At 42.5% G+C, this 62710-nt stretch overlaps 2 protein-coding genes across 7 annotated transcripts; both read left to right on the top strand.

Annotated features, from left to right (window-relative positions):
- The first annotated feature begins 8990 nt into the window (after positions 1-8990).
- On the top strand, positions 8991-29224 carry ZNF75A (zinc finger protein 75A). 6 transcript variants are annotated; one of them, XM_082644073.1, is made up of 9 exons: positions 8991-9030; positions 14773-14985; positions 17141-17269; positions 18845-19040; positions 20167-20220; positions 20330-20421; positions 20707-20833; positions 24071-24181; positions 24359-29223. In XM_082644073.1, exons 3-9 carry the CDS (start codon positions 17249-17251, stop codon positions 24955-24957), a joined length of 1200 nt encoding a protein of 399 aa, XP_082500199.1. In that variant the 5' UTR covers positions 8991-9030; positions 14773-14985; positions 17141-17248; the 3' UTR covers positions 24958-29223. The 6 variants fall into 6 exon arrangements, with proteins under 6 accessions (XP_082500199.1, XP_082500197.1, XP_082500198.1 ...); XM_082644072.1 differs by lacking the exons at positions 8991-9030; positions 14773-14985 and adding exons at positions 15077-15293; positions 16113-16197; XM_082644071.1 differs by lacking the exon at positions 8991-9030 and having other exon boundaries at positions 14970-15044.
- Positions 29225-60514: 31290 nt separating this feature from the next.
- Positions 60515-61510, top strand: OR2C1 (olfactory receptor family 2 subfamily C member 1; the record flags this gene model as incomplete). The annotated part of the gene is given in 2 exon segments (XM_082644535.1): positions 60515-61018; positions 61022-61510. Coding segments are annotated over 2 exon segments (993 nt in total).
- Positions 61511-62710: the final 1200 nt, after the last annotated feature.

Raw genomic sequence — 62710 nt, 5'->3', positions numbered from 1 at the left:
CGTGGAGTCAACCACTGGACCACCAGGGACATTCCAAAAGGGTTTTTTTTTTTTTTTTTTTTGGTTGCCTTGGGTATTCGTTGCTGTGCGTGGGCTTTCTCTAGGTGCAGTGAGCGAGGGGCTACTCTTCATTGCAGTGCACAGGTTTCTCACTCTGATGGCTTCTCTTGTTGCGGAGCATGGGCTCTAGGTGCATGGGCTTCAGTAGTTGCAGCACATGGGCTCTAGAGCTCAGGCTCAGTAGTTGTGAAACATGGGCTTAGTTGCTCCACAGCATGTGGGATCTTCCTGGACCAGGGCTCGACCCTGTGTCCTCTGCATTGGCAGGCAGATTCTTAACCACTGTGCCACCAGGGAAGTTCCAGCATTTTTTTTTAAGCCTGTTTCAAATTTTTATAACCATCAACCCCAAAACGATCAGCAACTTCATTTCAGCATTACTTGGGGACTTCCCTGGTGGCGCAGTGGTTAAGAATCCACCTGCCAATGCAGGGGACATGGGTTGGATCTGTGGTCCGGGAAGATCCCACATGCCACGGATCAACTAAGCCCATGTGCCACGACTACTGAGCCTGTGCTGTAGAGCCCGCAGGCCACAACTACTGAGCCCACATGCCACAACTACTGAAGCCCGCGTGCCTATAGCCCGTGCCCCACAACAAGAGAAGCCACCGCAATGAGAAGCCTGTGTGCTGCAATGAAGAGTAGCCCCTGTTCGCTGCAACTAGAGAAAGCCCATGCACAACGAAGACCCATCGCAGCCAAAAATTAAAAATTAAAAAAAAACAAAAAACCTATTAAAAACTTTAAAAAAAGACGTATTACTTAACACTACATGAAAGAAGCTCAATAGTAGAGAATTTAATATTGAAGGATTTAAATAGACATTTCTCACAATAAGATATACAAATGGCCACTCAGCACGTTAAAAGGCAATCAACATCATAGGCCATCACAGAAATTCAAATCAAAACCACATTGAGGGAAATGCTCCAGCAAAAGATACAAGCTCTCTTCATGGATACAAAAACAAGACCCATATATATGCTATCTACAAGAGACCCACTTTAGACCTAGGGACACATACAGACTGAAAGTGAGGGGATGGAAAAAGATATTCCATGCAAATGGAAATCAAAAGAAAGCTGGAGTTGCAATACTGATATTAGGTAAAATAAACTTTAAAGAATGTTACGGGCTTCCCTGGTGGCGCAGTGGTTGAGAGTCCGCCTGCCGATGCAGGGGGCACGGGTTCGTGCCCCAGTCTGGGAAGATCCCACATGCCGCGGAGCAGCTGGGCCCGTGAGCCATGGCTGCTGAGCCTGCGCGTCCAGAGCCTGTGCTCCGCAACGGGAGAGGCCACAACAGTGAGAGGCCCGCGTGCCGCAAAAAAAAAAACAAAAAAAAAACAATGTTACGAGAGACAAGGACACTATATAATGATCAAGGGATCAATCCAAGAAGATATAAAAATTATATATGCACCCAACATAGGAGCACCTCAATACATAAGGCAAATGCTTACAGCTATAAAAGAGGAAATCTACAGTAACACAATAATAGTGGAGGACTTTAACACCTCATATACACCAATGGACAGATCATCCAGCTAGAAGATTAATAAGGAAACAAGCTTTAAATGACACAATAGACCAGATAGATCTAATTGATATTTATAGGACATTCCATCCGAAAACAGCAATTACACTTTCTTAAGTACACACAGAACATTTTCCAGGATAGATCACATCTTGGGTCACAAATCAAACCTTGGTAAATTTAAGAAAATTGAAATCATATTAAGCAACTTTTCCAACCACAATGCTATGAGATTAGAAATCAATTACAGGGAAGAAATATATATAAAACACAAACACGTGGCGGCTAAACAATATGTTACTAAATAACCAAGAGATCACTGAAGAAATCAAAGAGAAAATCAAAAGATAGTTAAGAGACAAATGGCAATGAAAACACGACGATCCAAAACCTATGGGATGCAGCAAAAGCAGTTCTAAGAGGGAAGTTTATAGCAATACAATCCCCTACTTCAAGAAACAAGAATCTCAAACAGTCTAGCCTTACACCTAAAGGAACTAGAGAAAGAAGAGCAAACAAAACCCAAAGTTACGCACCACGATGAAGAGTGGCCCCCGCTTGCCACAACTGGAGAAAGCCCTCGCACAGAAACGAAGACCCAACACAGCAAAAATAAATAAATTAATAAACTCCTACTCCCAACATCTAAAAAAAAAGAACCCCCCCCCCAAAGTTAGTAGAAGGAAAGAAATCATAAAGATCAGAGCAGAAATAAGTGAAATAGAAACAAAGAAAACAATAGCAAAGATCAATAAAACTAAAAGCTGGTTCCCTGGTGGTCCAGTGGTTAGGATTCTGTGCTGTCACTGCCGAGGGCCTGGGTTTGATCTCTGGTTGGGAAACTAAGACCCTACAAGCCGCCAAGAAAACAAAACAAAACAAAACAAAAAATCAACCAACCAAACAAAGCACATTGAGATACCATTTACCTCCCCTAGCATGGCTATAATCAAAAAGATAATAACGTTATCAAGGATGTGGAGAAACTAGAACCCTCATACACTGCTGATGGGAATTTAAATTGTTCAGTCACTGTAGAAAACTCTTTGTCAGTAACTGCAAAAGTTAAACATTACCATTTGTCCCAACAATTCCACTGCTAAATATATACCCAAGGGAATAGAAATCTCGTGTCCACAAAAAACCTTACACATGAATGTACATAGCAGCCTTATTCACAATAGCCCCAAAGTAGAAAGAACCCAGATGTCCATCAACTGTTATATGGATGAATAAAAAGTGGTATATCCATACAATGGAATATTATTAGCTATAACAAATGAAATTCTGATATATGCTACAACATGGATGAATGTTGAAACATGCTAAGTGAAAGGAGTTAGACATAAAAGTCACACGTTATATGAAATATCCAGAATAGACAAATCTATAGAGACAGAAAGTGGATTAGTGTTTTCCAGGGACTGGAAGCGTCAGGGGGTGGAGGTTGACTGCTAAAGATACAGGGTTTCTTTTGGGGTGATGAAAATGTTCTGGAATTATATATTGACGATGATATGTAAATATACTAATAAACCACTGAATTAAACACTTTAAAATCGTGAGTTTTATTATATGTGTCTTATATTGCAATTTAAAAATTGGCAGGGACTTAAACAGGTATTGTGTTTTTTTGGGTTTTTTTGTTGTTGTTTTCTATTGTGGTTTTGATTTGCATTTCCCCAATTAAAAGTAGGCTTCCAGGGACTTCTGTGGTGGCACAGTCGTTAAGAACCCGCCAATGCAGGGGACACGGGTTCCAACCCTGGTTGGGGAAGATCCCACATGCCACGGAGCAACGAAGCCCGTGCACCGCAACTACTGAGCCTGTGCTCTAGAGCCCGCGAGCCACAACTACTGAGCCCATGTGACACAACTACCAAAGCCTACGTGCCTAGAACCCATGCTCCACAAAAATAGAAGCCACCACAATGAGAAGCTCGTGCATGGGAACGAAGAGTAACCCCTGCTTGCTGCAACTAGAGAAAGCCTGCGGGCGGCAACGAAGACTCAGTGCAACCAAAAATAAATATAAATAAATAATAAAATTTAAAAAAAAACAAGTAGGCTTCCAGGTGACTAAAAGTAGCAGGTGGGACAGGGAAGAAGACTGTGGACAAGAAAAAATGAAAGATTACGTAAAGGCTTTGAAAAGGAGTAAACTAATTTAGGAAGGCTTTTGTGGAGGCAGGGGTTAGGTGGCAGAGTGGAGAACCAGTAATACAGGAAAAGAAAGAAAATGTATAAAGATGGGAAAGGCGAGAGAAAAACTTAGTATTGGGGCTCCAGCTCTGGGTAAGTTGGAATGAGCATGCTTCACCTTTTCTCTCACATTGAAAACAAGTCTAAAACCTGGATAGAATGCATAGAGCAGCTATTTGAGAACTTCAAAGCGTCAATAGCAGCAGGTGATTTGGAGAACAACAGTAGAATTCAAAGTACCACTGAACTGATGCTGAGTTTATATAGGATTTTAAAAAATTAATTAATTATTGTCTGCGTTGGGCCTTTGTTGATGCACGCGGGCTTTTCTCTAGTTGCGGCGAACGGGGGCTACTCTTCGTTGTAGTGTGTGGGCTTCTCATTGCAGTGGCTTCTCCTGTTGCGGAGTACAGGCTCTAGGCGTGCAGGCTTCAGTAGTTGTGGCACATGGGCTTAGTAGTTGTGGCTCGCATAATGGTGAGTTTACAAGTTATATTCTCTGATATTCCTTTACCTCAGCTTAGCACAACTAGAAACCTGGAAGTGAGCACTGTAGCGAAGATGGAGACCAAATACAACATTTATGACAAAAATTCTAAGAAAACTAGGAGTAGAATGGAACTTCTTCAACCTGTAAAAGAGCACCTCTTCTTTTAAGTTTATTTATTTATTTTTATTTTGGTTGCACTGTGTGGCTTGCGGGATCTCAGTTCCCTGACCAGGGATTGAACCCAGGCCACGGCAGTGAAAGCACCAAATCCTAATCACTAGTTCACCAGGGAACTCCGAAAGAGTATCTATATTTTAAAAACCTATAGTTCATATCACATTTAATTGCAAAGACCGAATGCTTTCCCTCTGAGATAAGGAACAAAACAAGAATACCCACTTCTGCCACTCCTGTTTAGCATTGTACTGTAAGGTTTGGCCAGTCCAATAATGAAATAAAAGGAAATACAAAACATCCATATTTGAAAGGAAAAACAAAACTGTCTACTCAGATGACATGATTTTTATTGTGGAAAATCCTAAGATGCTACCAAAATTTCTAGAATAAGTAAATTTAGTAAGATCACAGGACACAAAGTCAACAAACAAAACAAATTCCATTTCTATACATTGGAAACAATATAATTTACAATAGCTTCAAAAATGAAATATTTAGTTATAAATCTAACAAAGCATGTACAGGATATGTATGCTGAGAACTCTAAACCACTGGTGAAATAAGTGAAAGAAGTCCTAAGTAAATGGGAAGACATACCATGTTCATAGTTTGGAAAGACTCAACATAGTAAAGATATCAGTTCCCCAGACTGATCAATAGATTTAATGCAATGTGGAAAGATAAACGAATTAGAATAGCCTAAATAGTTTTGAAAAATAAGAAAAGATTTTGAAGGAATTACAACACTTGATTATAAGACTTTCTCTAAAGCTACATTCATCAAAAGAGTGTGGTCTTGAGGACTTCCCTGGTGTTCCAGTGGCTAAGACTCCACGCTCCCAATGCAGGGGGCCTGGGTTCGATCCCTGGTCAGGAAACTATATCCTGCATGCCTCAGTGAGGATCACATGGCAACGAAAGTCCTGTGTGCCACAACTAAGACCCTGTGCAGCCAAATATATATTTTAAAAAAAGAGTGTGGTCTTGGTAAAGGGATAGACCCACATATCAGTGGCATAGAATAAAGTCCAGAAGTAGACCACATAAATACAGCAAGTTAATTTTTATATGCAATTTTTTTTTTTTTGGCTGCATTGCCCTGCTTGCAGGATCGTAGTTCCCCAAGCATGCATTGAACCTGGGCCCCGGCAGTGAAAGCACAGAGTCCTAACCATTAGATCACCAGGGAATTCCCATCATATGCAATTTATAAATGAGATGACAATTACATAAAATAAAATTAACCATTTTAAAGTGAACAATTGAGTAACACTGAGTACATTCACAATATTGTACACGTCTATCTAGTTCCAAAATATTTTCATCACACCCCTCCCGAAAAACCCCATATACATTAAGCAGTTACTCCCCATTTCCATTTCCCCACAGTGCCTGGAAAATTACAAACCTGCTTTTTGTCCCTCTGGATTTATCTATTCTGAATATTTAATATAAATGGTATCATACATTTATTATTGGGCCTGAATTTCTTTCACTAGCATAATGCTTTTGAAGTTCATTCACATTATAGCATGTATCAATCAGCACTTCATTCCTTTTTTTGGCTGAATAATATTCATTAGTATCGATTTATTACAATTTGTTTATCCATTCATCTGTTGATGGACATCTAAGTTGTTTGTAGTTTTTGGGTATTGTGATAGTTCCTCTGTAAGCATGCATGTACAAGTATTTTTTGGGGTACCTGTTTCCAGCTTTATTGTGTTTATACCCAGAAGTGTAACTGTAGGGTCATGTGGTAATCCTATGTTTAATTTTTGAGGAACAGTCAAACCTTTCTGTAGTTGCTGAACTGTTTTACATTCCCACCAGCCATGTACAGGGTATCCAATAACTCTACATCCTTGACAACACTTGCTATTTTCTGTTTTATTATTATTATTTTTGCCATCTAAATGAGTGTGAAGTGGTGTTTTATTGTGGTTTTGATTAGCATTTTCCCAATGACTAATGATGTTGAGCATCTTTTCAGATTCTTCTTGGCCATTTCTCTTCTTTGGAGAAATGCCTATTCAAGCCTTTTGGCCATTTCAAAATTGGGTTGTTTGTCTTTTTGATTTTGAGTTGTAGGAATTCTTTATATATTCTGGATATTAGACCCTCATCCTATGTATGATTTGTAAGTGTTCCCCACCCTTTTACACATTTTCTTTTCACTTTTCTGATAATGTCCTTTGATACACAAAATATTTACATTTTGGTGATGTCCAATTTATCTATTTTTTCTTTTGTTGTTTTTGCTTTTGGTGTCATATATAAAAAGCCATTATCGGACTTCCCTGGTGGTGCAGTGGTTAAGAATCTGTCTGCCAATGCCGGGGACATGTGTTCAAGCCCCGGTCTGGGAAGATCCCACATGCCATGGAGCAACTAAGCCCATGCGCCACAACTACTGAGCCTGTGCTCTAGAGCCCGCAAACCACAACTACTGAGCCCACGTGCCACAACTACTGAAGCCCGCGTTCCTAGAGCCCGTGCTCTGCAGCAAGAGAAGCCACTACAATGAGAAGCCTGTGCACCGCAACGAAGAGTGGCCCCCACTCACTGCAACTAGAGAAAGCCTGCACACAGCAGTGAAGACCCAACACAGCCAAAAATAAAAAATTTTTAAAAAGCCATTATCAAATCCAATTTCATTAAGATTTTCTCATATATTTTCTTTGGAGATTTTATAGTTTTAGCTCTTATATTTAGGTCGTGGATCCATTTTCATGATATATTTTTTGGCCTTGCCACACAGCATGTGGGATCTTAGTTCCCCAAACAGGGATCGAACCCGTGCCCCCTGCAGTGGAAGCACAGAGCCTTACCCACTGAACCTCCAAAGAAGTCCCTCATGAATTTTTGTGTTTGGTGTGAGGTAGAAGTCCAACTTGTTTCTTTTGCATATGGCTATCCACTTGTGCCAGCACCATTTGTTGAGACTATTCTTTCCTGCTTGGAATGTTCTTGTAGCCCATATTGAAAATTGTTTGGCCATAGATATATTGGTTTATTTTTGGAGTTTTAATTCTATTCTGGTTGTCTGTATATCTGTCCTTATGTCAGTGCCACATTATTTTTATTACTATAGATTTGTATTATTTTTTGAAATTGGGTAGTGTTTCTCCTCAAACTTTGTTCTCTTTTTCAAGACTGTTTTGGTTAATCAAGGGTCCCTTGCAATCCCATATTAATTTATATTGTAAAAGATTATTGAAATTTTGATATGGATTGCATTGAATCTGTAGATCACTTTGGGAGAATTGCAATATTAACAATGTTAAGTCTTCCAGTCCTTGTACACGAGGTGTCTTTCCTTTTATATATGTCTTCTTTAATTTATTTTAACAATGTTTTATAGTTTTCAACGTACAAGTCTTTCATTCCCTTGGTTAAATTTGTACCCAGGTACTTTATTCTTTTGGATGCTATTGTAAATGGAATATTTTTATTTCCCTTTCATATTGTTCATTGCTGGTGTACAGAAACACAACTGATTTTCTATATTGATCTTGTCCTGCAACTTACTGAATTTGTTTATTATCTTTAGTAGTTTTTATATGAATTGTTTTTTGTTTTGTTTTGTTTTTTGCCCCACAGCGCAACATGCAGGGTCTTAGTTCCCCCACCAGGGATCAAACCCTGATCCTTGACAGTGAGAGCGTGGAGACCTAACCAGTGCATTGCCAGGGAAGTCCCTGGGGTTTTCTATATGTAGGATCATGTCATCTCTGAATAGAGAAAGATTTATTTCTTCCTTTCCTATTTGAAGGCCTTTTATTCTTTTTCTTGTCTACATACTCTCTATAGAACCTCCAGTATCAGTGATAACACTGAGCAGTTTTCTCTAAGCACTGGCACATACATTATCTATCTTGAGCCTTACAGTGTTCCTGCCAGCTATTATATTTATTTTATAGATGATGTGACGAAGTACTAGAGAGATCCACTGGCTACCACAACTGACTATCTGCAGAGTACACCAGGGTGCTCAAGTCTCTAGGGTCCTAGTGTTATGACCATTCTAAGGTATATGACCGTTCTTGCTGCCTCCCTTTTTAGAAGGCAGGTTAACTGGATGCCTACATTGACAGGAAAGAGAGAGAGGAACATAGCAGAGTCTGATTGTGGGAAGAAGCAAAGGAAGAGCAGTGCTTCTCGGTAGCACTGCTGTCGTTGTCACATCTACAAACAGGGTATGAGCCCAGGAGGTGCTGGTGCAAAAACCCTTCGAAAAAAGAGAAGCGGAAGCGCCTGTCAAGCAGAACAGCAGTAACCAATAGGAGGCATCAACAAACGCCCAGATCTAAGGCCCCCTACTCTCGAGCAACTTCAGTGGTCCAGGTTATAACGCAAGGAGGATCCCATCCTCTCATTGGGGAACACTGCTGTCGATTAGCGGAACCATGGCGGGGAGGGCTGTCCTGTAGCTCACCGCCTCCGTGTCCGGCGGCGCTGTTTTCCGGCTTAGACCTTGCGCATGCGTCAGGCCTTCTGGAAGTCCCGGCTCGCCCCGCGGCAGCTTCCGGCCGCACGCGCTGGAAAAGACAGCCTGGCGGGTGAGTGGTGTGTTTGAGGTAGGGTTTTCCCGGGGGCGGGCGCTAACTCCGCGGTCCCGCCCTCTTGTCTGAGGTTCTTGTTTTGTCCTGGGTCCCGTGACGGGAAGTCCCTCAGTGGCGGTGAGCCGGGACATCCTTCTTTTGTTTGGAGAGGTGTAGGGGCGATGTACCTGGTGTGCGGGGCCTGTCGCCCTTCACCCTGTCCGCTCAGTGTCCCCGTGAAGTGTGCTTTCAAAGGCCCTGAGCCTCTTACCTTTGTGTTTTACGCGAATAAAACACTGGTTCACGGAGGGCTTATCGCGTCCTTGTGCGCCCTTGTGCTGGGCGGTGGGGACACGAAGACAGCTCAGACATGCTCCTTGCGCTCAGAGAGAGCTCCCAAACTGTGGAGTAGATAAATCCGCAGAAACAAGCTCTGGTGTTAGTTGGGGTAATGTAACTGAGCAAGGGCTGTGTGCTTGCGGCGCAGAAAGCCAAACGCCGATAGCAGGTGTTTGCAGTGTAACAGGGGCGGCGAGGCCTTAGAGGCCCCGCTCCACCAATGGTCAGCGCCGCAGTGGTCCCCGCGGTGGCAGTCTCCCTAGGTCGCAGTCCCCGGGATGTGGCCGACGTTTGCGCTCTCGCCCCCTTCCGGAGCATTCGTGGCGCCAGGCCCGGCAGAGTGGTGCCAGAGGATGGGGACTGAAGGGGAAGGCTGCGGCAGAGTCAGGTGCGCGCACACGTTGCAGCTTCTGGCTTTGGGCGAGTCTGGGGTGTTTCTGGCCAGGCAGGCGCACTGACAGGTAGACCTGCAGTCTGGGGAGATGGTGACGCTCTGACCGTGAATTAGGGAGATCCTCCACTGGCATGAAAGGCCACTTGAAGATGCTGTGGCTGGAACCTGTGATCTGACCCACGTGGACATTAAGAACAAAGGATTGACACCAAGACGTTGACAACTAACCACGCCCTTCCCTCACCTTTCTTGTTAAAGGGCTTTGCTGAAAGCCTTTGAGGTGTTGGAGGTTTCTCAAGGCATGAGTCACCCGTCTTCTTGCATGACCCTGCAGTAAACCTTTCTCTGCTCCAAACTCGGACATTTTTAAATTGTTTGGCTTCACTAACACTTAACAAATCCCATAAGCAAAGCTAAATCATTACTCCTCATATTACTTGTTTAAGGTCCCAAGGATCAACTTTTGCTTTCTTAAGTCTAGGCCCTGGCTAAGAGGAGAGGGTCCCTGTGCGGGCCGGTTACCCTGCTGGGGAGCATTCATCCAGCTCCCAGCCTGTGTCCTCCCGCCAGTGCCCAGGCCCAGCTGAAGAGGCAGATCTCAGCTGGTGGCGCCCTCCAGGCCAGGTCCCCAGACCCTACCCCGCCATCATCACTGAGGGAGCAAGGCACCCAGGACCTAGCTGGCCCTCAGGCTCCTCAGGCCCTGCAAACAGGGGTCAGGTCCTGTGGACTGCAACCCAGGGAGAGTGCCACCACCGGGACTACCATGATGCTGACCATTAGTATAGCAAGGCCACTTACAGCCTTGCACTAATGGCTGTGCTCCCGCCCTGCCCCACCCCTATTACGAACTGAGGTCAGAGGGTACAAGAAAGGTAATAAAAGTTTTGGGTAGAGTGGTTAATCATAAACTCAATAGGGAAACTCAGTTTTAGGGGGACTCATTTTCAGTAAGAGAAGGCACGCTGAGAGAGAGTTAAAGACGGGACTGAGGACTTCAAAGTGTTAGGAGCTTCCAAGAAGGTGATAGTGGTGGTGTTACCAGTCCTCATTCTCTGGGTTTCTTGCCTTCTCTGATGGTGCACTCCTTGAAATTTTTTCCTTATTTCCACATGTCTAGTTTCTAAACAAAGTTGCCCTTTCTCCCTTGATTGGAAGGAATTCAAACTGGTACTGCTAGTGTTCAGTTTCTGTGGAAAGGATGAACCAGGCCTCGGGAAAAGGCACTAAGGCTGGAAGGCACAGAGCCTGTTCCAGGATGTGGGACCAGTTCACCTGTGCTGGTTTGTAGACTGTGTATAGGAGAGTGTGCAATGAGGCTGGAGGGGTAGGTTGGGCCTTGAATGCTAGGGAGAGCCTTGCGAGTTAGGAGATCTTGGCTTATTTCAGTGGCATTAGGAAGTCTTAAAGGCTTTTGAGCAATTAGATTATTAGAAAGTCAAGAAGTCCAGATCTGCTCTGTACAAAGACCAGGTGAACAGATGGGAGACTCATCTACCAGACTGGCCTAATGATATGTGCCTAGACCAGGTGTTCTCAATCGGGGCCAATTGCCGCCCAAATACATTTGACAAAGTCTGGAGTCAGTCTTGTTGTCGGGACTGGTGGGTGCTCCTGACATCTAGTGGGTGGAGGCTAGGGGTACAGCTAAACATCCTACAGTGTATAGGATACCCACCCGTGCACACAGACAACAAAAGACCTGTCCGGCCCCAAATGTCAATAGTTCTGAAGTTCAGAAATCTCACTCTAGAGCCATAGGAGTGGAAACGAAGGGGAGACAGATCTCAGAGACGTCTCAGCCAGAGACCAGTCTTCGTCTCCTTTCATGCTGTTTATAATGCTTAAGTACTGGACACCCAGGCAATTAATGAGGTCTGAAGACCCCAGTCTTTCTTGTCTTTTTTCACCCATTCATTTGCCAAATATTTATTTTAGGACCAGACACTTCTCGAGGAGCTGTGATTCAACAATAAAACAAATTACCTGCTCTCCAAGAACCTTACATTTTTGTGGGGAAGACAGACATTAAACAAATTAATATACGTTAAGTAGTGAGATATGCTTGAAATTCCTGTAAGATGGAGCTTCTCTTACACCACCCCAGACCACTTACTCTGCACCTTCTAAATGCAAAGCACTGGGCCAGATGCTATACAAATAGCATTTCTAATCTTTTTCTCTGTGCTGCATGGTAGGTATTGTTATGCTCAGATGAGAAAAAGAGGCTAAGAGAGGTTGAATATTTTGCCTCACATCAGTTAGTGTGGAGTTCAGCTGGGACTGGAAACTGAATCCACCCGATGGTCGCAGTCTGTGCAATTTTCCATTAGGTAACAGGTAACAACTTCCACTTCCTGTCTCATATGCCAGGTTGATTATCCCCACATTGTAGGGATTGAATTTTGGGCCAAAGATCAGCCTCAGTTCGATTTGAATTCCCCTTTATTGCTCACATTCTCTCAGGTGGCTGATGGCAGATTCTGACCTCTCAGAGACGTTGGCAACTTGGAGATCTCCCACCAGCTCTTCAGACTCTCCCATTATCAGCAACTGCTGGGCCTCACTCACAAGCCTTCAGCCAGCTCTGGGAGCTCTGCTCTTGATCGTTGCAGCCCAAGCTGCATTCAAGTGTAGGATCCTGGAGCTGAAGCAATTCCTGATCATTCTGCACAGGGAGATCCAAGCCTGGGTGAGGGCGCATCATCCAGGAGGCATTGAGAAGGCAGTGACCTTGGTGCAGCATTTAGAGTGAGAACTCAGGAGACGAAAGCAATGATGGGAAGGGGAGTATGGAAAGAGAATGGAAATCAGATTGGAGAGGGCGTGGGTAAAGGGGACAGGCAATTGAAACAAGGTGGAGAAAGTTGATTTAATTACTGCTTCTTAAGTACTTGTTTGTTTTTCTCATTGGTGTCCATGGCAACTTTTAAGAAAACATTTTCTTTCCCCACTGAAGGAAGGAGGGTGGGTAGAGAGTTTTCAGTAGGTCTTGTCTGCCAAGAATAAAGGAAGGGAGGTAGTTGTCCCTGTAGAACACAAGATTTCTCCTCTGCATGTTGTAAGTACCTGAGCCAGTTCTGTAAACAAGAATTTTCTGGTGTTTTTTTTTGTTTTGTTTTGTTTTGCGGTACACGGGCCTCTCACTGTTGTGGCCTCTCCCATTGCGGAGCACAGGCTCCGGACGCGCAGGCTCAGCGGCCATGGCTCATGGGCCCAGCCGCTCCGTGGCATGTGGGACCCTCCCGGACCGGAACACGAACCTGTGTCCCGTGCATTGGCAGGCGGACTCTCAACCACTGCGCCAACAGGGAAGCCCTCTGGTTGTTTTTTTTTTTTTTTTAATATAATAGTGTTTATTTTTACTTGTTGACAGTTTGCTTTATTTATTTATTTATTTTTGGCTGTGTTGGGTCTTCGTTTCTGTGCGAGGGCTTTCTCTAGTTGTGGAGAGCGGGGGCCACTCTTCATCGCGGTGCGCGGGCCTCTCACTATCGCGGCCTCTCTTGTTGCGGAGCACAGGCTCCAGACGCGCAGGCTCAGTAATTTTGGCTCACGGGCCCAGTTGCTCCGCGGCATGTGGGATCTTCCCAGACCGGGGCACGAACCCGTGTCCCCTGCATCGGCAGGCAGACAATCAACCACTGTGCCACCAGGGAAGCCCCTGGTTTTTTTTAATTGAAGTTGATTTACAATCTTGTGCCCATCTGTGCTGCACAGCAAAGTGACTCAGTTATACACATATATACATTCGTTTTTAAAAATATTCTTTTCCATTATGGTTTATCACAGGATATTGAATATAATTCCCTGTGCTATACAGTAGGACCTTGTTACTTATTCATCTTATATATAATAGTTTATACCTGCTAATCCCAAACTCCCAGTCCTTCTCTCCCCCACCCTTCTTCCCCTTGGCACCCACAAGCCTGTACTCTATGTCTGTGAGTCTGTTTCTGTTTTGTAGATAAGTTCATTTATGCCATATTTTGGATTCTACATATAAGTGATATTATATGGTATTTATCTTTCTCTGTCTGACTTCACTTAGTATGATAATGTCTGGTTGTATCCATGTTATTTCATTCTTTTTTATGGTTGAGTAGTATTCCATTGTATATATATAGCACATCTTCTTTATCCATTCATCTGTTGATGGACATTTAGGTTGTTTACATGTGTTGGCTATTGTGAATAGTGCTGCTATGAACAGAGGGGTGCATGTATCTTTTTGAATTATCGTTTTGTCCAGGTATATGTGCAGGAGTGGGATTGCTGGACCATATAGTAATTCTATTTTTAGTTTTCTGAGGAACCTCCACACTGTTTTCCATAGTGGCCGCACTAACTTACATTCCCACCAACAGTGTAGGAGGGTTCTTTTTTCTCCACACCCTCTCCAGTATTTGTTATTTGTAGACTTTTTAATGATGGCCATTCTGACGGTGTGAGGTAGTTTTGATTTGCATTTGCATTTCTCTAATTTCTCTAATTAGTGAGAATCTTCTGGTTGTTGACACGCCTGTTGTAAGACAGAGGGATTGCCGTGCTCAGCCAGCTGTAGGAACTTTGGTTGCATGTGTGTGTCTGGGTCACACCTATCACAAGCCAGATTAGTTAGACGAAACTGCCTTTGTGAAAATTATAAACGGTACCTCATTTAAAATGGAATCAGAGCTCAAAGGGGGAGATCTCACGCCCAACCACTAGACATCAATTGCATTAGCAACAGGTTACTACTTTACTACCCACCAGGAGGAAGATTTTCTCCTGACCCAGCAACAGGTGAGCCAATGAGAGACTGTCAAAATTCAGCCAATGACAAGCCACTACACTCCCATATTCCTCCAGTGGATTATTAGGTTACAACAGTCGCTCCGAACTCCTCAGGTCTCCTGTGTAAAAGAACCATGTTCTCCAGACTTGCTTATGGTTGCCAGGGTTCGCATATTCCAAATTGCAACTCTTTATTGTCCCCAAATTAACTCATTTTGATGGTAAAATAACTGGCTATTTTATTGTTTAAGTCAACACCAGGTACCGAAGGAGGCTGTGAGAAGCGGCGGGAGGACAGCTCGGGCACTGTCAGGGGAGGGGACGTCACCCGGTGGGACTCCGGGTTACCAGTCGCCAGCCACCCACAACGACGAAGGAAGTAATGGCCGCGAGAGGGCACCGACCGTGCAGGGCCCTCAGGCTCCGCGGGCCTGAGACTCCGTGACATCAACTCCCGCCGCCAGGTAAACCCCAGTTCGCAGCGGTGAGGACACATTGACCTGCGAGGAGCCTCTCCCCGGAAGTACGTCACTTCCCCTTCCGGTTGGATGGAGTGAGGGGTGGGGTGGGTAAGCTCACGGTGCAGGAACTGCTCCGGGCGGGCCGTCTGGGCCAGGCGAACCTAAGTGGTTCCGGGCCTGAGCCTCGGAACCCACCACTGAGTGGCGCGGGGCGGGGAGCTGTCCTCCTTAGAGTGGTGGCCGGACCGGCGGCGACTTGCGGTAGAGCCCCGGGAGGAGGGAGCGGCCTTCACGAAGCCAAGCCATCCGAGGTAACCTAGAAGCGGCTTCCGGTTCGGCGCAGGCTCCGGAGCCCCCGAGAGACGCCGGCCGCTGCAAGGCGGCCGGGGGTGTTTCCGAGCCGGGCGACAGGACTGTCGGGGGCGAGGTCCGCCGTCAGGCTCGTGAGGCCGTTTTCTCCAATGTTTGTGCGGGTGGCGCCAGGGGCCGCGCTCCGGGAGCCGGCTCGGCCACTGCACGCAGGCACAGTGCTCGCGGGCGCGCCCGGGCGATCGTGTCCACTTTCCCGCCTCCGCCGGCGTTTCCTTTACTGGCTGATGTTATTGAGGGAGAAACGGGCGGTCCAGCCTCAGAGAGATCAGCTTCCTCTGATGCGAAAGCCTGGGAAGTGTCCCTGTTCCTCAGAGCCAGGTGGGCATCGGCAGCCGGCCGTTTGTGAACACCGTGGCTTCCTGGGCAGAATTTCGGTGCGCTTTCCGCTGGATCACCTCAGGGAAAGTGAGGCTCACGAGGCACTCCTCCTCAGCCTCGCTTAGAGGTCTAAATGAGCCCTGGAGAAATGTAGCAGCTGAATGTAGTCATGACCAGCTAACATGCTGTCCTTTTTTTTTCCAACTGACATTTGGATAAACATTTTGTGAACAAGGATCAGCTGTAATTTTTCCTAAGTCAAGTAATGAGAATTAAAAATTCAGGTATAAATCTTCTGCATGGTGCTCTATATATATCTTACAAATAAATGCCAAGATGAATGTAGAGCAACTAGTTACTTAATTGGGGGATGCTTTTGAGAAGAATAAGGCTCCATTTTTCTGAATTACTGTTCTTCCACTCTGGTCTCATTGTTTCAGCTCTTCTGCCAGTTTTCATACAGTGCAAAGGAGCACCTCAAATGGTCCAGGAAGTGAAGTCTTTCATCTTCCCAAAAGAACAAAGGTCATAGAAGTTGTACCCTCTTACTGAAGACAGACTAGGACGATATGTTGAAATTTAAGAGAAACTCAGAATATTCTCCTGATCTTTCCTTTACACGGAGAGGATGGCATAGGAAGTGTATCAATTAAATCTTTGGATGATCCTCAAACTCCTTGGAGCCAGTGGGTACTAGTTTTTTCACCCACCAACCTCTCCTGATTATTTAATTTATTTATTTATTTTAAATATTTATTTATTTATTTATTGGCTGTGTTGGGTCTTCGTTTCTGTGCGAGGGCTTTCTCTAGTTGTGGCCAGTGGGGGCCACTCTTCATCGCGGTGCGCAGGCTCCTCACTGTCGTGGCCTCTCTTTTTTTTTTTTTTTTTTTTTGCGGTGCAGGCCTCTCACTGTTGTGGCCTCTCCCGTTGCGGAGCACAGGCTCCAGACGCGCAGGCTCAGCGGCCATGGCTCACGGGCCCAGCCGCTCCGCGGCATGTGGGATCTTCCCGGACCGGGGCACGAACCCCTGTCCCCTGCATCGGCAGGCGGACTCTCAACCACTGCGCTACCAGGGAAGCCCTGTCGTGGCCTCTCTTGTTGCAGAGCACAGGCTCCGGACACACAGGCTCAGTAGTTGTGGCTCACCGGCCGAGTTGCTCCGCGGCATGTGGGATCTTCCCAGACCAGGGCTCGAACCCGTGTACCCTGCGTTGGCAGGCAGATTCTCAACCACTGCGCCACCAGGGAAGCCCTATTTTTTTTTTTTAAGGTAAAGTAATTTATTTACATTTGTCTGCAATAAGTCGTGCTGTATTCCGTTGAATAATAGAAAAGGAGAGAAACAAGGGCTTGGCAGTTGATTTTTAAAGTTCATTTTTCTCTTATAATAAGTAACAAGTAGTAAAGTTCGCGTGACTTTCTTATTGACATGCACTTTATTTTTTTCTCACTTTAATGCCTTAGAAAGAAGAACTTTCTATTGGTTTTGTTCCAGACCAGACTGGGCCTCAGTTGTCAAAGATGATGCTGGTGGTGTGTCCAACACAGGAGCCAAATTGTTCCTAGATCAGAATGATGACAGTAGATCTGAAGGTGGGTAAGTACTTGAATCCTCAGATCAGGACTCTGTGGGAGACCAAGGGACCTGTGACATAGAGCCCCAGTCACCATAAGAAATATGCCCCCCAAACGGACAGTCTCAGTCCCGAGAGGTCTCACCAGCACTTCTAGAGCTTCCTCTATCATGATGCAGCTGGACCCAGGGAGGCTGTTGACCAGCTTCAGAAATTAAGCCCATGGTGGCTGAGGCCAGAGATTCGGTCAGAAGTCCAGATCTTGGAACTCGTGGTCCTAGAGCAGTTCCTGACCGTTCTGCCCAGGGACACCCAGACCCGCATAAAGAAGCACCATCTACAGAGCTTTGAGGAGGCTCTGGTCCTGGTAGAACACTTACAGAGGGAATCTGGTCAAATGAGGAATGGGGTGAGAAGAAAGATTCTTCATGTGTGCAGTGAAACAGGGTGAAGGTGGATGTATTGCGGCAGTTAATTGGGAAATAAGATGAATTAGGTCTCAGTTCTGTTGTTCCTTTAGGACATGTAAAGCAGAACGTGAAAGCACAGACCCACAGCCATAGTCAGTCCACAGGTTTCAGAGATCCTGACAGACTTCCCTGGCCTTAGGGAGAGAGTTGCTTTTTGCCCTCTTTGGAGCCAGGGTGTGTTGAGGGTAATGAGTCTAGTCTGGCTTGGCGAAGGAGATGGGCCTCAAGTTCTTCTAAACAAACAAAAGGCAATAAGGAGTTGGAGAGGACGGGACAGATCCAAAAAAGGCGTAATTCTCAGAGACCAAAGGAGAGTGAAGATAGGAAAGAGGAGAAACCAAACAACTAGAGGAAGACTGCCCAGGAAGAGAAAACCTAGAAAGAAAACAGGGAAAGAAAGATTTGGAAATCTCAATAGAGTAGCTGAGAGAAGAAAGAGCGTGAGGGATAGTGTCCTCTGTACCGTAGACAAGGGCCTCCACTGCCTTTCCTCAGTGGTTGTTCCTTGGCTGTGCTGTGAGCGGGGATTCAGGGCATGCCCTTGCGCATACCAGCTGGCTTCACAGGCCTACTGAGAATACTGGGAGGGCACACGTTTTGTGTCAGAATCATTTGGGGATAGGTTGGAGCCCTGACTCTTTCCTCCCACTTTTTTCTCCATTTTATCCCAATCCTCTGTTAGACTCTTCCCTGGCCATGTGGAAAATCTGGTTGACAGGACAACTTTTAAATTCAATTCCTTAATTTCTTGAGAGAGTTAGAGGACAGGAAACCACTAAGGCAAGAATCTAAGTTGGGAGAGAAAGTCTGTCAAGGTGGCATGAGAACAGGTGGCCTGTGCAGCCCTGTTAGTGGTCTGAGCTGGGCTGGATGCAGAGGGTGGGAGCTGCTGTCTTGGAGCGCTGGCAGTAACCACACCTTTTTTCCTCTTCTGCCAATTTTCCTATATTTTGTGTATAGTTCTTGTGGAAAGTTGGTGGTCTCGTATCTCTTTTAAGTCTTTGTGAAATTTCCTTTAGTGTCTCCTTCTTCCCACAGTTTGCACTCTGCTTTTTCCTCCCTCTCTTACCAACTCCCAAACCAAAAGTAAGTTCCATGGTAACAAGGATGTGCATTATTTCTAGGTTGCAGACCATGAGCTGGGAAAGGAGGCGGTGCTCTTGGGAGAAGCAGCAGAGGCCCCAGGCTTCAAGCTGAAGCCAGCAGAGGCCCAGCAAGTGGGCATGTCCCAGGATGAAGAATTTTGGAATACACACCAGAGTCTACAAGAGCTGCTGATCAGGAATACCCACAAAGAAGCTGCGCCCGTATGTGAGAGGGGTAAGGAGCTTCACGTTACTTTCCTTCTCCTGGGAGCTGGGATAGTAATTTGTTAAGCCAGAATGTTGTTACCATTTTCTTGCTTGCCCTGTGGATCTACTAATGTAGCCACGTTAGCAATTAGGATGCCCCCCGGGTTACGGTAGAGCAGACCATGTGTGGTTGAAGGTGGGGGTTGGCCTAAGATTCAGAAATCTCCAAACCACAGAACCCTGGTAATAACCTCAGGAATTCTGTTTTTGGAAAAGCAGGGAGGGTCAGTCTCATCTCATGCTGAAAATATGAAAGGAATTGGGATCAGAATGGGTGGTTAGTGGCAGAATGTGAACACTATTTGTACCAGAAAAAAAGTAACAAATGATGAAAAAAAAAAAAAAAACTACATCTCTTACTGTACACTGGATTCCCTGAGTATTTTGTTTTCAATTTATGTCACAAGAGGATAATAAAAATTTTTTCCTTTCATTAAGTTGCTCATGAAAACTAGGGAACCTGTTTTAGAGGCTGGTAGTTCCATGGTTTTCATTTATAATGAGAGGCATTTCTGAGCAGCGCACACACTTTTTTTTTTAATAAATAAATTTATGTATTTATTTTTGGCTGTGTTGGGTCTTTGTTGCTGCGCGTGGGCTTTCTCTAGTTGCGGTGAGCGAGGTGGTGCGCAGGCTTCTCACTGCGGTGGCTTCTCATTGCGGTGGCTTCCTTGCGGTGCATGGGCTTCTCATTGCGGTGGCTTCTCTTATTGCAGAGCATGGGCTCTAGGCACGCGGGCTTCAGTAGCTGTGGCTTTTCGGCTCTAGAGCGCAGGCTCAGTAGTTGGGGTGCACGGGCTTAGTTGCTCCACAGCTTGTAGGATCTTCCTGGATCAGGGCTCGAACCCATGTCCCCTGCATTGGCAGGCGGATTCTTTTTTTTTTTTTTTTTTTTTTGCTGTACGCGGGCCTCTCACTGCTGTGGCCTCCCCCGCTGCGGAGCACAGGCTCCGGACGCACAGGCTCAGTGGCCATGGCTCACGGGCCCAGCCGCTCCGCGGCATATGGGATCCTCCCAGACCGGGGCACGAACCCGTATCCCCTGCATCGGCAGGCGGACTCTCAACCACTGCGCCACCAGGGAGGCCCTGCAGGCGGATTCTTAACGACTGCGCCACCAGGGAAGTCCAGCACACGTGCTTGTAAAGGTATCTCATCAATACTAAAAAAATCGGGGTCTTCTGTATTTTAGAAAAGAGCCTACCACGTTCAGAAACAGAAGCGAGAGAAATTACCTCTGCTGTCTTTCACCCACAGCGGTGCCTGCTCACCGGATCCTAGCCTTTCCTGAACAGACAAACACCAAAGACTGGCCAGTGGCACCTGAGCTCATCTTGCCTGAGTCCCAGGTGAACTGTGCTTTCCAGCTTCTTAGGGCTGCCTCTCCCTGCTGCCCTTGACCTACACTGCCCAGCACGTGCTCAGAGGCATATTAACCCAGATGATCCCTCTGGGGAACTGGACACCTCCCAGACTGTTTGCTGATCCCTTGCCTCCTCCATTTCTGCCTTCTCACTTTAAAAAGTATCATGTGCTGTTCCTTTAGTTCCTGGACTAACATACAAACCATGGGTCAGATGGTTGGGCTGCTTTTGAAGTGGCAAATACTGACCTAAAGCCTATTCTCTTTTTAGAGCTTGTTGACATTTGAAGAAGTGGCCATATATTTTTCCCAGGAAGAATGGGAGTTACTGGATCCTGCTCAGAAGGCCCTCTACAATGATGTAATGCAAGAAAACTATGAGACTGTCATCTCTCTAGGTAAAGATTCTCCCCTTCCCTTCATTGAATTTTTTTTTAAATTTTTTTAATTTATCTTTTTGGCTGTGTTGGGTCTTCGTTGCTGCACGCAGGCTTTCTCTAGTTGTGGCGAGCAGGGGCTACTCTTTGTTGTGGTGCATGGGCTTCTCATTGCAGTGGCTTCTCGTTGCAGAGCACAGGCTCTAGGCACTTGGACTTCAGTAGTTGTGGCTCGCGGGCTCTAGAGTGCAGGCTTAGTAGTTGTGGCGCATGGGCTTAGTTGCTCCGTGGCATGTGGGATCTTCCCGGACCAGGGCTCGAACTTGTGTCCCCTACACTGGCAGGCGGATTCTTAACCACTGCACCACCAGGGAACTCCTGAATCTTTTTTTTTTTTTTAATAATTTATTTATTTGGCTGCATCAGACCTTAGTTGTGGCATGCGAGATCTTCAATGTGGCGTGCGAGATGTTTCGTTGCGGCACGCGGGCTTCTCTGTAGTTGTGACACACAGGCTCTAGAGCGTGTGGGCTCAGCAGTTGTGTCGCGGGCTTCATTGCCCCACGGCATGTGGGATTTTAGTTCCCTGACCAGGGGTTGAACCCCTGTCTGCTGCATTGGAAGGTGGATTCTTGACCACTAAACCACCAGGGATGTCCTTTACCCTTCCCTTTGCCTAGGAATTGAGTAATCTGTCATATTCTTGGCTTTCTCTGTGAGAGAATCTCTTTTCCAGTTGCTTTTTTTTTTTTTTTTTTTTTCCTTTTTGCGGTATGTGGGCCTCTCACTGCTGTGGCCTCTCCCGTTGCGGAGCACAGGCTCCGGACGCGCAGGCCCAGCGGCCATGGCTCACGGGCCCAGCCGCTCCGCGGCATATGGGATCCTCCCAGACCGGGGCACGAACCCGCATCCCCTGCATCGGCAGGCGGACTCTCAACCACTGCGCCACCAGGGAGGCCCTGCTTTTTTTTTTATATATATACACACATATATTTACCAGTTGCTTTTTGTTTCTCAGATAGTGGTTCAGCAGGGAAAAGGTGTAACCAGTTCACCTGGGAGCTTTTGCCAAGTTCACATGCTCATTCCTTATCCAGAATTTTTGGTCCCTTCCCTCCAAATTTGCTTTGCTCTTCTCTTTCCTGTCTCCCTAAAGGACACTACCATTCACCCAGTATTTCAGGCCAGAAAACCTATGGATCATTCTTTACCGTGATCTTGCCATCCTACCCCACTACTAGGCCATTGCTAATCATCTTGGCTCCACCCTCACAGTATAGCTTGAATCGGATCATGTCTCAGCCTCTTGTGCTGTTAGCATCCTCGTCTCAGCCACAAGGTTCTCCTCAGTACTTTCTAACTGCCACCCACTGCCACCACTCCTGCCCTCCCAATATCAGTTTTCCACACAGCAGCCAGAGTCTTTTAAAAACCTAATCATGGAGGCTTCCCTGGTGGCACAGTGGTTAAGAATCCGCCTGCCAGTGCAGGGGACACGAGTTTGAGCCCTGCTCCAGGAAGATCCCACATGCTGCAGAGCAACTAAGCCCGTGCGCCACAACTACTGAGCCTGCGTGCCACAACTACTGAAGCGCACTCGCCTAGAGCCTGTGCTCTGCAACAAGAGAAGACATCACAATGAGAAGCCCACACACTGCAACAAAGAGTAGACCCTGCTTGCTGACCGCAACTAGAGAAAGGCCGCGTACAGCAACGAATACCCAACACAGCCAAAAATAAATAAATAAAATAAAGTTATTAAAAAAAAAAAAAACCCTAATCACATGGAATTCCCTGGTGGTCCAGTGGTTAGGACTCTGCACTTTCAGTGCCAAGGGTGTGGGTTCAATCCCTGGTTGGGGAAGTAAGATCTTGGAAGCTGCAGGGTGTGGCCAAAAAAAAACAATCCTAATCAGATGATGACATTTTCTGCTTAAAAACCTTATGATAACTTCTCATCACATTCAATATAAGAACCAAATTCCTTACCAAGGCTTCCTCCACGATCTGGCCCCTCCTCATCTCCCTGCTGTCGTCTCCTGCCATTCGTGCCCTTGCTCTGGCCTCTTTATTCACACTGCTCATCTTGCTGTTTCATGGGCTTGGTGTGCTCATTTCTTTCCCCTTCCCTGTGCCTGGCACACTTTTCTGCCATATGACAAAACTCTCAGTTTAGGGTTCTGCTCAAAATATCACTTTTTTTTTAAAAATATATATTTATGTGGCTGTGCAGGGTCTTAGTTTTGGCACTCTGGATCTTTAGTTGCAGCATGCGGGATTTTTAGTTGCAGCATGCAAACTCTTAGTTGCGGCATCTTAGCTCCCCAACCACGGGTCGAACCCGGACCCACTACATTGGGAGCATGGGTCTTAACCACTGGACCACCAAGGAAGTCCCTCAAATATCACTTTCTAAGAGAGGCTTTTCACATAGCCTTATCTAAAATAGCTTCACAGAAGCAGAATCTTAAATGTTCTCTCACCCTGCTTTAGTTTTCTTCAAAACATTTATCACTTCCTGATATTTTATTTGCGTGTTTATTGACATTAGACTGTCTCGCTCTGCACTAGAAGATAAGCTCTGTGAGATCAGGGGGGCTTGGCTTATTCACCACCGTATTCCTAGCACATAGAGGGTGCCTGGTGCACCACAGCCACTCAGCACATATGTATTGAATGACTGAGTGATGAATGCTTTCCATACTTTTAGAGAAGGTCCACTAAGTAATTCTGGTCTCTTTCCTTCACCTGGATGTGAACCAGTGAGCTATAGGAGTGGTAGAAATCTTTCCTGGTCCAGTGTCTGGTACCTGAGAACTCAATTGAAACTTGCTATACTATTACAGGAATCACTTGTGTTTATGACACCTAGCCCACTGACCTTCACATTGACTCCCCTAGACCTGGCCTTATCCATTATGAGTCTTCCTAAAGAGGTAATAGGACCAGCCTGTATTTCCTGTAGCCTCTGGAGTTTGGTTACAGCTTAGTTGAATATGCAGTATTGGTTTCAGAAGATGGGGAACACGCAATGAATTCGCATACCCTTTTCATAGATCTAGCTTAGGTTTATTTCCCAGTCTTTACATACCCACTCACAAATGCAGTATAGTGTAAACTTAATATTGGATATGAGACTCTCCATTTAACCATTCAGGATAAGAAACTGTTAAAGTATCTTTTGCTCTTCTTGAAGTAGTCTGGAATTAGTAAACCATTGTTAGTTCCAGTCACTGACCTCAGTTTTTTATTTCACAGCATTATTTGTGCTCCCCAAAACTAAAGTGATCTGCTGCTTAGAGCAAGGGGAAGAGCCATGGGTTCAAGGATCCCCAGTGTTCAAAGACAGTCCCGGAGAGCTGTTTTCAGGTAAATATACCATGGGAAGAGGAGAAATGTGCCTTGGTAGGAACCTTTACAAGGGCTTAACATTTAAGATTCTACTTCCCTATTTTTTTAAAATCAGTGAATATTGCGTTTTTTTCTATTCCCATGGTTTTCTTGCTCTGACATACAGTTGGCTGATTCTTATGTTTATTCCAACAGAGATAAAGATGAAAAATGACACTGAAAATCATCAACCTATATGTTTTTCTGACTTAGAAATACAAGCACCAGGAGACATAGTATCAAAAAAAGCCAGTGTGAATGTTCATCAGAAAACAATGGGCAAAGAAAATCATGGTGATATGCATAGGGTGGGGAAATGGCACCAAGATTTTCCAGTGAAGGAAGGAAAGAAATTTTCAAACTGGTGGGAAGAAGAGCTGCTGAAACTTATCGAGCTTCACGAGAAAGAACGTGCAGGAGAGAAGCCTTTTAAATGTCAGGAATGTGGGAAAAGCTTCAGAGTTAGCTCTGATCTTATTAAGCACCAAAGAATTCACACTGAAGAGAAACCATATAAATGTGAACAGTGTGATAAGAGGTTTAGATGGAGGTCAGATCTTAATAAGCACTTAACAACACACCAAGGAGTAAAGCCATATAAATGCTCATGGTGTGGGAAAAGCTTCAGTCAAAATTCACATCTCCACACACACCAAAGAACTCACACTGGAGAGAAGCCCTTTGCATGTCATCAATGTGGAAAAAAATTCAGTCAAAATTCCCACCTTATTAAACACCGGAGAACCCACCTGTAGCACATGCAGGAGAAGCTTCAGTAAGTGCTCAAGACTTTGACACCAGTGAAGGAAAGCTTGTTCAGTGTCCTTAGTCTACAGACATATACCAAGCGGCGCTTGACCCTAAAGTTTATGAAAAAATGCAAAATTAAGAAGCATGAAGAATTTTTCACCAGTGGAAAATTTGGAGATGTAAACGTCATGTTTCACAGAAAGAAATCAGGGTTGACTATGGAGGGGAAACGTTAATAGTTGTACTACTTACTGTTTTTACTTAGAACTTTCACTGAATTCCTTAGCAAAAAAAGTGTTCTACGAATATTCTGAGTAAGGGAAAAAGCTGTTTTGGGATTGTACTTGGCAAAATAGCAAGATCAGCTTCAAAATAGCAGATGCAGTCATGAATCATCAGTCTTCTGTGGTCACAGAGTGGCCTCCCCAGCTACTCTTAAGCACATATGATAGAAACATTTGTAGCATGGTCTTCCAAAACAAAAAGCAGTAATATACATGTTTCATTGCATACCATTGTCTTCCAGTTAGCAGGCTTAACGAATTTCAGTAGTCTCATGAGGTAGAAATGAATTCTAATATAAAGTTTTCCAAGAAACAAATTGGATTTTCTTACTCTGTTTTGTCATTGGACAGTGTTCACAAAGTTGACCTGGTTCTGAGTTCTTTCTTGAACATTTTAGCAACTATATCTCTTGAGTCCTGTTAGCACAGTTTTTACTGTGATGAAATCATTTACTTCACTGTTAGAGAATCTGCCAGGTGAACTAATAATGCAGTATCATTGCCTCTCATTTGTGGTGTTCGAAAAAAGGAGAATATCTAATGAGATCATGTGGACATGGGTTGGAATTTTTAGCCATTTGGTATATTTTAGATGAAGACTTTTCTGCAATTAACTGGACTCCTTACCTCACAATGCCAATAGGATAAAACAGCCGTAAACATGAGCACTTTTCTGAAGCTCATGGAAATTAATGGGAATTCAGGATCAACTTCTCAGGTTTTTGTCTGTTTGTATTTTAACGTGGCTTTTGTTTGTTACTAAGAACAACAAGAAAGTTATGTTTGGGAACTGGAGTGTATGCAGTAGGGAGGATCCTGTGGGTCACTGGGAATGGTGCTCTGGGAATTCAGTGAGCAGGAGACCAAGTTCCCAAAAGGAAAGGTTTGGGAACTGATGTTGAGTGGTAGGCAAGGATAGGTGAACCTGCATCTGCCTTGGTTGACTTAACACTGTAAACTGTTAAACAGGGTCTTCCAGTTTCTGTCTTCTCCAGCATAGCACAGAATGCCAAAAATCTCTCTGGGCTGTGGGTTTTCTTATAACACCTACAGCAGTGATTCAGATGTGTTCCTGTTAGAGCTTTCAGGTAGTATTAGGAAAGAGGTTAAACGATCTCTTACAAATCTCTTATAAAAAGGGGAGTTAGGTTCAGAGAAATCCAGAGGCTTGTTAAGACCCCATAGCTAGTGGGTCTGTTGGCTGTCACTTAGCTACATCAGTCAGGCCTGAGGGCAGGATTAGTAGGACTGATCTGTATGTTGTCCCTGCCCAGCCATCCTGGATGACATTGTATTGCATCTATTTCTAGCTTGTAAAACATTCCTGTTTCTTGATTGGTTACTGAAACACTCTTAAATCTCCAGTTTCCATATGAAATAGCGATAACACTCAACTCAGGGTTTTTTTGGGGGATTAGAGGGGTTGATGAAGGAAAAGCACCTAACGGCCTGGGAAATAGCAGGGTCTCAGTGTGTGTGTCCTTCCCTTTCCCCTGGTCCCCAGTGGTATGTTGGGTGGACTGACTACATTAAAGGAGCAGATGCATTTGTGGCTGTTGCAGCTCCTTCCAGGAGCTGAGCACTCGTGTTGGTGGTTTGCTCGGTTGATTTGGTCCTTGGCTTCAGTGCTTTATGGTGTAAGTCACCTGAGGTTTTGGTCTGCTGCTGTCAGCAGGATTTCATTTTCTTCTCTAAGATAACTGTACCAGTACACCAGTGTGCTTATTTTTTAAGCTCGGCCAGCTCTGCAGCTCTGGTCTGCGTAGATCTTACCCAACAGTCTCAGCCTTACACCCCTGGGACTCTGTTTCTTCTCCCAAGATATACATGTGGATTTCTTGCTGACACTACATTCATTCACTCAATTTAATGAGGGCCTATTATGTGCCCAGGTAGTCTTTTAAGCTAAGGATATAGTAGTGGACAAGAAGACAAAATGCATATCCTCATGGAGCTTGTATCCTAGTGAACAGTAAGAAGGGAGTGGTTAGACTTTTTTCTCCTTGCAGTTAGCATCCTGAGACAGTTTTGAGCAATGGGTGTGAGCAAAAGTTTCCCTTCTTGGCTGAAGCATTTGTTTATTGCTGCAGGACTCTAGTGCTGTCTTTTTCTGCCTCAGTCGTACAAGCACAGAGAGAGGAGTCACAAGATCAGAACAGTCTGGAATGCCGAGCCCCCCACATTGGGAAGGGGTATCTGTTCTGGAGAGTCCCCCAGACCTATAATGGACTGTAGGAATAAGAAATAAACTTTTGTTGTGTTAAGTCAATGGGATGTTGGTACTATGTGTTTCTGCAGCATAACCTGTCCTGTCAGTAAGACCGTCTATTCTGCTAGAGCTCAGGAAACTTCTTTGTCATTCCACCTGGTCTTTGGTCCTTGGAAGAGATCTAGTTTCCTCTAGATGCTCCACTGAGCTGGTGTAACACTGATGGGAACACTTAGGAGCTTATAAGACTTATAAGTAGGTGATGGGAAAGACAGACTGCTTGCTTGCTTACCGGGGACAAATGCTGTAGAGGTCAGTTGTAGAAGTGGACAAGGCAACCATCTGTCCCTCTCTCTGGCCTTATTCCATTTCATTGTCTTTGTCCGCCCTCTGTTCCACTGCTCCACAGCCCTACGTGCACAAGAAAGGCTTCTGTTGATCAGTGTGGGCTAGGGAGAGGTTAGGGGTTTCTTTCCATTCCTAAGTGAGTGCAGTAGACTTCAAGGAATGGTTTGGTAAATAGCTCTGTTGTACCTTCTTTGAATTGTGCCTCAGAAAACAGGACGGAGATCACGAAGTTTTCCCAGATTGTTGTAAAGAGGAAGGTGGCTTCTTTTCCTGGACTGAAAGGTAACAGCTGGGAAGAAGCTTGGCCAGGAAAACAGGAGCAGGGCAGGCAGTCCAGCTGGGGAGTGAGAAACTTCCAGTGGGAAAGTTCTAGCTTAGCCACTAATCAGCACAGTGTTTTACTACTACGTATGTTTTGGAATTTGGGTTGGATGTATTCAGGTTAGAAGAAGGCATTTCTATACCTCATCACAGCGATGAGAGCCGATTACTAAAACAACAAGGTAAAACTAAAACTGTGAGGCTTCGTTTAAAAATGAAATCAGACACAACCCTAGGTTCAGCCTCAAACAGTGTTAAAGTTCTCACTAATATGACCTGCATAATCAGATGATTTCTAGGACAAACCAGAAGGTGCTTTGTTTTTGTGTGTCCAGTTAACAGCCTTATAGTGGCTCCAAGGTTGGTTCTGAGAATTGGATCACTGACCTAGCCTAGTCCCCAAATCCTCGACCCCTTCTCTGCACGGGTCCTAGTGGCCACGGTCCTGGCACCATTGTATACCCAGAGTTCTCACCATTAAGCTGACCTCAAGCTGATCTTGAGAATCTCAACTATCTTTTAACTGGAGGGGAAGTACAGGAGGAGAGCTTGGATAAAACAAACTGCTAGGGTTTCGATCAGCTTTTGAAACAGAACAGTGTTCAGTTGCGCTGGAGATGTTTAGAGGAAGAACGCTAAGCAGCCTTTTCTATCCAGCTGGACAGTTGGGATAATAAAAAGCTTTGAACACCATAAGGGATTTTCCAGACATTCGTTGAACCACTCCACAGACAAATGTTTACTGGTCATCTTGTGCATTTCCTGGCTCGTTCCCACGCACGTGTAATGGATCAAGGCTGCCCATTACTTTTCTCTCAGGAGCTTTCCCTCTAGTGCTTGGATTATTTGCTGAAGGCCTCCTCACGTTCTTTCTGTGGGTTCTCTCCTGTACAGTCTCTGAAGTGCCCTGAGTAGGAAGTGCTGAAGCTTTACCCACATTCTGTTTCTAGGGTTCTTTCCAAACAAGTACAGAAGCATTTTGTTGCTGAATCTATTCCACACTTGTCACTTTTATAGTTTCTTCCTTGTGTGGGTTCAATGGAGAGCAAGGCTGGAGCGCTGTTCTACCGAACCTGATGTATATGTAGGGTTTCTTTGTGTATGAATTCTCCAGTGGACAAGGGTACTGGGCTGTACTGAAGTTCTTTCCGCAGTCAAGCGTCTATAAGGCTTTACTTCTGTATAAATCATCCATATCTGATAATGCCTGCACTTCACTTAAAGCAGTTCTCCCATCTGGCTCTTACGAGAAGAGTTATGCAAGCAAGCTCTTGTCTTTCACTCAGTTTCGGATTTAGGAAAACTATCAGAATCGCTTTTCATTTCCACCACAGTAGGATTATGAATCTTCAATTGCACAGATCTAAGCATTAATACAAAAATGAGGTTTATAGTATTTGAATACCCTGAACCTTCAAGGAAAAACTTGGTAAGAAATCTTTCTGTTGAATTTTTTTAACCAATGAATATAATATTTCCAGCATCATGATTTTCACACTAAGCATTTGTCCATGACTTGTACAAACAGAACAGTTTCAAAGCATGTGAAAAAATGAAAAAGTGGAGGGTCTTTAATGTTCACAAGGAGAAGAGTTAGATATTTTAAGCTTATAAAAAACAATCTTTTTAAAAATGTTAGTAGCTTAAGGAACAATAGTTTCTCACACAGAGGAGTTATGGAAATGTGTTTTAATAAGTTTCCTTCCTGTAACTTCTGTTGAGTAAGCATTACTCAGCATCAAAGCTATTCATCCTCCTTAAAGGAGGAGCTCATATTTCCAGTCTTACTTTTCTTTAAGAGGCGCTTCTACAGTATTCTCCTCTTGGATCTCTCCACAGCTCCCACAATTTGAAATCCAAGCTTGCACAAGGGCTCTGTCTTCCCTTGACCTTCACTCTTAAACCAGTCAGTCATGTCTGCACTTAACCATTCTGAGCATTGTGTTTATTCCCTTCATAGGAAGTATCACAAGGCAGAGTTATTTGGTTTGTTTGCTTGCTTTTGTCTGTCTTAACCCATTAGAATATAAGCATCAGGAGGGCAGGCGCTTTGGCTGTCTTGTGTAGACTTCAGTGTTGGGCACAAAACTGACAAATATAAGGATGAAAATACAGTTGATTCTTCAACAACGCGCAGGGTAGGTTAGTTACGCCAACTCCTACACAGTTGAAAATCCGTGTATAACTTTACAGTTGGCCCTCTGCATCTGTGGTTCTGCATCTGCAGCTTCAACCAACCATGGATCATGTGCTGTGGTACCTATTTATTGAAAAAAGTCCACATGTAAGTGGAGCCTTGCAGTTCAAACCCATGTTCTTCAAGGGTCCACTTATATCAAACAGAAAAATACTGCCACAGCCACCTGAACATTAGCTTTGGTTACTCAGAGCACCCCCGGCCAAGTGTTCTCCTTTCTTCAGGTATTGAGTGCTTGACAAATGTGTGATGGCCATGAGTCCTGGTCTTGTTCTTTATCAGGAGAGATGGAAGAGAAGAGCATGCAGGCCCTCTGAAGGAACACACAGAGGATCCCTGTGTTGGGGACGTAGGAATGTCTAAGGCTATCATTCTATCTGAATGAATGCTCTAGCTTGGAGCTCAGGGAACTTCACCCTGGAATAAGAAGACTGGATTCCATGTGCACCCCAAGGAAAGCACCTCCACTCGGGTTGCCTGTCCTCTCAGCACCCACCCCCACCATTTCTGCTCTCCAACACTTGCCATTAGTAAGGGCCTGAATGCCCACACAGACCTAGGGGTCTTGCAGTCACTCAGCACACCTCTTCCCAAGGACTGTCTCAACACCGAGGTGTATAGAAGGACCTGGAAGGGGCCTTGGAAATCTGTTCTGTCAGTGGGTACCACACATAGGTAGAGAACAATGTGAGATATGCAGAGCTATTCCATGAAAATACTATGCACCCAAGTAAATCTGGGGACAGTGGGTTAAAGTCAATGTTTTGTTATAGGAGGACTTCTCAGTGTTTATGTTTAAATGTACAGTGCAGGGCTTCCATAGTGGCACAGTGGTTAAGAATCCGCCTGCCAATGCAGGGGACACGTGTTTGAGCCCTGGTCCAAGAAGATCCCACATGCCACTGAGCAACTAAGCCTGTGTGCGACAACTACTGAGCCTGCACTCTAGAGCCCTCGTACTACAACTCCTGAGCCCACGTGCCTAGAGCCCATGCTCCACAACAGGAGAAGCCACCACAATGAGAAGCCTGTGCACTGCAAGGAAGAGTAACCCCCGCTCGACGCAACTAAAGAAAGCCCAGGCGCAGCAAGGAAGACCCAACACAGCCATAACTAGATAGATAGGTAAATTTATTTTAAAAAATTAAATGTACAGTGTAAACTCCGGGTCAAAGGAGAGGAGCATAAGCATGCAGTGATTGCCAACCTTATTTGATCGTGGTGGTGGTAGTGGTGGGTGTGTGACATTCACACCTAACATCCATCTCTCAGTTTTGTGGAATACCAGTTTGGGAAACACTGACCTAGTTAATCCTTTCACCACTATGGAAACTTGAGAGAGTATCTGAATTAGTGGAACAAAATTAGATCCCACGCCACCTGACTCGCAATTAAATGCCCTTTCCTCTGCACCACACAGCCTCTTGGGTAGGGGGACAGGCATCACCATTAAACAATAGGAAGGTGAAGCTTCAGGTCCCATGGTTAGATATTGCAGGCAGAGTGGAACTAATACCCGTGCATTCTCTTTCTAGGAGAGAACTTGGAGACTTCTCTCTTGCAAGGGCCCCAGCCAAAGAATTTATTTCTTGAAGGTCAATGCAAGCAATTGTGTTTGGCATCTTCTGTATCTAGTAGAAGATCCAAACGTTTTAGCAACAACATTCTCAATTGCTTCCAGCGTCTGCTATGCAACGAGTGTTTTACACACAAGGGTTTGGAAAATGGCACTTCACTTGTACAAAGCTGCCAACCCAGTATAAGATCTTTCAACTTCAAAGCTCATCTACTCCCCAGGAGGGGTGAAGAACAGGGACCATCAGCCCCACTTGAGACATCAGGTATATAAGACAAATTTCAGGAAGTGGTTGCCTTAAGATGTGTTGCAGAAGATGCAGGGAGAGAACTGAGATTTCCTGGTTCCCAGTTTGGATACCACAAGAGTTCTAGGAAGAAAGTAAATTTTTGTCCATGCATGTTGTGGAGCAGGATTTAGGAGTCAGGGCTCCTGACTGATTCCTTATTACCCATTCTTCTCCTTAGGCTGTCTGAGACAGCGTGCTAGGACTCCATTCCACCGCCATCCTGACCACTCATATCAGCCCTCACTGTCTTAGAAGGAGGGAAAGGAGAGACCAGGGCACAGACATCTCAGGAAGTATCATCACTCTCAACTAAATCATGATCTCTCACCTGTCTCCACAAGTGACAGGAATCCCTTCTAAAGTATGGTCTCTTTTTCTCAGAAAGAACCCTGTTTTCTCTTTGGTTAATCCCTTGGAGTTAACCCGTGTATTATGCCCTCCCAGATTCTTGTCCTGTACACCATCTGGGACCTGGAAACTGTCCTCTAACCATTTGCAGGCACAAAGTGGTCTGGGATTTGCAGAAGAATAACAGGAAAAGCTGTGCCATTTTGCATTCCCATCAGTAATGAATGAGAGTTTCTGTTTTTCCATTATTTTATGAGTATTTGTAGTTGTCAGTGTTTTTGGATTTTCACCATTCTGATAGTTGTATAGTGGTGTCTCATTGCTTTAATTTACAATTCCCTAATGACATGATGTGGAGCATCTTTTCATGTTTTTTTTTTTTACCATCTGTGTACATTGTTTGGTGAAGTGTCTGTTCATATCTTCTGCCCCTTTCTTAATCAAGTTGATCATTTTCTTATTGTTGAATTTTAAGAGTTCTTTGCATAAGTTATATAAAATTCCTTTATCACATAAGTATTTTGCAAATGTTTTCTCCCAATCTGTGGCTTGTCTTATTCTTTTGACAGTGTCTTTGCAGAGCAAAAGTTTTTAATTTTAATGAAGTCCAACTTATCAATCATTTCTTTCCTGGAGCATGCCTTTAGTGTTGTATCTACTGTATAAAGTCATCACCAAACCCAAAGTCATGTAGGTTTTCTCCTATGTTTTATCTTCTGGAGTTTTATTATTTTGTTTGCATTTAGATCTAGAATCCATTTTGAATTATTTTTGTGAGGGGTGTAAAATCTGCATCTAGATTCTTTTTTTTTTTTTTTGCATGTGTATGTCCAATTGTTCTAGCACCATTTGTTAAAGACTGTCTTTCCTCCATTTTATTGCCTTTGCCCTTTTGTCAACAGTCAGTTGTCCATATTTATGTCGGTCTATTTCTAGGCTCTCTATTCTGTTCCATTGATCTATTTGTCTATTCTTTCACCTACACCACACTGTCTTGATTATTGTAGCTTTACAGTAAGTCAGTGTCGAGTAATGTCAGTCCTCTAACTTTTTTCTTCTCCTTCAATATCATGGTGGCTATCCTGGGTCTTGTGCCTCTCCATATATATTTAAAAATCAATTTGTCAATATCCAGAAAATAACTCGCTGGGATTTTTTAAAAAATAAATTTATTTATTTTTGGCTGCGTTGGGTCTTCGTTGCAGTGCGCGGGCTTCTCATTGCAGTGGCTTCTCGTTGCAGAGCATGGGCTGTAGGGCGTGCAGGCTTCAGTAGTTGTGGCTCATGGGCTCTAGAGCGCAGGCTCAGTAGTTATGGTGCACGGGCTTAGTTGCTCCGCGGCATGTGGGATCTTCCCAGACCAGAGCTCGAACCTGTGTTCCCTGCATTGGCAGGTGGATTCTTAACCACTGCGCCACCAGGGAAGCCCTTGCTGGGATTTTTGTTGGGATTCCATTGAATCTATAGATCAAGTTGGGAAGAATTACCATCTTGACAGTATTGATTTTTATTCTTTAGCCTGTTGATGTGATGGATTACATTAATTAATTTTGTATAAGTTCTTAATTAATTAATTAATTTTGGCTTCGTTGGGTCTTCGTTGCTGTGTGCAGGCTTTCTCTAGTTGCGGCGAGCAGGGGCTACTCTTTGTTGCGGTGCGCGTGCTTCTCTTGTTGTAGAGCACAGGCTCTAGGCGCACGGGCTTTAGTAGTTGTGGCTAGCAGGCTCCAGAGTTCAGGCTCAGTAGTTGTGGCACACGGGCTCAGTTGCTCCGCGGCATGTGGGATCTTCCCGGACCAGGGCTCGAACCCTCATCCCCTGCACCGGCAGGCGGATTCCTAACCACTGAGCCACCAGGTAAGTCCTGACATTAATTAATTTTTGAATATTGAACCAGTCTTGCATTCCTGGAATAAATCCCACTGTATAACTCTTGTTATACATTGTTGAATTTGATTTGTTAATATTTTGTTGAGGAGTTTGGAATCTATGTTCATGAAAGGTATTAGTAATATCTTTATTTTGGTTTTTGGTATTAGGATAATGTTTGCTTCATAGAATTCCTCACCACTATTCCCATCCACCCCAGACACTTCGTGTTCTTTCATTAAGGTAACCTTTCATCTCTACGGACTGTCCAGGTCCCTGATAGAGCTCTGATTATAGCTTCACAACTATCTATGTTACAGTTTTAGAAGCTATCATTCAATGTCCTCTATTCTATTATACTGGAAGTTTTACAGGTGGGGCGTGTAGTAGACTTTTGTTGGTTGCCTCTTAGCATCCGTTTTTCCTTTCCTCCTTCCTAACAACCCTGATTCAATTTGGAGACCTGTGAGGTTTCTGACCCCGGTTTCTAAGAGTGAGTGGAGAATAATAATGTAATGAACCCTATGTAGGCGTCAACAATTATCAACATTTACCTGTTTTGTTTCATTTAACCTCTCCAGTTTTTATTTTGTTTCTTTTGGAGTATTTTAAAGCACATCTCAGACATTATGGCATTTCATGCATAAATAGTTCCATTTAAAAGAGAGAAATACATCTTGACAATCATACCCTAATCTGTCTTTGAGAAAGAATTCCCACTCAACAGAAGCCTTCTCTCCCACAAGAGGCAAGCTTAATTAAGAATGTGGGAGCTGCCTTTCCCTCCCTCAAAGGGCAACCAGAACTTGACCAACAACTTCTCAAGATGACTTTGTAAGAGGACCCTCTTGATCTCCCCACCCCCCGCCAGGGGGTATTCATTTATGAGAACAGCAGGTAACCCGAATGCTTCATAATGAGGGTGCTCCAAGAAATGAAGTTGAGCTATTTGTAGTGAGGTGGATGGACCTAGAGACTGTCATGTCATACAGAGTGAAGTAAGTCAGAAAGAGAAAAACAAATACCGTACGCTAACACATGTATGTGGAATCTTAAAAAAAAAAAAAAAAAAAACCCTAGGGGCAGGACAGGAATAAAGACGCAGACATAGAGAATAGACTTGAGGACACGGGGAGGGGGAAGGGTAAGACGAAGTGAGAGAGTGGCATAGACATATATACACTACCAAAGGTAAAATAGATAGCTAGTGGGAAGCAGCCGAGCCGCGTAGCACAGGGAGATCAGCTCGGTGCTTTGTGTCCACCTAGAGGGGTGGGATAGGGAGGGTGGGAGGGAGACGCAAGAGGGAGGAGATATGGGGATATATGTATATCTGATTCACTTTGTTTTACAGCAGAAACTAACACACCATTGTAAAGCAATTATACTCCAATAAAGATGTTAAAAAAATAATAATGAGGGTGCTCCAGAAGGAATACTAGATGCCTGTAATGATCACCAGAGCAACTTATTAGTAAGTTGAAACTTCATGATGGACTGCTAACTTTTAACATGCCCCAGAGTGATTCGCTCATTAAGAGTTGAGTGGCAACAGTTAATTGTTGGTTTCCTGGAAGCCACTAGAGAACAAAATAATAATAGTAATTACTCTCTGACATGTTCATATAGGACATTTCCCCTGGAGCTCAAAGTGGCCCTCATTTGCCTACTTTGTTTTTCTCTTTTTTTAAAAAATTGAAATTATGTGTAACTGAATACTAAAAACATTAGAATTTGTTATAATTCCCTCTAATCATATGCCTAATCCTGAGCCATATTCTAACCATTCCTACTTGATGGTATATCTTTCTTTTTCTTTTAAACAAATTAATTTTATTTATTATTTTATTTATTTTTATTATTATTTCATTTATTTTTGGATGCGTTGGGTCTTCGTTGCTGCACGCAGGCTTTCTCTAGTTGCAGCGAGCGGGGACTACTCTTCGTTGCAGTGCGTGGGCTTCTCATTGCGGTGGCTTCTCTTGCTGCCGGGCACGGGTTCTAGGCACGCGGGCTTCAGTAGTTGTGGCACACAGGCTCAGTAGTTGTGGCTTGCAGGCTGTAGAGCGCAGGCTCAGTAGTTGTGGCACAGGGGCTTAGTTACTCCACGACATGTGGGATCTTCCCGGAGCAGGGCTCGAACCCATGTACCCTGCATTGGCAGGCAGGTTCTTAACCACTGTGACACCAGGGAAGTCCTGGTATTTCTTTTTATTAGCATTTAACTATAGCATTTTGGTAACCGCTAAGATGAAAAATGATGTAGAAATTTAATACTCCTTTTCTGTTTCCTTCCCCGTTTGGCACCATACTTCCTCTTCATGAGGAATTTTCTCTCCTTTTCCTTGGTTGGTGTCCACTCCTTCCCTTGATTCTCTTTCTGGAGTTATTCTAAAGTAGTTACTCTGTACTTCAACACCCAGTGCTCTGATAGTCAAGAAGTGTGGTGCAAAATGCTTTGAAAGATCATTTTATGGCCAATTAATACTTGCTGTAATTTAACATTTATAAAAATCAACTCAACAAACCAAGTGTTACTTGTAACCAGTATTCCTGGTGCCATAAACTAGTGTTTATCACTTGCAGTTCCCAAATTGACACATTAACCTGCTGCCAAAAAGTGGTTCTATTTCTGCCTGTGGATGTTTGCTCCCTAAAACTTTTGGAACGATATGCACTGTGAATGTTCATGTATTCATTCAACATTGGGCAAATGTTTATTGGGCACTTTCTACATGCCAGGCATTGTTTTAGGTGCTGGGATTTTATGTTCACAAGCAGTTTTGGTTTTGTGTTTTTGCTTCTAAAGAATGCTAGGTTGGGGATAAAGTGGGCATTTTCTAGGTTTCTTTACATGGTTTAAACAATTTGTATAATATTTGTATCATTCATTTGTTTGGCAGATTGGCTTTCCATGGTCAGTTTCCCACTCTTCCTTGTCTTCAAGACCAACTGCGGCTTCCCCAAAATAGAATAGGAAAAACACAACTCTACTGTCTTACATACCTTAATATTAATTTAAAAAATAGATGTGTTTGAATTGACTTAGGCTCTCTACTTTTTTGAGAGTGGACTTTAGCATTCACATTTGGAGAGTATCTTTGATATTTTTATTTTAAGTTTTAAAATTCTTATGAATGACATGATTAGAGCACTAAAGGCGGATACAAGAAGTCTAGATACATTCAGACACAAAACACCTATGAAAATTTAGGCACTTTAGTATATAAGCAATTCTACTTGCTAAAAGGGTTTGTTTGTTTTTTGTTTTTGTTTTTTTTTTGGTCTATGTCTCAACTTTTCACAACCATCAACCCCCAAGTGGTCAGAAACTTCTCCTCAAGCAGCATTATTTAACACTACATGAAAGAAACTCAGTAGTAGCAAATTTAATATTGAAAAGGGCAAAGGATTTGAATAGACGTTTCTCACAATAAGGTATACAAATGGCCAGTCAGCACATAAAAAGGCACTCAACATCATTAGCCATCATGGAAAAGGAAATCAAAACCACAATAAGATACTATCCACTAGCATGTGGATAATAGATAAGAAAGTGTTATTGAGGATGTGGAGAAATTAGAACCCTCATACACTGCTGGTGGGAATTTAAATTGTTCAGCCACTGTAGAAAACACTTTGGCACTAACTTCAAAAGTTAAACATTGAATTACCATTTGTCCCAGCAATTCCACTGCTACATATAGACCCAAGAGAATAGAAAACTTGTGTCCACAAAAAACTTATATATGAATGTACATAGCAGCATTATTCACAATAGCCCCAAACTAGAAACAACCCAAACGTCCATCAACTAATAAATGGATAAATAAAATGTGGTATATCCATACAATGGAATGTTTAGCAATAAAAGGAAAGGAAATTCTGATATATGCTACAACATAGATGAACGTTGAAAACATTCTAAGTGAAAGGCGTCAGACACAAAAGGTCACATGTTGTATGAAATATCCAGAACAGACAAATCTATAGAGACAGAAAGTGGATTAGTGGTTTCCAGGGACTGGAAGCTGCAGGGGGTGGAGGTTGACTGCTAAAGATACAGGGTTTCTTTTGGGGTGATGAAAATGTTATGGAATTAAATAGTGATGATGAAATGTAAGTATGGTAATAAAACTACTGAATTAAATATTGCAAAGTGGTGAATTTTATGATATGTGTCTTATATCTCAATTTAAAAAACGTGACTAAGAAGGGACTAAAGCAGAGTGTGACAAGTTGGCTTCCAGGTAACTAATAGTAGCAGGTGGGACAGGGAAGAAGATTGTGGACAAGAAAAAAGATTAAGTAAAGCCTTTGAAAAGAAGTAAACTAATTTGGGAAGACCTCGGTGGCAGCAGGGATTAGGTATCAGAGTGGAGAACCAGTAATACAGGAAAAGAAAGAAAATATATAGATGTTGGAAAGGCACAAGGAAAACTAAGTATTGGGGTTCCAGCTCTGGATAAGATGAAGTAAGCATGCTTCACCTTTTCTCTCACATAGAAAACAACTCTAAAACCTGGATAGAATGTATGGAGCAGCTATTTGAGAACGTCAAAGCATTAATAGCAGTTGGTGATTTGGAGAAGAACACCAGAGTTCAAAGTACCACTGAACTGATGGTGAGTTTACAATTTATGTTCTCTGATATCCCTTTACCTCAGCTCAGCACAACTAGAAACCTGGAAGTGAGCACTGGTGATGATGGAGGCAAAACACAACATTTACTTATGACAAAAACTCCCAGGAAACTAGGAATAGAATGGAACTTCTTCAACCTGTAAAAGAGCATCTATTAAAAAAACTCTATAGCTCATATCATACTTAGTTATCTAAGATTGAATGCTTTCCCTCTGAGATAAGCAACAAGACAAGAATACCCAGTCCTGTCACTCGTGTTTAGCGTTGTACTGGAAGGTTTGACCAGTGCAATAACGAAAGAAAGGGAAATAAAAAACATCCAGATTAAAAAGGAAAAACAAAACTGTTCCTGTTCACTGATGACATGATTGTCAATGTAGAAAATTCTAAGACCCTGGCAAAATCTCTAAAATAAGTAAATTCAGTAAGATCACAAGATGCAAGGTCAATAAACAAAACAAATTCTATTTCTGTACATTGGAAACAATGTAATTTACAATAGCTTCAAAAAAAGAAATAGTTATAAATCTAACAAATCATGTAGAGGTTGTGTGTGCTGAGAACTATAAATCACTAGTGAAATAAGTCAAAGATGTCCTAAATAAATGGAAAGACATACCATGTTCATAAATTGGAAAGACTCAAAGTAGTAAAAATGTCAATTCTCCCCTGATTGATGAATAGTTTTAATGCAATGTAGAAAGATAAAAGAACTAGAATAGCCTAAACGGTTTTGAAAAATAAAAAATTGAAGAAATCACATTACTTGATTATAAGACTTTCTCTAAAGCTATGTTAATCAAAAGAGTGTGATATTGGTAAAGGGATAGACACACAGATCAATGGCATAGATTAAAGAGTCCAGAAATAGACCCACATAAATATGGCAGGTTGATTTTAAATAGGCAAATATTTAATGAGGTTACAATCACATAAAACAGAATTAACCATTTTAAAGTGAACAGTTGAGTGGCATTTAGTACATTCATAATTTTGTGCAACTACTACTTCTATCTAGTTCCAAAATATTTTCATCACACCCAAAGAAAGCCCCATATCCACAAGGCAGTTACTCCTCATTCTTGTTTTCCTATAGTGCCTGGCAAATCACAAACCTGCTTTTTGTCCCTCTGGATTTATCTAATCTGAATATTTAATATAAATTGAATCTTACAGTATGTGACATGTTGGGCCTGACTTTCTTTCACTAGTGTAATGCTTTTTAAGTTGACCCACATTGCAGCATGTTTCAATCAGCACTTCATTCCTTTTTTGGCTGAATAATATTCAGTATTATTGATTCATTACAATTTGTTTATACATTCATCTGTTGATGGACATTTAAGTTGTTTCTACTTTTTGGCTATTGTGATAGCCCTGTTGCATACATGCAAGTACAAGTATTTGTTTTGAGTACCTGTTCTCAGCTCTGTTGGCATACAGTATATCCAGAAGTGGTACTGTGGGGTCATATGGTAGTTTTATGTTTAATTTTTGAGGAACAGACTTACCTATCGGGCCTGAAATATTTTATAGGCATACCTCATTTTAGTGCACTTTTATTGCCCTTCACAGATAATGTATTTTTACAAATTGAATGTTTGTGGCAACCCTGCGTCAGCAAGTCTAGCAGCACCATTATTCCAACAGCATTTTCTCACTTTTTGTCTCTGTGTCACATTTTGATAATTCTCACAATATTTCAAACTTTTTCATTATTATATTTGTTATGGTGATCTGTGATCAGTGATTTTTGATGTTACTATTGTAACAGTTTTGGCATTATGTAGACATAATGCTATTGCATACTTAATAAATTGCAGTATAGTGTAACTATAACTTTTATATGCTCTGAGAAAGCAAAACAAAAAAATTGTCACTTTATTGCGACGTTTGCTTTTTTTGTTTTTTGGCTGCACTGTGCACCTTGTGGGATCTTAGTTCCCTGACCCAGGTCCTCAGCAGTGAGACCACAGAGTCTTAACCACTGGACTGCCAGGGAATTCCCACAGTGTTTGCTTTGTTGCAGTGGTCTGGAACTGAACCCTCAGTACCTCCAAAGTATGCCTGTGCATTCTCACCAGACATGTTCAGGAGTTCCTTTTTTCTATCTTGCTAACACTAGCTATTTTTCTATTTGTATTGTTATTATAGCCATCTAAATGAGTATAAAGTGGTATTTAATTATTTAAATTATATAAAATTATTTAATTTTTGGTCTGCATTCCCCCAGTGACTAATGATGTTGAGCATCTTTTCATGTGCTTGTTGACCATTTATCTTCTTTAGAGAAATGTCTCTTTGAGTCCTTTGGCCATTTTACAGTTTGTTTGTTTATCTATCTATCTATTTATTTATTTATTTAAGGCTGTGTTGGGTCTTTGTTGCTGCGCACAGGCTTTCTCTAGTTGTGGCAAGCAGGGGCTACTCTTCATTGTGGTGCGCAGGCTTCTCATTGCGGTGGCTTCTCTTGTTGCAGAGCACGGGCTCTAGGCATGCGGGCTTCAGTACTTGTGGCACATGGGCTTAGTAGTTGTGGCTCGCAGTCTCCAGAGCACAGGCCCAGTAGTTGTGGTGCATGGGCTTAGTTGCCTGTGGCATGTGGGATCTTCCTGGACCAGGGCTCAAACCCTTGTCCCCTGCACTGGCAGGCGGATTCTTAACCACTGCACCACCAGGGAAGCCCCAAAACCTTACTTTTAATAATACATAGAACAGCTAGACAGAAGATCAAAAAAACAAACTGAGTTCTTCAACAACATTATAGACCAGCTAGATATAACAGTTATATATAGAACACCCTGCCCAACAACAGTACACATTCTTCTCAAGTGCACATGGAATTTCTCCAGGATAGACCATATAGTAGGCAATGAAATAAGACTTAATAAATTTTAAAAGATTCAAATCATATAAGGTATCTTCTCTGACCACATGGAATAAAACTAGAAATAAATAACAAAAAGAAAACTGGCAAATTCACAAATACGAGAAATTAATTAACACACTCTTAAATGACCAGTAGGTCAAAGAAGACATCATAAGGGAAATTATGAAATATTTTGAGATGAATGAAGAAAAAAATACAACATACCAAAACTTAAGGGATGCAGCAATAGTAATACTCAAAGGGAAATTTATGGCTGTAAATACCTATATTAAAAAAGAAGAAATATCTCAAAGCAATAACTTTCTGTTTTAAGGAAAGAGCAAACTAAATGCAACAGCAGCCAAAGGAAGGAAATAATTAAGATTAGAATGGAATAGGGAATAGAAATAGAGAAATGAAATGGAATGAACTAGAGAATAGAAAAACAATAGAGAATCAAACACACCAAAACTGGTTCTTTGAAAAGATTAAAAATATTGAAAAAACTTAGCTGAACTGACCAAGAGAGAAAGAGAGAAATCACAAATTACTAAAGTCAGAAGTGAAAGTGAGGACATTCCTACTGCTTTTATAGAAATGAAAAGGATTATAAGAGAATACTATGAACAACTGTACACCAACAAATTAGTAACCTAAATGAAATGGAAAAATTCTTAGAAACACAAAACTGTAAAAACTGACTCAAGAAGAAACAGAAATGTAAATAGACCTATAACATGTAAAAAGAATTAGCCAGTAGTCAAAAACCTCCTAAGAAACAAAAGACCAGGACCCAATGACTTCACTGGTAAATTCTACCAAACAGTTAAAGAAAAATTAACACCAAACCTTCTCAGACTATTCCAAAAATAGAAGAGGAAGAACTGCTTCTGAACTCATTCTATGAGGTCAGCACTCCTGTGATAACAAAGCCAGACAAAGACATCAGAAGACTACAGATTAATATGCCATGTGAATATAGATGTAAAAATCCTCAATAAAATACTGGAAAACTGAATTCAGCAGCTTATTAAAATGATTATACATCATGACCAGTGGAATTTATTCCAGGAAAAAAATAGTGGTTCAGTATATGAAAATCAGTCAATGTAATATAGCACATTAGTGGAATAAAGGACCAAAATCAAATGATCATCTCAATTGATGCAGAAAAACCTTTGACAAAATCTTACATCCGTTTTGATTAAAAAAACACTCATCAGGCTAGGAGTAGAAAGCTAACATCGTGGAAGACTTAATGACTTAATGGTGGAAGACTTAATGACTTAATGATGGAAGACTGAAAGCATTCCCCCTAAGATCAAGAATAAGAAGAGAGGATGCTCACTTTGATAACTTCAATTCAACATTTTACTGGAAGTTCTGGACAGAGCAATTAGGCAATAAAAATAAATAAAAGACATGAAAATTGGAAAGGAAAATGAAAAAATATCTCTATTCACAGGTGAGATGATCTTATATATAGAAAATCACAACAAATCAACAAATACCCAAGTATTAGAGTTGGTAAATTCAGCCAAGTTGCACAGTTCAATATCAAGACATAAAAATCATCTGTGGTTCTATATATTAGCAAGGAACAATTTGAAAAGGAAATTTAAGAAAACAATTTCATTTATAATATTATCAAAAAGAATAAAATATTTAGGAATGAATTTGACCAAGAAGATACAATACTTGTATACAAACAAGTATAAAACATTGCTGAAAGAAATTAAAGAAGACCAAAATGAATAGAGAGACATCCCATGTTCATGGATTGGAAGAGTTAATATTGTTAAGCTGGCCATACTTTCCAAACGGATCTACAGATTCAGTGCAATTCCTGTCAAAGTTCCAAATGTGCCCTTTACAGAAATTGAACAGCTGATACTAAAATTAATATGGAATTGCAAACCCTGAATAGCCAAAACAATCTTGAAAAAGAAGAACAAAGTTGGGGAACTCACGTTTCCCAGTTTCAAAAATTCCTACAAAGATATAGTAATCAAAACACAGAGATAGGACTTCCTTGGTGGTCCACTGAGAAGGAGTCTGCACTCCCAATGCAGGAGACCCTGGGTTTGATCCCTGGTCAGGGAACTAGATCCCATATGCATGCCACAGCTACCAGTTTGCACGCTACAACCATGAGTTCGCATGCCGCAACTAAAAGGATCCTGCATGCCTCAACTAAACATGCCGAAGTGAGGATCCCGCGTGCCGCAGCTAGGACTCAGTACAGCCTTAAACAAACAAACAAACAAACAAATAAATAAATAAATTTAAAACCCCACAGAGATAGATATATAGATTAGCTGAATAGAACTGAGAGTCCAAGAATAAACCCATACATCTATGGTCAATTAATTTTTGACAAGAATGGTAAGACCATTCAATGTGGAAAGAATAGTACTGTCAACAAATGGTACTGAGAAAAATGGGTATGGACATGCAAATAATCAAATTGCAGCCTTACCTCACACTATATACAAAAATTAACTCAACATGAATAAAAGACCTAAATGTAAGAGCTAAAAGTATACCTCTTAAAAGAAAACATATGGGTAAATCTTCATGACCTTGGATTTGGCAGTGGATTCTTAGATATGACACAAGAAACAAAAGCAAAAAAGAAAATATAGATAAACTGGACTCATCAAAATAAACAGCTATTGTATTTCAAAGGGTACTATTAAAAAAGTGAAAAGACAATTCAATTGCACATGAAATGATGCTCAACATCACTAGTCATTAGGGAAACGTAAATCAAAACCCTAAAGAGAAATACATCTCACCCCCTAGAATTGCTATAACATTTTTTAAAAGGGTCAACAATAATTGGTAAAGATGTAGAAAAATTGGAACCCTCTACGTTGCTGGTGAGAATATAAAATGATATGGCCTCTGTGGAAAACAGTTTGGCAGTTCCTCAAAAAGTTAAACATAGAATTACGATATGAACCAATAATTCCACTCCTATGTATATCCTTGAAAGAATTGAAAACTTGCTTTCAAACAAAAACTTGCAAGTGAATGTTCATAGGAACACTGTTCACAATAGCCAAAAGGTTTAAACCACCCAAGTGTTCATCAACTGATGAATGGAGGAACAAAATGTAGTATATCCATATATTGGGATATTATCAATTCATAAAAAGGAATTTAGTACAACGGGGATGAAGCTTGAAAACATTATGCTAAGTAAAGGAAGTCAGGCCCAAAAGGTCACATATGATTCCATATATATGAAATATCTGGAATAGGAAAATCCACAGAGACAGAAAGGAGATTAGTGGTTGTCAGAGGATGGGGCAAGGGAGAATGGGGAGTAACTACTAAATGGGTAGAGGGTTTTCTTTGGGGATGATGAAAATATTTTGGAAGTAAACAGAGGTAATGATTGAACAACCTTGTGAATATACTATAAACCACAGGATTGAACATTTTAAGTGGCTAAAATTATGAATTTTGTTATGTGAATTTTACCTCAATAAAAATTTAAAAGGCACTCAAAACTTTCCCTAATTGATTTTTCTAATTGTAAAGAAATACATTCTTATTGTATTTAGCCAAACAATACAGAAGTCTATTTCAAAAGAAGTTAATCATTCTTCTTGGGGCAGGGACTATTGCTTGGCTGCTCAATGCCTCTTCTCCATTTCTTTCTTACTAATACAACACTTGTATTATGGGGGCTGCCTGACATGATGTGATGTGATATAATAATTGTGACCAGCTAAAAACTACATTTTCCAGCCTCCCATGCAATTAGGTGTAGTTATATAACTGAATCCTCATCCATGAGATGTATGGGGAAGATATTGATGGGACTTCTAGGATAGCTTCCCAAACTAGGCGCAAACATCTCCTTCCACCTTCCGTGCAGGAATGTGGACATATGGCTAGAACACCTACCACCATCTTAGACCACAGGTGGCCTTGAGGATAGACGCCAGTGTTAAGAATGGTGGAACAGGGGGAATTCCCTGGTAGTCCAGTGGGTAAGACTCCGTGCTCCTAATGCAGGGGGCCCGGGTTCGATCCCTGATCAGGGAACTAGATCCCGCATGCATGCTCCAACTGAGAAGTCCACATGCCGCAACTAAAAGATCCCGCATGCTGCAACAAAGACCCCGGTGCTGCAACTAAGACCTGGCGCAGCCGAAAATAAATAATAAATAACTAAATAATTTAAAAAATTTGAAAAATAATAAGGCAACTTTCTTAAAAAAAAAAAAGAATGGTGGAACAGGGACTTCCCTGGCAGTCCAGTGGTTAAGACTTCGCCTTCCAATGCAGGGGATGCAGGTTCGATCCCTGGTCAGGGAGCTAAGGTCCCACATGCCTTGTGGCCAAAAAGCCAAAACATAAAGCATAATAAATTCAATGAAGACTTACAAAATGGTCCACATAGGGCTCCCCTGGTGGCGCAGTGGTTAAGAATCTGCCTGCCAATGCAGGGGACATGGGTTTGAGCCCTGGTCCGGGAAGATCCCACATGCCAAGGGGCAGTTGAGCCCATGTGCCACAACTACTGAGTCTGCACTCTAGAGCCTGTGAGCCACAGCTACTGAGCTTGCATGCCACAACTACTGAAGCCCACGCGCCTAGAGCCCGTGCTCTGCAACTAGAGAAGCCACGACAATGAGAAGCCCGCGCACCGCAACGAAGAGTAGCCCCCGCTTGCTGCAACTAGAGAAAGCTTGGGCACAGCAACGAAGACCCAACACAGCCAAAAATTAATTAATTAATTAATTTAAAACAAATGGTACACATCAAAAAAAAAATCTTAAAAAAAAAGAATGGTGTGGGCCTCCCTGGTGGCGCAGTGGTTGGGAGTCCGCCTGCCGGTGCAGGGGATACGGGTTCGTGCCCCGGTCTGGGAGGATCCCATATGCCGCGGAGCGGCTGGGCCCGTGAGCCATGGCCGCTGGGCCTGCGCATCCGGAGCCTGTGCTCCGCAGCGGGAGAGGCCACAACAGTGAGAGGCCCGCATACCGCAAGAAAAAAAAAAAAAAAAAAAAAAAAAAAAAAGAATGGTGGAACAAAATGGCACAATGAACCTGCATTGGTGATTGTTGAGCTGCTGCCATGCTAGATCCTGATTGTCTATTTCTTAGTTATTTATTTATTTATCTATTTGGCTGTGTCCGGTCTTAGTTGCGGCATGCGGGATCTTTGTTGCTGCTCACGGGCTTCTCTCTAGTTTTGGTACGCAGGCTCTAGAGTGCTCGGGCTTAGTTACCCCTCAGCCTGTGGGATCTTAGTTTCCCGACCAGGGATCGAACCTGTGTTCCCTGCATTGGGAGGTGGATTCTTAACACTGGACCACCAGGGAAGTCCCTGATTGTCTATTTCTGAACTTGCTTTTTGTGAAGGAAAAATAAACTGCCTATTTTCTTATAAAATAATTAATTTGGATCACTACCTCATACCATATACAATAATGAACTCCAGAGAATTAAAAACTTACATATGAAAGATAAAACTATATGAAGAAATTGAAATGAAATATATTTGTAAATTTGGAATTGGGAAGAACTTCTTAAAAATCTTAAACGCACAAATCAATTTTAAGGCAGATAATGTATTAATTGGATTATATAAAAATTTAGGATTTCTGTTCAGAGGTTAGCATAGATTAAACTAGGGGGAAATATTTACATTGTATATACTTGGCAAAATTTATCTAGAGTATTCTAGGATCTACTGCAAATCAGGAAACCACAGAAAAACTAAAATAAAAATGGCAGAAGATATGAAAAGGCAGTTTATAGAAGGAGAAATAAGAATAGCCAACACATTTATTAAAAAATGTCCAATCTCGGGCTTCCCTGGTGTTGCAGTGGTTAAGAATCCGCCTGCCAATGCAGGAGATAACGGGTTCAAGCCCTGGTCTGGGAAGATCCTATGTGCCACGGAGCCACTAAGCCCATGCAGCTAGAGCCTGAGCTCTAGAGCGCACAAGCCACAACTACTGAGCTTGCGTGCCACAACTAGTGAAGCCTGTGTGCCTAGAGCCCATGCCCCACAACAAGAGAAGCCACCGAAATGAGAAGCCCGCACACCACAACAAAGAGTAACCCCTGCTCGCTGCAACTAGAGAAAAGACCACACACAGCAATGAAGATCCAATGCAGCCAAAAATAAATAAATAAATAAATAAATTTTTAAAATGTCCAATCTCACTAGTAATCACTTTAAATTAAAATCAAATTAATCTGAAATACCATTTTATACCCATCAGATTTGCATAAATTAGAAAATTTGATTGTAATAGGTGTTAACTAGGTTGGGGCAGGGGGGCGTGGAATCAGAGCCCTTCATTTAGAGCTGTTGGGAGTGGTATACTGCTACAACCCTTTGAAAGAGTCTGGTAGTGCTTATGTATATATATCCCTATTCCTCAGCATTCTCAATCATGTGTGTGTGTTTGTGTACACATATGTGCATACAATAGAGGCTCATGCAGGTCCATAAAGGGACCTGTACACAAATGTTCACTGCAGCATTGTCTGTGGTTGTGGGAAATTAAGACAAGCTATACATTCATCCCTAGTGGAATGTACAAATAAAAGATGATAGATGCATATTCAGCATTGAAAACACTAAACTAAATATACACATAACAACATGGATATATCTTTTAAAATATAAGTAATAACACTGTGGGAAAAAAGGAGTTAAAGGGCTTCCCTGGTGGCGCAGTGGTTGAGAGTCCACCTGCCGACGCAGGGGACACGGGTTTGTGCCCCGGTCCGGGAGGATCCCACATGCCACGGAGCGGCTGGGCCCGTGAGTCATGGCCGCTGAGCCTGCTCGTCCGGAGGCTGTGCTCCGCAACGGGAGAGGCCACAACAGTGAGAGGCCCGCGTACTGCAAAAAAAAAAAAAAAAAAAGAAAAGAAAAGAAATAAGCAACAAACATATATTGTACAGCGTGGGAAATACAGCCAATATTTTGTAATAACTTTAAATGGAGTATAATCTATAAAAAATACTGAATCACTATATTGTACACCTGAAACTAACATAATATCAGCTATATGTAAATCAACTGTACTTCAAAAATATATGTAAATCAATTATACTTCAAAAAAATACTAACCTCCTCTACATAGAATGGTCTGTTTATGCCTCGTGAGAAAACGAACACTGTTTAACACTAAGCAAGTCATTTTATTCTCACTTTATGCTTGGTTTACTTGTCTACCAAGTGGGGATAAGACCACCTGCCATAGAAAGCATTTTAACCACTAAGCTAGATCCTGTGAAAGTACCTTGGAAAGGATAAAATTATATAATTAGTAATTTTTTAAGGAATGCAGTTATTCTTATTGCTCTTTCAATTAGTAATCTGTGTTTGGGGATGGAGTTCAGGTGAAAGAACCAGTCGGTTTTCAGGGACAGCCTTTTTCCTGTGTTCCGGCCGTGCGAGTGCTTTGTGCTAATTGCCTGTGGGGGACAGAGATCCCCTCTTGGGCCCTGCAGAATGAGCCAGAGTGAGCCTGGCTTCCAGGTGGCAGAGCCAGCACTCCTCAGAGAGCCAGGGCCAACCCCAAGCCTGTGCTCTCAGCTCAAGGGCAGGGGAGCAGCCACAGAGCACAGCCACCATCCTAATTCCACACTCTCTCTCCTACTTGATCCACCAAGCACCAGTGACAGTGTGACAGATTCAGGTGGCATCTTGAAGCCAAAGGTATGTTTCCATAGAAAATCTGTAGACATTTATTAGTGGAGAATCCAGGGTATGGGAGAGGTAGAGAGGAAAAAAGATAGAGAAGGAAAGAGCAGTCATGGGGATCAGAGAAGAGAGAGCGTGTGAAACAGCCTTTTACAGGGGCTGATTTTGGATTCTTCCTGCCTGGGAAAAGTTGGAGGTGATATGGTATTAGGACCCCAAGCACATTTGTGACCTTCTCTATCAGCTAAGAGAAGGGATAAGAAGGAAAAATATTTAAGCTGCACAGGTGAATTGTAAAACTACAAATTAAGAACTTTTATTGAATAAAAGTCATCTCTAGAATGTCTAGGAGAGAAGCTGGAAAATTTTTATCCTGACCCCCCCACACAAAAGAAGACCCTTTTGTGTGCACATTCAAGTCCTAGGAACAGAATCCTCCAACAGAAAAGGGTCATAGCAGACTTAGGGACAGCCCAGTGCCCTTGGTCAGACAAATCTCTAAACACGAAGTCTCTAATTCCTTTTTCTCTTGCCAAAGAATTTGCCAATATTTTATCATACCAAAATCTCAGAATGTATAATCACAATTTCTCTTGCTTTTAATTTAAGCCTGTTTTTGCTTTTCCTAGGTAAGGAGAGCACCTGCTCTGCAAGCAGAAATCTGAAATCCCACCATATAGCAAAGACATTCTTTAATCACTTCTTAAATGAGATAACATCTTGGCCATTTTCTATAGAACCTATTTACTCCTTCTCCCTCTTCTCTGAAAATCTGCGCATGCTCCATGTCTTTTTAAAAATGTCTGACAGGGCACTTCCTGGCGGTCTAGTGGTTAAGATTTTGCCTCCCAGTGCAGGGGGTGAGGGTTCGATCCCTGGTTGGGGAACTAAGATCCTACATGCCTCAGGGCCAAAAAACCAAAAACATAAAACAGAAGCAATATTGTAACAGATTCAATAGAGACTTTTAAAATGGTCCACAACAGCAACAAAGAAAATCTTAAAAAAAGAAGTAAGACCCTCCAATAAGGAATTTCCTAGGCAAGACAGGGCAGAAAGCTTCCTGGACCTAACGTCGAGCACTCCTCTCTCTGGTTTTCCCTTACGAGACCTGCTGCAAACTGCCCTCAGCTTGCACAGAAATGTACCCTCGATGGAACACCATGCTTATCCAGCCTCTTCCAGTCTGAGTTTTTGGTGGTAAATTTTTATATGTATTTGATGTACTGCCATGCTTTTAGCCTTCTTTTAATTTTATAAAATCCTATGCTCATTAGAATTACCCCCTTAGCCAGCCTGATAGTCCATGCATCCAGCATTCTTTTTCCAACAGTAGCATCAGAAATCAATTTAAGGGAGCTTGGTTGGATTCCCTGATGCAAACATCAAATGTAGAGGCCCCTTCAGACATCTTAGATTCCCTTCATTTCCCTTTATGAATCTTAAATTTTAATATATTTTTTCAACTGTGCTGCTCTTAGGAGTAATAATTCCCATAGGTTTACTATGAACTATGTCATTTTTTCTTTTATTGATCCTATGTTTACCTCTTTTAAGATTCAAACTCCCACATCTCTAATTCTTGAATTCTAAGATTTGGGGGTAGAACTCCTGTTCACCCTATCAAATACCTGAAATCCACCTTAAACTTCAACCTTCCAGACAAATTTTGTTCTGTTATGTGGCTCTTGCCTGCCATACTGCCACAATATTTACACTGAAAACCTTATCTCCAGTTCTGACCAAGTCATCATGAAAAGGTTAACTTAGACCTTAGATGCAAGATAGGCACAAACTGAGCTCTCAGGAATATCACTGTCAACTGTCTCCCACATAAATGAAATATTTTAAAATGAAACATATATAAAAACTTCTCTGCCAGGATCAGGAATTCAGGATTAGGTTTATTTATTTGTTTTTATTTTTTATGATTCCCTTTCCTTTTATTACTCAGGCTAATATTAAAGCAAGGCTTGAATTCTGAGAACTTGCACCCACATATGGGGAGTGCTGACAGCTCAGGAGCAGTTTCCATGATAGGAGAAAGCCAACTCCAAATTCCATATTTGCTGTGGCTAATCCACGAGTGGCCAATTGAGAATTGTGGTAAAAGTTAGGGGAGGAATGGGCAGAAATCTGGGCGAAGGTGGGTAATTACCACACCCAGGATTATCTTTAAGAAGCAAGTCTTGGCTGCTCTTCTCAATATCCTGAAAGTTCAAAACAAATTTATGGACAGGCCAAGATGGGAACCATCTATGCATACATGAGTGATTCCTAAAAATCTGTAGCCAAACAAACTCCATCTGGGTGCTCCTAAATTGGACCATACATGACGCATCCTCTGAGTTCAGTATTGTCCTTTCTAGTCTCCTCTTAAAATGCAAATAGTGCCGAATCAATTTAACATTCCAGATTACAAGAGAGCTAGGAACCAAGTGGAGAGACCCTTTAAGGGTGGAAAACACCCTGAAGAGCAGTCGAGTTGCTGAATTCAAACTTGAAGTTACATTCATGTTTGCTTGGGGAGTTTGTCAAGATCAGACCGAGCATCTAGCTGGTATGGTATTTCCTCCTGAACTTTCTGAGTGCCTGGGGTCAACAGCCTCCCACTATATACCCTTTTCTTTTTCTGTGCTGACTGGTATGCATAGAGTAGGGACCGAAAGAGTCCCCAGCTGAACAGACACAAAGCATCAGCCACCCAGAGACCAGACAACTTATGGAAGAAGACGGGCCATGTCTGTCTGTGTTTCTGTCCCCTAGGGGTACAAGAGGACAAGCACTTCTAGGAGGAGGTAGTGAGATGGATACCAGGAAGAACAGAAATATGAGCTACCAGATTGGTACCTCAATTCCTCAGCTCCCTTAAGTCCTAAATGAAAAGAATAAGCAGTCACCTCTTCTTCTTTTTTAATTAATTTATTTAACTTATTTATTTTTGACTGCATTGGGGCTTGGTTGCTGTGCGGGCTTTCTCTAGTTGCGGCGAGTGGGGGCTACTCTTCCATTGTGGCGCGGGCTTATCATTGTGGTGGCTTCTCTTGTTGCGGAGCATGGGCTCTAGGCACGCAGGCTTCACTACTTGTGGCGTGCAGGCTCAGTAGTTGTGGCGCATGGCCTTAGTTGCTCCGCGGCATGTGGGGTCTTCCCAGACCAGGGCTTGAACCCGTGTCCCCAGCATTGGCAGGTGGATTCTTAACCACTGTGCCACCAGGGAAGCCCTAAGTAGTCACCTCTTCTTAAGGTATTAGATAGAGGTATGAAGGAGGGTTGAAAAGTGCTCTGAAATCTTTATCAGCCCTGACTCAAAAGAATGACTACCTTGTTGACCTAAAGAAAGAGACAATTAGAGGAGATTTCCTGCCTGACATCTGGGCAGGATCTAGCATTAGGATTTCCAGTATTTTTGCTACTTATTGATGAAAAGGACAGTTCTCAGGGTCTTCAGCCAAGAAGTGTAGCCAAGTGGTCCCTGTCTGGAGCACCAGAACCAGATAAGCACACATGCACACTTCCTTTGAGTAGAAACTCCCATCAAGCCTGCTCTTTGGGCGTGGCAGCCAGGGTTCCTGTGGGACATGTCATGATCCAGAGGAAGAGCAGAGCATTTACTCCCAGTCTTCAGCTTCCAGATGAGGACAGCTGACCTCAGACTATTTTTGTTTTCTTCTCAGATCCTTTTATTTATTTATTTATTTATTTATTTTTAAATTCTGACTTCCTTGCAGTTAGGAAGTCAGAATTTCTTTTTTAAAAAAATTAATTTTGGGTTGTGTTGGGTCTTTGTGCAAGGGCTTTCTCTAGTTGTGGCAAGCAGGGGCCCCTCTTCATCGCGGTGTGCGGGCCTCTCACTATCGCGGCCTCTCTTGTTGCGGAGCACAGGCTCCAGACATGCAGGCTCGGTAGTTGTGACTCACGGGCCTAGTTGCTCCGCGGCATGTGGGATCTTCCCAGACCAGGGCTCGAACCCGTGTCCCCTGCATTAGCAGGCAGATTCTCAACCACTGCACCACCAGGGAAGCCCAGATCCTTTTATTTATTAGCCAAAGAAGGGGGATGGGCTTTTGTTCGTGATCTTCAGTAAAGCCTAGGTCTTGCCCAATGAAGAGAGATGGTAATTGGCCCATTATTTTTTTAAGTATATAGTAAAATATTGTTAAATATAGTCACCATGCCATACATGAGATCCCCAGAACTTATTCTTTTTTTACTTTTATTTATTTATTTTTTATTAGTTTCTGCTTTATAACAAAGTGAATCAGTCATACATATACATCTGTTCCCACATCCTTTCCCTCTTGCGTCTCCCTCCCTCCCACCCTCCCTATCCCACCCCTCCAGGCGGTCACAAAGCACCGAGCTGATCTCCCTGTGCTATGCGGCTGCTTCCCACTATCTACCCTACGTTTGGTAGTGTATATATGTCCATGCCTCTCTTTCGCTTTGTCACAGCTTACCCTTCCCCCTCCCCATATCCTCGAGTTCATTCTCAAGTAGGTCTGTGTCTTTATTCCTGTTTTACCCCTAGGTTCTTCATGACATTTTTTTTTCTTAAATTCCATATATATGTGTTAGCATACGGTATTTGTCTTTCTCTTTCTGAGTTACTTCACTCTGTATGACAGACTCTAGGTCTATCCACCTCATTACAAATAGCTCAGTTTCGTTTCTTTTTATGGCTGAGTAATATTCCATTGTATATATGTGCCACATCTTCTTTATCCATTCATCTGATGATGGACACTTAGGTTGTTTCCATCTCCAGGCTATTGTGAATAGAGCTGCAATGAACATTTTGGTACATGTCTCTTTTTGAATTATGGTTTTCTCAGGGTATATGCCTAGTAGTGGGATTGCTGGGTCATATGGTAGTTCTATTTTTAGTTTTTTAAGGAACCTCCATACTGTTCTCCATAGTGACTGTACCAATTCACATTCCCACCAGCAGTGCAAGAGTGTTCCCTTTTCTCCACACCCTCTCCAGCATTTATTGTTTCTAGATTTCTTGATGATGGCCATTCTGACTGGTGTGAGATGATATCTCATTGTAGTTTTGATTTGCATTTCTCTAATGATTAATGATGTTGAGCATTCTTTCATGTGTTTGTTGGCCGTCTGTATATCTTCTTTGGAGAAATGCCTATTTAAGCCTTCTGCCCATTTTTGGATTGGGTTGTTTGTTTTTTTGCTATTGAGCTGCATGAGCTGCTTATAAATTTTGGAGATTAATCCTTTGTCAGTTGCTTCATTTGCAAATATTTTCTCCCATTCTGAGGGTTGTCTTTTGGTCTTGTTTATGGTTTCCTTTGCTATGCAAAAGCTTTGAAGTTTCATTAGGTCCCATTTGTTTATCTTTGTTTTTATTCCCATTTCTCTAGGAGGTGGGTCCAAAAGGATCTTGCTGTGATTTATGTCATAGAGTGTTCTGCCTATGTTTTCCTCTAAGAGTTTGATAGTTTCTGGCCTTACATTTAGGTCTTTAATCCATTTTGAGCTTATTTTTGTGTATGGTGTTAGGGAGTGATCTAATCTCATACTTTTACATGTCCCTGTCCAGTTTTCCCAGCACCACTTATTGAAGAGGCTGTCCTTTCTCCACTGTACCTTCCTGCCTCCTTTATCAAAGATAAGTTGACCATATGTGCGTGGGTTTATCTCTGGGCTTTCTATCCTGTTCCATTGATCTATCTTTCTGTTTTTGTGCCAGTACCACACTGTCTTGATTACTGTAGCTTTGTAGTATAGTCTGAAGTCAGGGAGCCTGATTCCTCCAGGTCCGTTTTTCGTTCTCCAGACTGCTTTGGCTATTCGGGGTCTTTTGTTTTTCCAAACAAATTTTGAAATTTTTTGTTCTAGTTCTGTGAAAAATGCCAGTGGTAGTTTGATAGGGATTGCATTGAACCTGTAGATTGCTTTGGGTAGTAGAGTCATTTTCACAATATTGATTCTTCCAATCCAGGAGCATGGTATATCTCTCCATCTATTTGTATCATCTTTAATTTCTTTCATCAGTGTCTTATAATTTTCTGCATACAGGTCTTTTGTCTCCTTAGGTAGGTTTATTCCTAGGTATTTTATTCTTTTTGTTGCAATGGTAAATGGGAGTGTTTTCTTGATTTCACTTTCAGATTTTTCATCATTAGTGTATAGGAATGCCAGAGATTTCTGTGCATTAATTTTGTATCCTGCTACTTTACCAAATTCATTGATTAGCTCTAGTAGTTTTCTGGTAGCATCTTTAGGATTCTCTATGTATAGTATCATGTCATCTGCAAACAGTGACAGCTTTACTTCTTCTTTTCCAATTTGGATTCCTTTTATTTCCCTTTCTTCTCTGATTGCTGTGGCTAAAACTTCCAAAACTAAGTTGAATAAGAGTGGTGAGAGTGGGCAGCCTTGTCTTGTTCCTGATCTTAGTGGAAATGGTTTCAGTTTTTCACCATTGAGAATGATGTTTGCTGTGGGTTTGTCATATATGGCCTTTATTATGTTGAGGAAAGTTCCCTCTATGCCTACTTTCTGCAGGGTTTTTATCATAAATGGGTGTTGAATTTTGTCAAAAGCTTTCTCTGCATCTATTGAGATGATCATATGGTTTTTCTTCTTCAGTCTGTTAATATGGTGTATCACATTGATTGATTTGCGTATATTGAAGAATCCTTGCATTCCTGGAATAAACCCCACTTGATCATGGTGTATGATCCTTTTAATGTGCTGTTGGATTCTGTTTGCTAGTATTTTGTTGAGGATTTTTGCATCTATGTTCATCAGTGATATTGGCCTGTAGTTTTCTTTCTTTGTGACATCCTTGCCTGGTTTTAGTATCAAGGTGATGGTGGCCTCGTAGAATGAGTTTGGGAGTGCTCCTCCCTCTGCTATATTTTGGAAGAGTTTGAGAAGGATAGGTGTTAGCTCTTCTCTAAATGTTTGATAGAATTCACCTGTGAAGCCATCTGGTCCTGGGCTTTTGTTTGTTGGAAGATTTTTAATCACAGTTTCAATTTCAGTGCTTGTGATTGGTCTATTCATATTTTCTATTTCTTCCTGATTCAGTCTTGGCAGGTTGTGCATTTCTAAGAATTTGTCCATTTCTTCCAGGTTGTCCATTTTATTGGCATAGAGTTGCTTGTAGTAATCTCTCATGATCTTTTGTATTTCTGCAGTGTCAGTTGTTACTTCTCCTTTTTCATTTCTAATTCTATTGATTTGAGTCTTCTCCCTTTTTTTCTTGATGAGTCTGGCTAATGGTCTATCAATTTTGTTTATCTTCTCAAAGAACCAGCTTTTAGTTTTATTGATCTTTGCTATCATTTCCTTCGTTTCTTTTTCATTTATTTCTGATCTGATCTTTATGATTTCTTTCCTTCTGCTAACTTTGGGGGTTTTTTGTTCTTCTTTCTCTAATTGCTTTAGGTGCAGGGTCAGGTTGTTTACTCGAGATGTTTCCTGTTTCTTAAGGTGGGATTGTATTGCTATAAACTTCCCCCTTAGAACTGCTTTTGCTGCGTCCCATAGGTTTTGGGTCGTCGTGTCTCCATTGTCATTTGTTTCTAGGTATTTTTTTATTTCCTCTTTGATTCCTTCAGTGATCACTTCGTTATTGAGTAGTGTATTGTTTAGCCTCCATGTGTTTGTATTTTTTACAGATCTTTTCCTGTAATTGATGTCTAGTCTCATAGCATTGTGGTCGGAAAAGATACTTGATACAATTTCAATTTTCTTAAATTTACCAAGGCTTGATTTGTGACCCAAGATATGATCTATCCTGGAGAATGTTCCATGAGCACTTGAGAAAAATGTGTATTCTGTTGTTTTTGGATGGAATGTCCTATAAATATCAATTAAGTCCATCTTGTTTAATGTATCGTTTAAAGCTTGTGTTTCCTTATTTATTTTCATTTTGGATGATCTGTCCATTGGTGAAAGTGGGGTGTTAAAGTCCCCTACTGTGATTGTGTTACTGTCAATTTCCCCTTTTATGGCTGTTAGTATTTGCCTTATGTATTGAGGTGCTCCTATGTTGGGTGCATAAATATTTACAATTGTTATATCTTCTTCTTGGATCAATCCATTTATCATTATGTAGTGTCCTTCTTTGTCTCTTGTAATAGTCTTTATTTTAAAGTCTATTTTGTCTGATATAAGAATTGCTACTCCAGCTTTCGTTTGATTTCCATTTGCATGGAATATCTTTTTCCATCCCCTTACTTTCAGTCTGTATGTGTCTCTAGGTCTGAAGTGGGTCTCTTGTAGACAGCATATATATGGGTCTTGTTTTTGTATCCATTCAGCCAATCTGTGTCTTTTGGTGGGAGCATTTAGTCCATTTACATTTAAGGTAATTATCGATATGTATGTTCCTATTCCCATTTCCTTAATTGTTTTGGGTTCGTTATTGTAGGTCTTTTCCTTCTGTTGTGTTTCTTGACTAGAGAAGTTCCTTTAGCATTTGTTGTAAAGCTCGTTTGGTGGTGCTGAACTCTCTCAGCTTTTGCTTGTCTGTAAAGGTTTTAATTTCTCCATCAAATCTGAATGAGATCCTTGCTGGGTAGAGTAATCTTGGTTGCAGGTTTTTCTCCTTCATCACTTTAATTATGTCCTGCCACTCCCTTCTGGCTTGTAGAGTTTCTGCTGAGAGATCAGCTGTTAACCTGATGGGGATTCCCTTGTGTGTTATTTGTTGTTTTTCCCTTGCTGCTTTTAATATGATTTATTTGTGTTTAATTTTTGACAGTTTGATTAATATGTGTCTTGGCGTATTTCTCCTTGGATTTATTCTGTATGGGACTCTCTGTGCCTCCTGGACTTGATTAACTATTTCCTTTCCCATATTAGGGAAGTTTTCAACTATAATCTCTTCAAATATTTTCTCAGTCCCTTTCTTTTTCTCTTCTTCTTCTGGAACCCCTATAATTGGAATGTTGGTGCGTTTAATGTTGTCCCAGAGGTCTCTGAAACTGTCCTCTGTTCTTTTCATTCTTTTTTCTTTAGTTTGCTCTGCATCAGTTATTTCCACTATTTTATCTTCCACATCACTTATCCATTCTTCTGCCTCAGTTATCCTGCTATTGATCCCATCTAGAGTATTTTTCATTTCATTTATTGTGTTTTTAATCGATGCTTGATTCATCTTTAGTTCTTCTAGGTCCTTGTTAACTGTTTCTTGCATTTTGTCTATTCTATTTCCAAGATTTTGGATCTTGGAAATAGAATCTTGGATCATCTTTACTATCATTATTCTGAATTCTTTTTCAGGTAGACTGCCTATTTCCTCTTCATTTGTTAGGTCTGGTGGGTTTTTATCTTGCTCCTTCTCCTGCTGTGTGTTTTTCTGTCTTCTCATTTTGCTTATCTTACTGTGTTTGGGGTCTCCTTTTTGCAGGCTGCAGGTTAGTAGTTCCCATTGTTTTTGGTGTCTGTCCCCAGTGGCTAAGGTTGGTTCAGTGGGTTGTGTAGGCTTCCTGGTGGAGGGGACTAGTGCTTGTGTTCTGGTGGATGAGGCTGGATCTTGTCTTTCTGGTGGACAGGTCCACGTCTGGTGGTGTATTTTGGGGTGTCTTCGGACTTTTTATGATTTTAGGCAGCCTGTCTGCTAATGGGTGGCATTGTGTTCCTGTCTTGCTAGTTGTTTGGCATAGGGTGTCCAGCACTGTAGCTTGCTGGTCGTTGAGTGAAGCTGGGTGCTGGTGTTGAGATGGGGATCTCTGGAAGATTTTTGCCGTTTGATATTATGTGGAGCTGGGAGGTCTCTTGTGGACCAGTGTCCTGAAGTTGGCTCTCCCACCTCAGAGGCACAGCACTGACTCCTGGCTCCTCAATTTGGGATGATTCGTTGTCTATTCATGTATTCCACAGATGCAGGGTACATCAAGTTGATTGTGGAGCTTTAATCCGCTGCTTCTGAGGCCGCTGGGAGAGTTTTCCCTTTCTCTTCTTTGTTCTCACAGCTCCCGGGTCTCAGCTTTGGATTTGGCCCCACCTCTCTGTGTAGGTCACCGGAGGGCGCCTGTTCTGGCCCATTATTAACAAGAGGTAATTTTTGTTTATGAAATGTTAGGAATTACTCCATGATTTAGAGGTGGGCATAGTGGTAATATACCTCAAACTTTCAGGGATCCCTTCTGAAATCTTCTGTTTTCCTTTTCTAATTATGGGTATCCTGTAACTGATTTAACTCCTTTTGGGCTAGACCCTGTTTCTGTCTTTAGCCTGTTCCACCTACACATACTTGGGCTTACATGAAGTTTTGTTCTGTTCTATATTTACCTCTTTTTAAGTCACGTATTTGTATCTCCTGTATTTGGTGAATATGTCTATATTCATGCTTCCCATTCTTTTCATGATTGTATAGACTCATCACCTTCTCCCTCAAACTTCATCTTTCTAGACCAGGAGTTTTCACTTGGGAGGGGAGGGATATAGAAGAGAAGGGAAGAAATTTATCAGAAACATTTGGAGAATTCTTCCAAATACAGCAGGTCTGCTCACCCCTCCCCTGAGTATACCAAAACCTTGGCTGGGGAAATGAGTATTTTTTGAGAATTTCCACATTTCGTTCCAATGGTCAACTCCCTCTACCCTTTTGAAATGAAGGAGTTCACACTCCTTCATCATGGACAAAGGTGATGGATGGACAGGGTGCAAAGATGAATTTCTTGGGTCATCACTGTGTTGAACTGAAGACCCTGATCTTTTTGTTCTTCGTGAGGCACTTCCTTCATTTTGTGATAGCTCATGTTTGATATTCAGATGGAATAAAGTTTCCATTCATTGTGGAACTGACAGTGTTTGGGGATTGCAATGAAACCTTGCAATCATAAAATTTAAATTGGTACTTAACTAGGCTGGCGACATCAGACCTGCACTGATGCAGATCCACCTAATCCAGTAGCTTCTTCAGTGACTGAAGGCAACCAGAGATGGAAAGGGCCAACAGCAGCTCCTTGGAGAGCTTTATTCTGATGGGTGTATCCGACCATCCCCAGCTGGAGATAATCTTTTTTGTAGTCATCCTCTTCTCCTACTTGCTGACCCTGGTTGGGAACTCAACCATGATCCTGCTTTCCAGCCTGGATGCCCGACTCCACACACCCATGTACTTCTTCCTCAGCAACCTCTCCTCCCTGGATCTTGCTTTTACTACTAGCTCAGTCCCCCAAATGCTGATCATCTTGTGGGGATCAGACAAGACCATCAGCTATGGTGGCTGTGTGACCCAACTCAATGTTTTCCTCTGGCTAGGGGCTACTGAGTGCATCCTGCTGGTGGTGATGGCATTTGACTGCTATGTCACGGTGTGCTGGCCCCTGTGCTACACCACCATCATGAACTCCCGGCTCTGCTGGCTGCTGGCTGCCATTGCCTGGTTGGGCGGCTTGGGCAACTCTGTGGTCCAGTCAACATTCACTCTGCAGCTCCCTTTGTGAGGGCACCAGAGGGTGGACAGCTTCCTGTGTGAGGTGCCCGCCATGATCAAACTAGCCCGTGGAGACACAAGTCTCAGTGAGGCTGTGCTCAACGGTGTCTGCACCTTCTTCACCACTGTCCCATTAAGCATCATCCTGATCTCCTACTGCTACATAACTCAGGCAGTGCTGAAGATCCACTCGGCCAAGGGACAGAGAAAGACCTTTAACACATGCCTCTCTTATCTGGTGGTGGTGCTCCTCTTTTATGGCTCAGCTATCTATGGGTATCTGCTTCCACCTAAGACCAGCAACCAGGACAAATTCATTTCCCTCTTCTACTCTGTGGTCACACCCATGCTGAACCCTCTCATTTATACTCTGAGGAACAAGGAGGTGAAGGGGGCACTGAGGAGGCTGCTGGGGAAGTCAGCTGAAGGAAGGGAAAACTCTATCATATACCACCTCTTCATTTCTACAAGCTTTTTCTCTTTCTCTCTGGCCAGGTGAACATGACGAGTACTGACCACAGTACAAGCATGTTCTTGACAGCAATAAGCTGTTGGTACATGATTAATGTTATTTCTAATATTCTACACTTCTTTACCAAATATCCTACTGTGGACCACAGATAACAGGGCAGATGTGTCATCAATGGCTCAGAGGTTGTTGACTTAGTACAGACTTAGCTCACTGTCACTGCTGTCCACAGTTTATTACGTGTAATAAATATTACATATGTATTATTGTATTTCTAGAGAATTCTGTACTTTTCTAAAGAAAGCATCTCCACTTGACAGTATCTTATATAATTCCATAAAATCAAGCCAGGTTTTATTAGCCCCAGTTGAAAACCCAAGAATTCATCTTTGCACCCTATCCATCCATCATCTTTGTCCATCTCTCTTTGTCTTTTCTTAATATTTCAGTCTATCTACTCACACTTCCCAGCCATATGCCCCTCTGTCATCTTGTTTAACCTCTCCTTTATGTCTACATTCCATTTTCCCTTTTGCCTTATCCAATGTTGAATGAGAAATGGTAGGAAGGAGATTGGTTCAAGATGACGGAGTAGAAGGACATGCTCTCACTCCCTCTTGCGAGAGCACCGGAATCACAACTAACTGCTGAACAATCATCAACAGGAAGACACTGGAACTCACCAAAAAAGATACCCCACATCCAAAGACAAAGGAGAAGCCACAATGAGACAGTAGGAGGGGCACAATCACAGTAAAATCAAATCCCATAGCTGCTGGGTGGGTGACTCAACAACTGGAGACACTTATACCACAGAAGTCCACCCACTGGAGTGAAGATTCTGAGCCCCATGTCAGGCTTCCAACCTGGGGGTCCGGCAACAGGAGAAGGAATTCCCAGAGGATCAGACTTTGAAGGCGAGCGAGATTTGACTGTAGGACTTTGACAGGACTGGGGGAAACAGAGACTCCACTCTTGGAGGGCATACACAAAGTAGTGTGTGCATCGGGTCCCAGGGGAAGGAGCAGTGACCCCCATAGGAGACTGAACTAGACCTACTTGCTAGTGTTGGAGGGTCTCCAGAGGCAGGGGGTGGCTGTGTCTCACCATGTGGACAAGGACACTGGCAGCAGAAGTTCTGGGAAGTACTCCTTGGCATGAGACCTCCCAGAGTCTGACATTAGCCCCACCAAATAGCCCAGGTAGGCTCCAGGGTTGGGTCGCCTCAGG

The sequence above is a fragment of the Mesoplodon mirus genome (genome assembly GCF_964341445.2).
Source record: "Mesoplodon mirus genome assembly, chromosome: 15".
In the NCBI taxonomy this organism is placed as follows: domain Eukaryota; kingdom Metazoa; phylum Chordata; class Mammalia; order Artiodactyla; family Ziphiidae; genus Mesoplodon; species Mesoplodon mirus.
This window is presented reverse-complemented; position numbering and strand designations above follow the sequence as displayed.

Coding starts and splice junctions, on each gene's coding strand:
- ZNF75A (XM_082644073.1), top strand. CDS start 17,249: ATGATGACAGTAGATCTGAAG. Junction 20,834..24,070: donor TGAGACTGTCATCTCTCTAG/GTAAAGATTCTC, acceptor TTTATTTCACAG/CATTATTTGTGCTCCCCAAA. Junction 24,182..24,358: donor TCCCGGAGAGCTGTTTTCAG/GTAAATATACCA, acceptor TTATTCCAACAG/AGATAAAGATGAAAAATGAC.